This window comes from Natator depressus, chromosome 1, assembly GCF_965152275.1.
Source record: "Natator depressus isolate rNatDep1 chromosome 1, rNatDep2.hap1, whole genome shotgun sequence".
Classification (NCBI taxonomy): Eukaryota; Metazoa; Chordata; order Testudines; family Cheloniidae; genus Natator; species Natator depressus.
Genome location: NC_134234.1, coordinates 309,085,517 through 309,157,605, shown reverse-complemented (window position 1 = coordinate 309,157,605; position 72,089 = coordinate 309,085,517). Strand labels below are relative to the sequence as shown.

Sequence of the window (72,089 nt, the reverse complement as noted above, 5' to 3'; positions counted from 1 at the left end):
CACTAATGTACCTTGTCATCACTAGAATTTACTTTATTGCTGGATTTCTCTTCTTGAGTCATCTTGAGAAATGTGATGGGGATATTTATTTCCAGTTCACTTCTTGAGTCTTTATAAGCAATACAGAAGCAGTGAGGGTCAGGCTGTTCCTTTGATAGAAGTCCCAGTGTGGTATGAAAAGAAAAACACTTGCAAAATCTCATTTTATTGCTATTTACAACACAGGCAGCTGCTTTTTAATGTGAAATATTGTGACACTTATTAACAAAGGCTAGCGCAAACTATTTCTTGGAAGAGCCTGTGACTAGTGTGAAATTTGCAGTAAACATAAGGAGGCCCCACTGGCTCCTTCACAAAATGTTATTGTGTTCAGGCATGGTTGCAAGGAACTGCATTAGTGAACACCATGCTGAATATAACTGATTGGTCAGTCTAGTCCAGGGCAGATTATATTCATTGCTATATCACTTACCCTGCTTAAGCTTATATGATCATTCTTAACTTCACTCTTTGCTATCATGTGAGAACATAACATTTGTAATGTAGATATCATGCTTGATTCCTTCAGATCATTGTACAAATACTACCATTTCTTTTGCCTATATCTTTCTCACTTTCAGATAACCCCAAATTTTCAAATTAATTATAACAATTTATACATAGAATCTTATCTAATAAAAGTCTAGGGTGGATTTGGATTTATCTTGTTACAGAAAATGCATAAACCCTTGTGAAAGGTGCTGTATTGACCAAACCCGCTATTATTCACTCAACAGGCATTGTAGATAACAAATACTGCTTTGCTCTACCGATGTGCTCCAACCCTGACTTGGAGGGACCGTCTGCAGAGAAGAGAGGGTAATTCACTCTCCTTCCCATAATGGTTTCATGACATGAGATTGTAATGTGGACACCACTCCGTTGCAAATGACCTGAGGCTATATGTTTATTTTACATAAGCCAGGGAGAAGCACCCCCCACCAAAAAAACAAAACAAAAACATTCAGTAACTACCAACATGGATTGGATAACAAAGTGGTGACTTGGGGGAGAAAAGCTTCATTTCACACTAAGTATTGCAAAATGATGGGAGGGGAAAGCTTGAGAAACCAGCAGGAGCAGTTACTCACAAAGCCAAAAACCAACCAAATAAAACAACAAAACAGCCACCTAAACCAGCCCGTTTTTTATGTTGTGGCTTTCTTGTTGTAATATACAATAAAAAAAATAAAGTTCCTGTCCTACACTTATTCTTGCAATAAACGGCTTGTTGGTTACAGGAGCACAGATAGAGAAGACCTGTTCGCTATATAACGCTATATAACAGGGAATGCTCAGGCAATATTCTAATGACTATATACTCCCCCTCTTCCTGCACCTCAGCTTAACTCTTTGCTGAAGCACAGGCCAGAGTTCTCTTTTCAGGACTTTTCAGAAAGCGTTTCATGGAGTTAAACCTCAGGGGTGTTCTATGTAAAACCCGATAAATAGATGTTAATAATTCCCAGTCAACTTCAAAGAAAGAGAACCATACACTTTCTTAGTCAAACAAACATTTATCGCACACAAAACACACTGTAATTAGTATAAAATATTGTAAATAGTATTGGAATACTATGAATAACATTTAAACAAAAGCTATCAGACAGTAAATTTATTGGTGAAGTGTATACCGATTGTCTCCCCCTTTTTTACTGTTACAAAACATTCAAATATATTAAAAGTTTCAACATGACATATTCCATACTTTATCATACACACATCAAAACACTTTTCGCTCTCATTTTCTCTCAGAGATGGTTTCTCAGTCTTTATAGTGTGTGTGTGTGTGTGTATGATAAAGTATGGAATATGTCATGTTGAGAGAGAGAGAGAGACAGAGAGAGAGAGAGACCTGGACCTGGACTCTTCAGAGCTTCAGAAATGGCAGCATCTCAGTCCTTTCAAGCACTTCAGAACCCTGTTGGCAAACAAATAGTCTGGGGATCTCCGCACTCCTGCCCTGGGGGTAAGAGCTGATTGCTCCTCTCAGTTGCTGGTGAAACAGAACTCTGCAGCCTGTATCCAGGGTGGTCCAGTCAGGGATGGGATCAGCATATAAAATATCCATTCCCTGGATCTCTATAAGGGATCTCCCACTCTACAGGGCACTATCTTCTCCCCAAAAGCCCAGATAAGTCAAGCAGGAATTCAAACCCTCATCTCACTAAGCGCTGCCCCCATTCTCTCTCTTTCAAAGAGACAGGTTTCAGAGTAGCAGCTGTGTTAGTCTGTATCCGCTGTAGCTCACAAAAGCTTATGCTCAAATAAATTGGTTAGTCTCTAAGGTGCCACTAGTACTCCTTTTCTTTTTTCAAAGAGACAGAATCCTAGTTTGGAGCAGTGAGCTGATGGCTAACTGTAAGTACCACAGGCTCTGTAGCATCCAGGTGTAACAAATGCTCCCCTTCCTTCCTCCCTCCCCCCCTCCCTCCCAGTCCACAAACCACACCATGGTGGACTAAACGCTATCCTAATGGAGGGCTTCCCTACTAAGTAAAGCTGGAATAGCACTGACTGTATCCAAAGTGGTAGAGGGATTGGGACCCAGCCATCACAATAGCCACATCTCTTGGTCCTGTGTTGATCAGCCGCTGAGTCTACAGCGCTGTCTAAAACGCCTGTATTTATAACCTTCCCATTTGTACTCTGATGGGCTCAGCTCTCAGAGGGTGACTGGATGGGACCTGCCAGGTGGATTGCCCACAACGAAAATTTTTACACAGCCTCAGAAACAGCTACTGATTATGTCTAGTAACTGCCACACCCTATTTCTGGAAGTTTCTGTGTCCTTCTAAGTTGTTTTGCCCTGCTCTCTGCACATGTGCAAAGACACACAGTATCCAACTAAAATTCATGTCTCCTCCCACGGAGAAACAAAGTCAAATGCTGCAGTGGGTCACATCTTCAACTGAAGGAAATAGGATCAGGTGTGTGTATCTTACAAAATCTACCAGATGATTCCCCTTTAAATCCTACAGGGAGGGGCATCATTTGCTATGGACCAAGGGGGGACAATCGACCCCCAACCTTTTCATAGGTCCATATGCTCCATTATGTCTTCCACGTTTCCTCCCCACCCTGCCATGACCTTGCAGGATATAATATAATCACATATAATATTGTATATGCTTACACAACCCCCACGCCCCCCATCCTCTGAATTTTTCTGGAATGAGGCCCCTGCCTACAGGAAGTAAAAACTCTACTAATCTTTCTGCCAGTAGGCCCCTAGGAAAACATTTATACTTGACCCCAAATTAGATTATTGATTTAACCCAGTGCATGTGAGCAAGAATTGCCATTAAAACATTTAATATGATTGGTGTTACTTCCTAGGTGAACTTTTTCATTTCTAATCCACCACCCAAAGAAGGGCTGCTATTTAATTATAAAAAGCGAAAGAAGATACTAGCTGCACATCCATGAATTCATGATGAATCCAAGTTATGAATCCATCTTCTGGACCCCAGTGCTTGGAGTGTCTGAACTGTTGTCTATGTTTGCTTAGACTGTAGTGTTATCAGGGTTCATGCAGCTGCCATGTTCTGGACAGTGCTGAGCATGCAGCCTGTAGTCACCAAGTAATAAATAAAGGTAGTATTCAAGTATCTGGCCAGTCCTCTTTTGAATCCTAGCATGATGATTTCCCCTGCTACATCTTTCACCAAAGAAGTAATGTGCCAAAACAGCACTCCTGGAGATCTTTGGCCATCACCCCTTGCAGGCATGCTGCTGCTTCTGGGCAGCTAGTAACATTCCAAATAAACACCTTCCTTCAACCATCACTGGTCAGCTGAATGCCTAGGATGGACTGCTCAGGTGCTCCACCCAGCTGGCTCTTGGTCAAATCTCTCTGCCTGTTTGGTTTCACATACTTCAACCATCCCATCCCTTGTAGTCACCCTGCTTCCACCTACCTGCCCCACCTCTCCCCTGCTGTTCTTTTCTCTGCCTATTTTCCACCAAAAGCTTGTAATCCCCACTTCCTTCCTGTATCTTCTCTGGTTCCTCCTCTTACCTCTGTTCCTGGTCCCTCTATTTTCAATGCATGAGTACTTCCATCCCACCTCCTTCCCACTATTCTCTCTTCCAATCTTCTCCCTGAGGTGCTCCGATTAAGAATCGGCCACCAAGTCATTACCCACCTGATCATCTAACTTGGCAAACCTACTCATTCACCTCCCAGTTTCATTCCTCTTCTCTCCAAAATTTGCAGAAAAGAGGAATGAAGGTATTAACAATCTGTTTTTTCTCATTCATTTCCAGTTGTGCCCATATGTTCAGTTGCTTCTTCTAATAATTGTTCTTCTAATTCTTCTTCTTACCCATCTGTCCTCCCGTAAGCACTTATACACTGCTTTGTTTCAGCAGTTAATCACCTGCCAAAGACATTGATTGTCTTGTATAATCTTCAGACATTAATATAACTCCTTAAACATAACTTCCCAGTCCCTTCCACTTGTGCGGGATCCCCTGATTTACATTATTTATAGTTACCTCCTATGTGAATAAATTGCACTGCCAATGTAAGAGCATTCCAGTGGGATGGCTTTTCTTTCTTTTTTTTTTTTTTGGCAAGAAATAGTGGCATGTAGTAAGACAGACACAAACTCTGGGTGATCAGTCTTCAAGAACAGGTAGTAATTAACGGAAATAATAAAGGTAGAAAAAGAGAAAACAAAGTGATTGCTGTATTTTTGTTGAGTTAAGCAAGCAGCAGGGCTGAACTGGATTCTGCATTCAAACAAGCTCACACAAATATAACAGCTCCACCCTCCGTGTTAGTTACACTCCTTGGCTCTTTCCATCCTCAAGTATGTACTGCATTTAGTCTCTAACCTATTCGACTAGCATTAGAAACAAAGAGGTATGTAAGAAGGCACCAGAAAAAGGCAAAAGAAAGGAACAATGTTGGTAAGAGATCTGATTCTGCAAAACATAGAACTATCTGAAAAGTTCTAAAGAACTTAGAACTTCTGAGGTTCAATTTCTGTTTGGCTCTGGCAAAAATGTGAGTTCAAGGCAGCTGTTTACTGTTTAAAATTTAATTTTCTGAGTTGTACTAGAAGTAGGAGAAGAAATTATTTCAAACCAGTTTTCATTTGCTTAGAATTGCAAGGTTTTTTTGTTTTTTTTTTAAAGTCAGTTAGGTACTCTGGTGATGGGCACTACAGAAAAACCTAAATATTTCCCCCAAGAGAAATCTGTAGTTTAAATGAAGGAGGAGATTATATATAAGGATTGGGAAACCCCAAACACAAAAATTCTAAACTTTTCACAAAATCCAAAATTCTATTAGATTCACCCACTCCTGGGCTCATGTGAATTAGCTACTAAAGTAGAGAAGAAAAAAGAAAACACTCCTAAAATACAGAACAGACTGCATTTCCCATTTTTTTAATGTACCCATTAACACATCTGACTTTCATAGCCATCAGTCGATATCCCAGCCTTGGGTCAGAACCTTTCAATCTTTACTCAGGCAAAACTTCCATTGAAGTATTAAGAATTTTGCTGGAGTAAGAACCTCAGACACTGGGTTCTTGCAAGATTTTTCACTTTTTATGTCACAATAAAGATTCTCCGTTCTGTTGTATGCTTGTGTAAATTCCACTGGAAATCAATGACACTGCTGATGCAAGGGTGAGGAGAATCAAGGCTGCTGTATCTTGGAATAGCATAATAAATATATCACTGTATAATACGCCTTTGGTAGACTTGGATGAGTGAGTAGGATTCAGCAACAAATAAAATTAGATAGCTGACGATGGATTTCAGTACAAGAAAATAAAAGCTCAAATACAGTAAGAGGATTTACTTTTTTTGTTTGCTCTCCATAATCTTAGAGAGGCAATGTTTTCTGGTGAGTTGACTTACTGCCAGTTCACAAGTGTCTACATGAGGCTGAGAGATGGAATATCAGAGCCTTGCACATGAAATGTTCTTTTTAGTTGTGTTTATAGCACCTAGATATTATTAGGAGCCTTGCTGCACACCACTGAAGTTGATGGCAAAACTCCCATTGAATTCAGGTGCAGAATCAGCCCTTAGAAACTGATGGAGATGGGAGGGAGATAGAGATTATATGACCAGACAGGCAAGAAAAGGTGATAAAATAATTAAGCTTCTGTTGTAAATAATCTGTTCATTTTTAGAACATATACAAGCTCTGATCCTGCAGCTGGAATCATGAGGCTTTGCCTGTACAGAGCCCCACTAAAATCAATAAACACATAAGAAGGACTGCTCATGTGTGCAGTAGTCTGCTCTAGTGCTATCATTGTAGGACGGGGGAGCCAGAGAGTGAATAACAAATAAATACACATTTTAGGCCCAATTAAGACCTGGTGTAAGCAGGTGCAAGCTGTTGGCTGTAGATCTTAATGTTGTTTCAACACATTAACTCTGACTGCTCTATTTGATAAAAGTGAGAGTCATTTAGTAATAATTTATACCAAAGCTTTTCATTTCTTTCACCTTACTGTGTAGGAACACTTGCCAAAAAGGTACAAAAGTGCAGAAATAACTCAGGGATTTAAACCAGGAACAGGTTTTTTTTTCCCCTGGACCACAAAACAGTGGACAAAAGTTGTTAGGAGCAAGGTATGTTTTATTTGTGTTTGTTTTTGTTTTTACAGTTTTCAAGAGTAGAACTTCTAGGTGATCAGATTCTACACTGATTTTACACAATTAGGTAAGAAGTCCAGTGCTTGAATGGGGGGGAAAGAGAGAAGCTGTATACAGGGATGTCATTACAGAAAAATTAAGTAGGGACAAAGTTATGTCAGCATATAGAACATTACCTATAGTGAATAATTTATATCCTGCAAAGTCAGTGTGGGGGAGAAGGGGAAGTGAAGTATAAAGACATCAGAAAAGTATGGGGGAAGAGGCAACTGACCTCCTTGCTCATAGCAAATTATGCCCTGGCTATATATGATGTACAGGAGCATTTTGCAAGAGAGGTTCTTACATAAAATTAACTCAGGTGCTTGAAAATTCAGTCGCAATTGTGGTGTCAGATTGTGGTCTTCCACAATCACATTCTGTGCTTTTCTTTATTATCAGCTATAATGGAAGGTCTTGAAAAGCCACCATTAGCTTGATTTTTTTTAAATAAACTATTTTTAAAGTAATTCAGTCTTTTGATAGAGAACCCTTCAGATAGCATGCCTTGAATCTTTATTTTTACATTTTAAACATTTTTCAAGTCTTCTTTCCTTTCTCTCCTTTTGCTCTTTAGAGGGGGCTTGACGGTGGGCCCTAGAGGAATGCCAAACATGCTCAGTCCTGCTCCTTGCCCCATTTCCTTTCCTCCCTATGCTCACTGTCACCTCTTCAACCTTGCAGCTGCTGTTACTGCTAAAAATTCTCTTGCAGGGCCTGAGGAAGAGTGTACACTTGAGTTGCCCCAGAGCATTACATGGAAGTAATGCTGTCACACTAGGGTATGAGATAGGATGTGAAACTGACTATTCACAAAGTGCTACCACTTTGAACTTTTGAACTTCAACTATTAAAAACTGACTTCCTTTGCTGACTTTCCTTTGCTGTCACACTAGGGTATGAGATAGGATGTGAAACTGACTATTCACAAAGTGCTACCACTTTGAAGCATTTGAACTTCAACTATTAAAAACTGACTTCCTTTGCAAAGGAAAAAAAAGTGTAAGGGATGCCCCCAGAAATCTTGGGCTGCATTCATTCCATTGTCAGATAAACAAACATACAGAAATGTGCTTGATTTGTTCTGATGTTTTATTAAAAAACAAAAAATTGTCCAATTTTACAATTTCACCTCACTGGCATCTTTTGCTACAGAAGCAGGGGCAGTAGCTTCCAGAAAAAGAGGCAAAGTCACAGTCAGAGAAAATATGAAGACTAAAAGCTTTGGAATGATGGTAAGTGTTAGTAAGGTCAGATGCAACTAGAAAAGATATTCTACCTTCCCCAGCCCTCCGGAGGCTCATATTGAACTGAATAATGTCCACAACACAACTGGGCCACTAACAGCTCGGCAGTGTCATCTAGCCAGCTTTTCATTATTCCTGCAAAGTTGGGCTTCATCCATAATAAAGTCATGGATGAGCAAGAATTTAAGTATCCTTATCAACTGATATCCTGGGTTGATGGGAACAGCAGCCAAGATCTGTGGGTCTGACATTAAAACCACACATCTAGCCTGTGCTTTACAAATAATTTTAGCTTTGTTTCCCTGTCATGCCCATCATGGCAGGGATTGAAGGACATGACTGTAAGAATAAACTAACATAGATTGTGTGTGTGAGAGAGAGATAACTTCATACTTTTGTGAAGATTTGTACAGTCTTTGAAACAAGAAATATTCAAAAAGTTTTCCTTTAAGCCATTGCAATGGTGCGATTTTAGTAATAAACTCTTAAGCTATGCATGTGATATAATCACTTAGAAAGGGAGTGTGGGAGGTACTTAGCATCTTGCAAGACTAGGTTCTGGTTCAGATGGTGTCTCAGTAATGGGCAATCTGTCTGATGTAATAAGCTGGCCATGAGAGTATCTGGCATTCCCAGCTATTTACCTAATTCTTTGCTATTCTGGAAAATAACAGTTTTGTTCAGGCTTCTTTGGCTTTTACAACTGCATTAGTAAACACATAGTGACAGCTTCAAGCTGTTTGCCCAGAATAGCCAAATGGTCAGCCTAATGGTGTCTGTCACATTAGTAAGGAAATATTGTATTACCTTATTGAGTTATCATTTCAGATAATGAAATCCTGCCCTGTTTACTGTAAACAACAGTATCACAGGAAGAGAAATTGGCACAAACACATTTAAAGGAATGTGTGCCATTAGCTAAAGACAGCTGACATCACAGAACTGTACAAAATACACAGTTAACCAGGCTCATGAAAATGTGACTAATGTTATCAAATGCAGTTTAAATGTCTAGAAGCAACAACAAAAAATGAAATTATCAGAACAGCATTAGCATGTTGAAGAAAGATTTTGGTGACCTGAAGCAAAGCTATCTCCATGAGATGAGCTGTTACAGAACGTAAATGAAAATTTGGTAAGTCAGTGCCTCATAAATCCTCCTTTATTACCTGTGCAAAAAGACTCTCTCAACAAGACTGGAAATAGAAGAATCATTGTTGGCCTATATCACATTCAACAAGAGGAAAAATGGAGATTCCTTTCTAACATATGGGCAATACAGTCTTCTTGGGGAGAATGAAAAGTGTTAAAAGAAAGTGTGACAGTGATTAGAGAGATGAACATAATGAAAAAATTAAGGGAAACATTCCCATATGAATTTCATGGGTATTGGCATGAAGTGTGAATGAAAATAATTGACAGAACTTCCTTTTTTAAACACTGTGGCTGAATAACAAGACAGAAATTAAAGTGTTGGTTTTTTAAAAAAACAAGCATGTCTGGTCTACTTCAGCTCCCAGTGAGTGGAGGAAAGAGGACATACAGTGTGAAATTTAGAACAGAGAGGAGAGCAGACTGCAAATGCCTGAGTAATAGAGTGTCAGGTAACAGCAGGAGGTTTAAAAACTGTGTTAATAAGTGAAGATAAATGGGAAGTTATGTTAACTAAGAATACCAAAGGGTAAGATGCTTGAAGGGAAGGGGTGCTTCTTCAGGAACAAAAGTGAAAACAAGTTCTTGTCTGAAACCAAATTTAGGAAGTCTAATGAAAGTATTGCGGTTTGTGGGGCTTCTAATCTCTTTCCCATTTCTGGTGCTTTCTTTGCTCTTGTGTAAAGGACATCTCATGCTCTGATGCTTTCTTGTTTGTGTAAAGATTTTGACCACGTCCAGTGTAATGGGTGAACTGGGAGCTATCTACATTATTTCAGTGAAATCACCGGTGAGTCAATTTCCCCGTTCAATTTTGTAGAGCTGCTTGCCTGTACAAATAGGGTTAAATCGAAGGAGGCTGTAAAAGGGTATTACAGAACTGAACAGGAAAGGTAAAACAATGACAGATAAGACAGCCTCAGGTAGCAACTTCCAAGGAGTTAAGATAACAGTGGCTAGGTGGCCAACAGTTAGGAGAGAGACTGTCCAAGATGTAGCAATGAAAAAGCTGACAGGCTGGGCGTGGGGGGGGAAGGTTAACAGAGTCCAACAAAACATATACAAATCTAATGTCCCCTCGAAAGGAAAGAGTCTTCAGCCCACCATGCAGGCCTCTGTAGACTGTGCACCCTTGCATCAGGGTTTACAATGTCACTATCCCCCTTAGCTTCAGGGGTGAAGGGCTTTGTGCCCCATTTGTGGGAGGGGGGTTGGTAGGGGAGCCTGCACCATCCCTCTCCATCAGGCTTTGGCCCAGAGCCCTACTGGAGGCAGCAATATCAAATACCAAGGAGTGCTTCAGAGCTGCCTTCCAGGGCCACTTCCTACCCCTTACCCAACCAGTCCAGGGGTGGTCAGAAGGCATCACAAATGATCTATCAGACAATGGACTGAAGGGTTCCCTAGGGCTAGGGAAAGGCTGGTTGCTCCTCTCCGGATTGAGGTAGCTGCTGCTTGCAGACTTCTCTCCTATAGCCAGGGCTCCAGCTGAGCCTTCACTCAGGAGCTTTCTGTACTCTGATGCTGACTGCCCTTTTCTGAGCTGACTAGCTCTCTTTCAAGTTCTTCCAGCTGGAGCAGGCTCTGCAGGTGCAGCAGGGCAGAGCCAGAACTGCTCCTTAACCCCTTCTGTCCCAGTGTGGGCTGTATACACCCCATCACAGGGAGGAAAAGTGATCACTAGAGCTAGAGAACAGTACTGACGCCACCCATCTCATTTCTAGGACTGGTCACAAAACAAAAATTCCACTCTGAGATTTCAACGAAACTGCTTTTTTTATTTCCCCAATGGCAAAACTGTCAACATTTCTCTGCTGAGCTCTACTCATTCCATTATGGACATATGTTACACTGAATCAGTTTCTGAGGTGTGGCATGAATAGGAAGCTATTCTGCCACAAACTTCCTTATTTATAATGGAGCTCAAAGTGTGGTTCTGCTTTGAAAAGTGACTGTAGAAAAACTAGCTTACTCAGCAGACCCACTCCCTGGTTGAACTTAGAGCTCCATCAGCTGACTTTCGTGGAAAAAGCAATTATTTACTATTTCTAACTATAATCAACCCTGCAAAATCTGGGAGGGCGAATCACATTCTTTTCTGGCTCATGCATCAATAGAAGTAAATTCCACCTGCAGGGCCCCCATGTGCCCCCTTTTGTCTTCAAGTTATACCCTCAGCTACACCTTTACTATCTCACAGAAGGCATTTGATTACACAGGTGCATATGGGGGAAGGATTTGACCTGTAGCATCTCACCACAGATGATGATGCTTGGGCCACAAGCTATCTCGGCATTTATCACACTTATTACGGTGGCATCAGAGGAAGATTCAGCTTACCCTTCCAAGCCCAGATACAGTGATCAGAGCTGGAGATTCCCCCATGAACTCACTCATCTTTTTACTTGCAAACTGAACAAATTTGATATGAAAATGTCAGTAACACAATAAATGTAGGATCCAATAACATTGTTTTTACAAAGTCACTTAAACACTCATGTAAGGGTTTAAAACACATATCTAAAATGAATTTCTTTTAGCCACACAATTGTAAAGCCTTGCATATGTGCATAAGGTAAAACTAGGCTGGCAGATAAAATATTATGTCAGTGTTCAGATCTATATCAAATGGAAATTTGCAGGAATCTCTGATCTATAAAATGTCTCTGATTAAAATGTGGTTCTATGCAGAAAACTGAGTACATAAAGATGGCACCTGCTTATGCAACAAATCTGTTTGCTTCAGTGATAAAGTTTTCACAACAATCTTTCTGTACCTCAGAGCCAACTCAGCTACAGAAGAGTGACTTGGATTTTATGCTGGCACCTATATCATCAGAACTGTTAATTAAGTTCCAAATGCAGGGCAATACTTTGCCCTCAGTTGTTGCTGTTGCTATTTATTTGTATTGCAGTGGCTGCTAGAGGTCCTAAATAAGTATCAGGGCTCCATTGTGCTAGTCCGTTGCCTGAGTTGCTCACAGTATAAACAGACAGTTGAGACACAGGGTGGGAGGTGAAACAGAGGCACAGGCCGATCAAATGATTTGCCCAGAGTCACGCCGCTGTTCAATTGCAGAACTAGAAACATAAATCAGATTTCCTGACTTCCAACCCAGTGACCTATCCACTGCGCAACACTGCCTTCTGCATATGTGTAATCAAATATGTGAGTATACTCCTACCCCCAAACGTCTTACAATCTAAGCATAGGACCAGAGAAAAGAGGTGGGGTAGGGGTAGACACACAGCAGTGGTACAATTGTTTGGGTCTTGGCACACTCATTGCCTAGTCCCTGGCATGCAGTGAAGACAATGGGATTGCAGAGGTGAAAGACTCCCATTCAGGAAATCATTCAAGCACATGGTTAAACCCATCAATGTTCAGGACAGCACTTGTGCACATGGTTAACTTTAAGCACATGCTCAAGTCCCGTGAGACTTGAATCATAGCATCATAGACTAGAATCATAGAATCACAGAATATCAGGATTGGAAGGGACCTCAGGAAGTCATCTAGTCCAACCCCCTGCTCAAAGCAGGACCAATCCCCAACCAAATCATCCCAGCCAATGTTTAAGCGCTCCTATGAACAAGGATGCTTTCCTGAATCGAGGCCTAAAAAGGGCATGAATGGAACCAAGAATTATTACTACTAGTGATGATGTGTGAGAATGAAAAGAGCCAAGTTTTACTTTCAGATCCAAGATGAGGCTGCAGATATGGCAGTCTGTTATAGCATCTTGTAAAATGTGCATATTTAATCTGGAAGTCACTGAGCTGTACTGCCATTGAACCCACCATACCATTTTTACAGTCACTTTTTACAACATATAAGCAGTTTAAAGGTATTCTGTCCACCTCTAAAGGATTCTGATTAGTGGGGAGTTACAGCTTCTATGTTCAAGGCAAGTGGCCAGTGGCTGGTGCAGAGAAATATCTGCATTGCTCTTGTCCTCAGGTTTAACCTGATGCATACAGTGAGAGTATAAATTGGGCAGCTGAGAAAGCAACTGGGAAATTTTCTTGAACTGACAAACTATGTGGCAGCTGAGGAAATAAGCTTTTTATACAGAGGGAAGCAAGTGTCAAACAAGAAACCACACAATGCTTATTAAAATCTTATTGAGTGTTGGCAGTGAATAAGTGCAGATGGCTTTTTGAAAGCTATTTCCTGATAGTTCAAGAGAAAGGAAGGTTAAAATAAAATAAAACAACAAAAAACCAGTCAGAATACTAACATGATTGTGGAGAGATAACTGAGGGGAGATGGACAAATAGAAAATTCTGAGTGTCAGGAAAATTTGGTAACCAAGGATGGGGGAGGCCATGCATTTCGGCAAATCTGCATCTTATAAGGTCTTTGTGGCCACCTAGTAGAATGAAAATAGTGCACACCTGGCTAATAAACTGGATTTGTTCTTGTTTGCTGGATTATTAGTGGTGTTGGCTGAACATGAGCTCTGAAAGCAATCTAGCAGCTTTCACAGCAAATAGCACAAGAAGCCAAATGAGGCCACTCTACTTGCTTAATGACAGGTTTCAGAGTAGCAGCCATGTTAGTCTGTATCTGCAAAAAGAAAAGGAGTACTTGTGGCACCTTAGAGACTAACAAATTTATTTGAGCATAAGCTTTCGTGAGCTACAGCTCACTTCATCAGATGCATGTAGTGGAAAATACAGTGGGGAGATTTTATATACACAGAGAACATGAAACAATGGGTGTTACCATGCAGACTGTAACAAGAGTGATCAGGTAAGGTGAGCTATTACCAGCAACCTATACTGAAGGACGACCCATCACTCTCACAGATCTTGGGAGACAGGCCAGTCCTTGCTTACAGACAGCCCCCCAACCTGAAGCAAATACTCACCAGCAACGACACACCACACAACAAAAACACTAACCCAGGAACCTATCCTTGCAACAAAGCTCACTGCCAACTCTGTCCACATATCTGTTCATGGGACACCATCATAAGGCCTAATCACATCAGCCACACTATCAGAGGCTCGTTCAGCTGCACATCTACCAATGTGATATATGCCATCATGAGCCAGCAATGCCCCTCTGCCATGTACATTGGTCAAACTGGACAGTCCCTACGTAAAAGAATCAATGGACACAAATCAGACGTCAAGAATTAAAACATTCAAAAACCAGTCGGAGAACACTTCAATCTCTTTGGTCACTTGATTACAGACCTAAAAGTGGCAATTCTTCAACAAAAAGACTTCAAAAACAGACTCCAACGAGAGACTGCTGAATTGGAATTAATTTGCAAACTGGATACAATTAACTTGGACTTGAATAAAGCTGGGAGTGGATGTGTCATTACACAAAGTAAAACTATTTCCCCATGTTTATTCCCCCCCCGCTCTCCTGCTGGTAATAGCTCACCTTACCTGATCACTCTTGTTACAGTCGGTATGGTTACACCCATTGTTTCATGTTCTCTGTGTATATAAAATCTCCCCATTGTATTTTCCACTACATGCATCCGATGAAGTGAGCTGTAGCTCACAAAAGCTTTTGCTCAAATAAATTTGTTAGTCTCTAAGGTGCCACAAGTACTCCTTTTCTTTCTACTTGCTTCGGTTGTTTCTCTTTCTTCAGACTTTTGACTGGATATGTTCCTGTATATTCCTCAAGGCTTCAGGATCTATACTAGCTCAACCTTGACAGATCCAATAGATATGTGATGTTCTCATGAGCTCCCAACATCCCCAAAGACTCCCAATGATATAGGAACTCCCTATGTCGCTCAACACCTCCCTAACTCTCTTCCTCCAGAAGTGAAAAGACTCCATTTATGAATGTTCATATTCCTCAAATAAAATCCTGGTTCAGTTCGATATCCCCTGTGACAAAATCAGAATTGACAGCTAAGAGTGGTGGAAAGCAGGTACGGTAAACCCTCGCAATATAATATCCTTCGTAATAGCAAACCTTGGGCTATATTGAATGTGGTCCCTGGATCCCACCTTCAGTCCTGCCTGCTGTGGTGGGGGGCTGAGAGCTCCTTAGACCCCTGGGCTCCAAGGGGCAGGGGGCTGACAGCGCCTCCAGCCCAGTGCTGCAACTGGGGGCAGAGTGCTCCTCCAGCTCTGGGGCCATGGCCGGGGGCCGAGTGCTCCTCTCACTCCAGAGCCACTGCCAGGACAGAGTGACCTGTCCCAGTGGCAGCCCCGGGGCCAGAGGAGTACTTTTTCCTGGCAGTGGCCTTGAGGCTGGAGGAGCGCTCTGTCAGCTCCTGCAGCGACCCCTGGGCTGGAGGACCACTCTACCCTGGCCCCGGGGCTGGAGTATCTGTCCTCCCACTCCTCACTATAACAACCTCCTGGCTATATCGAACAAATGGCTAAGATCCTCAGGGGTTCAATATAGCAAGGGTGTACTGTATCTCAGGCCTAGAATGGTAAAGCCCCTTTCCCTACAAACTGAAGAGGTTATCTCAGGTTAACTCAAGACACCTGAGTCCAATTAAGGGCTGCTGATGATTTTTAAACCCTCCACCCTCCGCCGCCTCTTCTAGTGAGAGAGAGAGAGATGGCGGGACAGGGACAGGAAGGATGAGAAACAAGCTGCAGCAGAGTTAGTGGCAGCAGGGAGAAAAGGCTTCTAGATGGAAGGTCGTGCTCCTCCCTTTAGGAGAAACAATCAGATTAACTTCTGTGTGGGGAAGGACTGGCAACCAAAAGCCACTGTTATAAGACAAAGCTCTGGGAAGGGGACAGGGAAATGCATTTCTTTCATGCTGTGAGCACAGATAGTGCATGCCTTCTGATACTGGGGGGGGGCCCAATGTAAAGGTGCGGGGAATATGACTGCCCCACAGTGTTGCATCTGGGAGGAACTTCCAGCCCCACCTCCCTGAGCCAAGGCAGCCAATCCCTCCGGCTCTTGAGGGGCTGGGACCACAGGAGCGGGGAGTATGTGCCTCTGGGGCCAGCTCTGGCCTGGGGAGACTCATGGAACCAGTGTCTCCCTGGAGCTCATGGACACCTCAGCAGGGGAGGCGTGGGGTGTGGGCAATGCCCCTACCGCTGGCTGAGCAGAGGCCAGGGAATCTGTTCCCAGCGCTTTCCCTAGGGACCCCCCAGCTTTGGAACTGCCATGCTCTCCCTGCCTCACCAGAGTTACCTGCTGGGAGTGGGTGGGGGTGGGGGTGGTGGAGACTCTGTCCTGCTGCTGCACCTCCTCCCTGGCATGTTTGGCCCTTGTCCCTGGCAGTCGGGCTGGGTGGGGAGCAGGAGGGAGCCGCTTCTCATACTGGCTGAAAGTGGCAGTTCCAGGTTGCGGCAGCTGTCATGCTGCACAGAGATCTGAGAGAGAGCCCGACTGGGGAGGCAGCGGCTGCCCACTCCCTCAGCTTCCCAACCGAACCCAGCTGCTGGGAACAGGGGCTGAGCAAACTGGAAATGTGCTGAGGGGCGGGAGGGCTCTAGCTTGCTTCGCCCCTGTTCCCAGCATCCAGGCCTGGGTGGGGAGCAGAGGGAGTGAGCATAGGTGCTGGAACTAGGGGTGCTGGGGTTGCTGCCGCACCCCCTGGCTTGAAGTGGTTTCCATCATATACAAGGTTTAGAGTTTGGTTCAATGGCTCTCAGCACCCCTACTATAAAAACTGTTGCCGCACCCCTGGGGAAAACCGCCACCATCTCACAGCTGGGTTCTCGCAGGCAGCTGCCGCGCTTCACAGAGCAGCAACCCAGAGTGACCATCCTCAGCCGGCGTGAGAAGCAGCTGGTCCTGCCCCTTCTGCTCCCAACCCAAGCCCGGCTGCCAGGGACAGGGGCTGTATGTGCCTGGTGGAAGGCACAGTGGAAGAAGGACAGAAACCATTTCCATCCCCGCCCCCGGCACGCCGAGCAGAAATCTTGGGAGGCACTTGACCTCGCATGCCCTCCCCCCAAGCATCCTTATGGTTGTGAGTTTGTTTTTGCTTAAGAAGACTCCTTGGGCCTACCCACAGGCCCACCTTTTAACTATTGAAAAATAAACCAAAGCTAAGAATTAAAACAACCTTCAGAGTGGGACTGATTTACTCCTGGATCCCCACCACCAAAGGGAGAAATGCTGAGGCTGATAAGAAGAAGGAGGTGCCACACCCCTTGACCCTCTTACACCCTCAGTAGATAGACCTTTGATACATGCTCACACCCCCTCTTTACAGATTCCAGCATGCTATTCCTATAGCTCCATTATGTTCACATCACTTGATTCACTCCCACTTCTCTGCATGGATTCTCCACTCTGCTCCTTCTCTCCCCAACCAGGCTCTTCATATTTTCATGCCAAATTGTACAATCTGACATGTGTCATACTGTGTAAATGCTGAAGTCAGCATATTGAATATCCTGTGTGTTGTCAACAAAGTCCACCACTTTTCTATCAACAAATATCTTTTTTTTCCTTCCCAGACTCAGCATATGCTCTTTACTTTATATTTTATGAGAATACATTTTAACTAGGTAAAAGTTAAGGAGTTTTATTGCTGTTGGTGTGGTGCTTCTGTCCCAGCTGGAAAGGTAGAAGTGTAAGTATAATAAATATGTATTTGCTGCAGTTCTGTGTGCCAATCACAGCTGCTACACTTGCAATGCAGAGGTTCTAGCATCCTGGTGAGTAACAGCCCCTGTCATAAATATAAAGGGAAGGGTAAACCCCTTTAAAATCCCTCCTGGCCAGAGGAAATCTCCTCTCACCTGTAAAGGGTTAAGAAGCTAAAGGTAACCTCGCTGGCACCTGACCAAAATGACCAATGAGGAGACAAGATACTTTCAAAAGCTGGGAGGAGGGAGAGAAACAAAGGGTCTGTCTATATTCTGTCTTTGCCGGGGATAGACCAGGAATGGAGTCTTAGAACTTTTAGTAAGTAATCTAGCTAGGTACGTGTTAGATTATGATTTCTTTAAATGGCTGAGAAAAGAACTGTGCTGAATAGAATAACTATTTCTGTCTGTGTATCTTTTTTGTAACTTAAGGTTTTGCCTAGAGGGGTTCTCTATGTTTTGAATCTAATTACCCTGTAAGGTATCTACCATCCTGATTTTACAGGGGGGATTTCTTATTTCTAATTACTTCTATTTTTATTAAAAGTCTTCTTGTAAGAAAACTGAATGCTTTTTCATTGTTCTCAGATCCAAGGGTTTGGGTCTGTGGTCACCTATGCAAATTGGTGAGGCTTTTTATCCAACATTTCCCAGGAAAGGGGGGTTGCAAGTGTTGGGAGGATTGTTCATTGTTCTTAGGATCCAAGGGTCTGGGTCTGTAGTCACCTAGGCAAATTGGTGAGGCTTTTTACCAAACCTTGTCCAGAAAGTGGGGTGCAAGGTTTTGGAAAGTATTTTGGGGGGAAAGACGTGTCCAAACAGCTCTTCCCCAGTAACCAGTATTTGTTTGGTGGTGGTAGTGGCCAATCCAAGGACAAAGGGTGGAATATTTTGTACCTTGGGGAAGTTTTGATCTAAGCTGGGAAAGATAAGCTTAGGAGGTTTTTCATGCAGGTCCCCACATCTGTACCCTAGAGTTCAGAGTGGGGGAGGAACCTTGACAGCCCCAGTGCCCCACTCAGTGTAGCACATTCTCCAATAGCAACATTCTCCATAACAGCAGCAGTGAAATTTAAGGAACTGTGCCTGCAACCAAGCTGTTTATTAAGTGCAGAGTTAAGGGGCATTCTTGGTGAGTGTAGTTAATTAATGAGTACACTGTGGGTCAGGAGGGTTAGAGCACAGACTGGGTTTTAATATGTCTAGACAGCACCTAGCATATAGTGGGCTCCACCAAAATACCATAATAAAAATTATAGGGCTCCACGTAAAATGTTGACCTTGCATGTGGCACTGGTGAACTACCATCTCTGTGAGGGGTTAGCTTTGTGCACATTCAACCCACTTTGAACTAATCAGTCTCAATTCAATTATGGATCGTTGATCAAGGCTGGTTCAGACAATGCTGCCAAACCTGCACCCCTAGCCCACCCAGGTCAGAAGCTTGCAAGAGATAGGCTTTATTCTGCATCTTGCTCCAACTGGCTGTACATAACAGCAACAAGAGCTTCACAGAGCCCTGCCCAGACTTTGTTGGGGAAGCTCAGCTCTTAAAGGCACAGCCCCTAATGGCACAATAAAGACCTTGTGGTTCAGTGCTTACGCTAGTGTAAAAGGAAGAGAACCGAGACAGTGCAATATTCAGGCTTTATTCCTTCCTTCACACACACTATGCTCTCTTATCAAGCCCTTCCTGAAAGTGGAGGAGTTCTCTTTCCTCTACATATACTATAGCTTCCCCATTACTGGTGTGATATTTATTATTCATGGCCCAGTACTGCGTGGCATGATATACGGGCTACTTCATGCCACTGCAGCTCTACAGTGACAACTTGAGCCCTTTGGGGAATCGGTGAGAGTCCCTTTTTATCATGACCGTAACAGTGACACAATGGAGGTACCCATGCTTCCTGTGTAACAGGAAAACTCAATGTGATGGGTTCCCCCCCAGATGCCGCCAGGACCTGGGGTACCACTAAGCCCTCTGCCCACCAGCTTAGGATCCTTCTCTCACTGTTCTGCTGTGACAAATTGCAGACCCACTTCCGGTCCCACACTTCCACCAGCATTCACACAGGTAGAGACACACCCAGCTGTAGTTACATGCAGGCTCTTTGACTAGCCACTGCACAAACCAACAATAGAAAGGCTAAAGCCAAGGTAACTCTCAGCTCCCCAAGCATGCTCCCCTTCTGTAGCATGAATCCATGTCATAAAAATAAAGGGAAGGGTAACCACCTTTCTGTATACAGTGCTATAAAATCCCTCCTGACCAGAGGCAAAACCCTTTCACCTGTAAAGGGTTAAGAAGCTAAGATAACCTTGCTGGCACCTGACCAAAATGACCAATGAGGAGACAAGATACTTTCAAAGCTGGAGCGGGGGAAACAAAGGGTCTGTCTGTCTGTGTGATGCTTTTGCCGGGAACAGATCAGGAATGCAGCCTTACAACTCCTGTTAAGTTAGTAAGTAATCTAGCTAGAAATGCATTAGATTTCCTTTTGTTTAATGGCTGGTAAAATAAGCTGTGCTGGATGGAATGTATATTCCTGTTTTTGTGTCTCTTTGTAACTTAAGGTTTTGCCTAGAGGGATTCTCTATGGTTTGAATCTGATTACCCTGTAAGGTATTTACCATCCTGATTTTACAGAGGTGATTCTTTTACCTTTTCTTTAATTAAAATTCTTCTTTTAAGAACCGGATTGATTTTTCATTGTTCTTAAGATAAAGGGTTTGGGTCTGTGTTCACTGGTACAAATTGGTGAGGATTCTTATCAAGCCTTCCCCGGGAAAGGGGGTGTAGGGCTTGGGGGGATATTTTGGGGGAAGACGTCTCCAATTGAGCTCTTTCCCTGTTCTTTGTTTAACACACTTGGTGGTGGCAGCATAGGGTTCAAGGACAAGGCAAAGTTTGTACCTTGAGGAAGTTTTTGACCTAAGCTGGTAAGAATAAGCTTAGTGGGTCTTTCATGCAGGTCCCCACACCTGTACCCTAGAGTTCAGAGTGGGGAAGGAACCTTGACAACCCAAAATATACCATCTTGCATTGCACAGGGAACTGTACAGCATAAGCTCCTAGAGTTCGTCCCCTCTTTACCTTTTCCCCTTGAGCTACGATTTCCCATGCACTTCACTCCAACTCACTGGTTTACATAAAGCAAAAATAAGCTTATTAACTATAAAAGATTTTAAGTGATTATAAGTGATAGCAAACAGATCATCTAGCAAATAAACAAAAACGCAACCTAAGTCTCATAGACAGGCTAGAAATCCCTTGAGCCTGGGTCCAGCACTTCCCCCAGTTCAGTCTTTGTTTCTTGGGTGTTTCCAGGAGTCTTGTGTGGGGAGTGAAGAACAATAGACGATTTATGTCACTCCCTGCCTTATATAGCTTTAGCATATGGCGGGAACCCTTTGTTTCAAAACTTGGTTCCCAGACTGGTTTGTGGAAAAATACTGACATCCCAAGATGGAGTCCAGAGACATGTGGTCTGGTTGTAGGTCCTTGCAGTGTTATAGCAGCCATTGCTTACAGGCTGGCCAAAATGCCCACAGGAAGGTTATGTTATTCCACAGTCCATTGCCTTTGCTGATGGGCCATCAACCTCATCAGGCTTCTTCATCGTTCTATCTGAAAGGCTGTCTGTGGGTGTTTTCCAGAGTAAGCCCATTTGAAATACAGATCCTTAGTCAATATTCATAACTTCAGATATAAAAATGATACATGCATACAAATAGGATAATCATATTCAGGAAATCATAATTTTTCCAATGACACCTTACATGCTCTGTCTTGTACAAAATGCATCATAATTATATCATAATCATACAACTATGAAGAATATGGGGTGCAGTGTCACACTCAATTTGCTATTCTTTACCAAATCTTCATCCCAAAGGGACTGAACACCTGTCCCTCCCTCTTTCTGACCATGCATGGCATAGGCATTTGGGCCAGGCAGAGGAAGTCCCACTGAATGTTAGACTTTGCAGATAGATGCCACAATAATAGACAGCTTTGCAAGAGGTCCCAGATCTGCTTGCCTCAATCCTATTAGTAAAGATTTCAACACACACTTCAAACGATTTTTATAAAGTCATAGGTCCATCAAAAATAATCTCTTCGAGCTGTGGTCTCAGGCTATTGACAAAAACTAAAAAGTTCTAAATCAGACTGTTACACTGACTTCCCACAAAGATGTTCTAACTTTCAAGCCTGATGTGATCAATTTAACTTGAAATGTTCTTGCTTAGTATAGCTGGCAGCACATATCTGCAAAGGATCAATAAGCACTAACACAGAGCAATGCCATCCTGTTGGGTGCTATGTCAGGCAGATAGGAGCCTATTGTGTTTGCAGAACAGAATCCTGGGGATAAAAAAGAAAAGAAAAAAGAATTAGGGTTATTGACTTTGCTCCTTTGATTCATTTGCTGTGCATTTATACTTCATTTTTCACTATGCAGCTAGGTAACCACGTATGCCTGTGCCACAGTCCAAATGCTGCTAAAATTTTCATACCTGTAGTGTGAACTCACCAAAATGCTGTTCTCAGAGGCTAAATTACCAAGTCAAATTAAACAGAATAAATAGTCCACTGGACTATTCAAGAGCACTTTTCCTCAAGGAGGACCATTCCCACACCAAATTTAAACTTTTGAGTCTCAGCTATTGCAGGACTAGACTTGTTCAATTATAGGTTTAAGGATTTTTTTTTAATTTGGAAATTTCCTTCTTCCTCCACTGTTCTGTTTCAAAAAGGCTAATTGATTTTTGCTGAAACAAATACATCTATGTACATTCAGGCAGGTCACTGTTCCAAGGCTGGAAAATTTCAGCCCCAAAGGTAAGATTTTCAGAAAGTTATAAGTACTGAATATAGCGATTTGGAATAGAAACACGTAAGCAACCTCTATGACAGTAGTGGCTACAGCATGGATACAGTCAAAAGAAGGGGGAAAACATCACCCCATAAAATAATGAATTGGAAAAAGAGAGGAAAGTTGGGAGACAGTGGGAGGCAGAGAGAAAAGAGCCCACAAAGAATAAAAAATGGTTGCATATTGTGATTTGTCTGACATCGCTATATAGCAGTGGATCATTAAAATATGCATGCAAAACTGAAAGGCCTTATTTTTTTCAAATTTTTCTTGCCATAAATATAAAGGAAGGGTAACCACCTTTTCTGTATACAGTGCTATAAAATCCCTCCTGACCAGAGGAAAAACCATTTCACCTGTAAAGGGTTAAGAAGCTAAGATAACCTCGCTGGCACTTGACCCAAAATGACCAATGAGGGGACAAGATACTTTCAAAGCTGGAGCGGGGGAACAAAGGGTTTGTCTGCCTGTATGATGCTTTTGCTGGGAACAGATCAGGAATGCAGCCTTACAACTCCTGTTAAGTTAGTAAGTAATCTAGCTAGAAATGCATTAGATTTCCTTTTGTTTAATGGCTGGTAAAATAAGCTGTGCTGGATGGAATGTATATTCCTGTTTTTGTGTCTCTTTGTAACTTAAGGTTTTGCCTAGAGGAATTCTCTATGTTTTGAATCTGATTACCCTGTAAGGTATTTACCATCCTGATTTTACAGAGGTGATTCTTTTACCTTTTCTTTAATTAAAATTCTTCTTTTAAGAACCGGAATGATTTTTCATTGTTCTTAAGATAAAGGGTTTGGGTCTGTGTTCACCGGTACAAATTGGTGAGGATTCTTATCAAGCCTTCCGCAGGAAAGGGGGTATAGGGCTTGGGGGGATATTTTGGGGGAAGACGTCTCCAAGTGGGCTCTTTCCTTTGTGACAGGGTCAGGCCAGATGGCTACAGGAGAGTAAAAGAAGGCAGATATATTAGCCCCAGGTTAAGTAGATCCCTTTTCCCTGGGTAAGGCAACAGGGAAGGTTCTAGAACAATCAGGAATCTTCTGGAGACAATTAAGACAGACAGGCTGATTAGAACACCTGCAGCCAATCAAGAAGCTGCTAGAATCAATTAAGGCAGGCTAATCAGGGCACCTGGGTTTTAAAAGGAGCTCACTTCAGTTTGTGGTGTTGGGAGCAAGAGGCACTAGGAGTGAGAATGTATACTGTTGGAGGACTGAGGAGTACAAGCATTATCAGACACCAGGAGGAAGGTCCTATGGTGAGGATAAAGAAGGTGTGGGGAGGAGGCCATGGGGAAGTAGCCCAGGGAGTTGTAGCTGTCGCATAGCTGTTCCAGGAGGCACTCTAGATAGCTGCATTCCACAGGGCCCTGGGCTGGAACCCGGAGTAGAGGGCGGGCCCGGGTTCCCCCCAAACCTCCCAACTCCTGGTCAGACACAGGAGGAGTTGACCTGGACTGTGGGTTCACGAAAACGGCCAAACTAAGGGCTGCTGTGAAGCTCCAAGGCGAGCAAATCTGCCAATAAGCGCAAGACCCACCAAGGTAGAGGAGGAAGTTTGTCACACCCTGTTCTTTGTTTAAAACGCTTGGTGGTGACAGCATACGGTTCAAGGACAAGGCAAAGTTTTTAACCTAAGTTTACGGAGTCTTTCATGCAGGTCTCCACATCTGTACCCTAGAGTTCAGAGTGGGGAAGGAACCTTGACAGTTCTGGAAAAGCTTTTAACATTATATACTGCATTAACATCTGGATGATAAACTGGAGGCTTTCCAACTTACTAGATCATGAGGAGCAATGCCGAAGGAAGGAAAAATAGAAGCCCATTTCAGATCACAGGGACACAAGTGAGCATCTTGCTAGCAGTCAGGGAAGAGATTCAAAGACTCTCAGATTCTCAGCTGCAGCTGAGGAGCGCACAGAACATTTTATGGGAGGTGGCTTTAAATGTGGAGCAAGTCTGATGGAGTCACTAGGCCCTATCTAGATTAGGATTTCAAGTGTGATGATAGTACATGTTAGCTGACATATGCTAACATCGAACCTCTAAAGCCTGGCCTAGGCAAAAGAAGAATTTGGTACTTTTATAGGTTGATATGTTTCTGAACAAAACCATTCAAGATCTTATCAGATAAATGCAAGTGTATTCCAGTGACCTCAAGACTAGTGTAGAATATGCCCCCCAAAACAAGTAACAATGGATTGTTTTCATATGGTGCCATGGTTATCCTAGTATTCTTGCCGTTCTCTGAATTAACCCAATTTTTCTGAGTCAAGTTTCTGTACAGATAGGGATATTTGTTTATCCACCCACATATCAAAGCTAAAAAAAAGTTTTATTCCATAGTTTCGTAAACCTGACTCATATCATGGTTATGATTCAAAGTTACTGTTCATTCTCTTCTCTTTTTTATCTTTTGAAGTCTAACCAAGCACCACAAGAAGAAATGCTTCTTTATACTATGATGCTGATGAATCAGCTGAAAGAAAATAGGATTTTTCCTTATCCTGTTAAAAACTAGCAGTCACCAGAAACAGTTTGATAGAAAATACAGGATTTAGTTCAAATTTAAATCCTCACTTTCCTAGGAAAAGTCTTCCTGACATATTGCATGAGCACAAATTTGCAATTTAATACACTATTTTTGATTTACTAACTCTATTTCTCTTCCATCTATTATCCCTACACAGGAAAGAGCAAATACATTCTCACTTTAATATACAGTGGACAGTGTAATCAGAAAAAAAAAAAACCTATGTAAAAAAGGATTTGACAGTATAGCTGGATTTTGCTATATCTCCAGCTTGATAACAGGTGTTGGAATCCTTCAGAGAGCAGGTGAGGCTCATTAAACTCCACCCTGCATGTAAAGGAAGTGAGAATAGTTTTCTAGAGAGGAGGTTAGGGTTTGGGATACATAGATCCTAAGGGACAAACTCTAGGGCAGCCAAAACTGGGGAGATGGCTTAGGCTGGTATTTATGTTTTTGTTTAAGTTGTTTTTGATAATCAATCCAAGCCCCATGGTAACTTTTGACTCTATAAGTGTATGTATATTTCAGATGTAGCAAGTAGGGTTGCCAACTGTCTAATCACACAAACCCAAACACCCTTGTCCTGCCCCGCCCCTTACCGGAGGCCCTGCCCCTGCCCCGCCTCTTCTCCGAGGCCCTGTCCCACTCACTCCATCCCCCCCACCCATTGCTTGCTCTCCCCCACCCTCACTCACTTCCACTGGGCTGGGGCAGGGGATTGGGGTGCGGGATCTGGGCTGGGGCCAAGAGGTTCAGAGTATGGGAGCGGGCTCTGAGCTGAGCCTGGAGCAGGGGGTTGGGGTGCAGGAGGGGGTGAGGGGTTCAAGCTCTGGGAGGGAGTTTGGGTGGTGGAGGGGACTCAGGGCTGGGGCAGAGGGTTGGGGTGTAGGGAGGGGTACAGGCTTTGGCCAGACGGTGCTTACCTCAGGTGGCTCCTGGTTGACAGCACAGCAGGGCTCCCTGTCTGCCCTAGCTCAGTGCTGCTCCTGGAATTGGTTAGCACGTTCCTGTAGCTCTGGTGGGCGGGGCCAGGGGTCTCCGTGCTCTGCCTGTGCCCTGAACACCAACTCTGCAGCTTCCACTGGCTGGGAACTGTGGACAGTGGAAGCTGAGGGGGCGGAGCCTGCCTTAGCTCTGCTGTGCTGCTGACAGGGAGTTGCCTGAGGTAAGCGGGGCCAGGGGGCTCTGCATGCTGCCCCCTCTGCCTGCCGCTCCCAGCACATCCCTGCAGCCCCTGGGGGTTGGGGGCATGGGGCTCCGCACGCTGCCCGCACCTGCAGGCACCACCCCCACAGCTCCCATTGGCCGGGAATTGTGACAAATGGGAGCTGCGGAGTAGGCGCTTGGAGCGGGGGCAGTGTGCGGAGACCCCTGCCCCTCCCCGCAGCGGCCGCAGGGACATGCTGTCCGCTTCTAGGAGCAGTACGCAGAGGGGGCAGCGTGCTGGACTTTTAATGGCCTAAAATCTCCCGGTTTGGCTTCAGTAGCCACTGGGAGATAGAGCCCAATTCTGGGAGACTCCTGGTGAAACTGAGAGGGTTGGCAACCCTAGTAACAAGGTAGGGACACTGGGATAATAAGCCTGATCTAAAACCAGTTTAAATCAATTAGCATTTTTCCATTGACTTCAGTGGGCTTTGGATCAGGCCTATGGGGAGTTTCATATGAATTATCAGTCGCGAAAGACTTGCAAATTCTCATGTAAAACATTTGTATTAGTTATGTCAATTGTAGCAACCTGCCGCAAACCAAATTTTCAGTTCCATAGGCCCAATGGGATGAAAAAACAATTCCTCTGACTTCCCACCCTTCTTTCTACTCTTTAATCAGGGAATATATTCCACATTTACAGAGCAAGGCTTCCCTCACTGAAATCAAATACTTATATGGGAGCACAGTTGGGTCCACAATACCCTAAATGCTACTCTTGCAATCGATGCGGTGGATCTGTGATATCCCAGTGCGCTATGGACAATGTTGTAGAGGAAGGTCCATGAAGTACAGTACCTACTTTGTATATTTGGAAGAATATAAGACTAGTACACATTTCCTGACAGCTTTGGATGCTGCTAAGAAATGTGTAATATGCTGTGGATGAGCTGGAGAAAAGGTTTAAATTACATAGATTCTACTCTGTTTTAGTACAACTTCATTTGAGAAAAAATGACTCAGTAAAACTCCCAGCTGGAGCCTTGAGAAAATGTCAAATCTTCTGCTATCATTGTGAAATGAGGACAACAATCCTAATCCCACTCCCAGAACGCTACTCTTCAGACACAATGGATATCGACTAGCAGCCTGATAAAGTATCCAAGAGGGCTACCCCACGCTGTGGGAGAGTTCTTACTTCTTGATTGTTCTTTTACTGGTTATACTGAAGCAAGAGTGCTTGTAGAGAAATTGATCAAATCCAGCCTCCCAGTTAGAACATCTTTGTGGGGTTTCTGAATGCAGTAATCTGATTTTAATTTTTTTAAGATGTTTAAGTCAAATGTCCTCAGTCCACAGCTGGAAGACATTATTTCTGATAGATTTTTGGAAAGCCATTTCGTCCATTTGTATGTCTGAAATTGTCGCTGGCTCATAAACAACAAGAGAAGACTAGGCCTATACATAGTAATTTCCTAGGACATTCAGCTGATTGGCTGGAGATGTGGACAGTGGTGCCACAGAGTGCACTCAACATAATGTTCAGTATACCCACTCCTAAAATTGCTACCTCAGTACGGGTTACAGTTACCAAACCCAAAGAGGAAACTGACTCCAACTCCTCAGAGTTGGAGATTTACTCTCCAATTATTTCTGCATTTTGGAGTTGCAGTGATAGCCTAGATTCCTTTGCCTCTTAAGGAAAAACACCAGGCTGTCTGTTGGCAGGAAGCATGTGGCAAGAAGAGGAGGCAACATAAAAAAGCCGACTTTGTCTCCTCTGATGCTCTGGGATGAGGAATGATCTGTGTGACACAGATGCTGACTGATAAAATGAGTGAGATATTGCCTTAGCCACCTTGTCTCTTTAACATCCTGGGACCGACACAGCTGCAAGCTACACTGCATATAACATACGCTAACTGTCTTCCATCAAAATCTGTTGAAGATTCAGAGAGTTATAAATAGCATCTACTACATAGGTTGAGATTGCAAAGATTTCAAGCACCAGGTGTAGGGATTTCTAAAATAATGTGAAAAGAAAGATCACGCTCAGTAGAGCTGACATGTTCTTGAGAGTCTGAGAACCACAAGGTTTCAGAGTAGCAGCCATGTTAGTCTGTATTTGCAAAAAGCAAAGGAGTACTTATGGTACCTTAGAGGCTAACCAATTTATTTGAGCATAAGCTTTCGTGAGCTACAGCTCACTTCATCAGATGCATGAAGCTGTAGCTCATGCTCAAATAAATTGGTTAGTCTCTAAGGTGCCACAAGTACTCCTTTTCTTTTTGAGAACCACAAATCACTCTATTTGTCGTAGTAGACTAGAATGTAGTCCTTACTCTGACAAAAGCAAGGCAGGGAGAAAGGAAGCAGGCATCATATGTTGACTCTTGTAATGGTTCCTTAGAATCTTATTTCTGATGCTGAAATAATTCTGCATATGTGAACCCACTGTTAAATTGATATCACATTGGGAAAATGTGTGCCAGGAATTGAATCTAGTGTAGCAATGCTGGATTCTTGATGGCTATGACACCTGATCTGAACATTAATAACTTTCCTCCCTGTAAATTAACAACCTGACAGAAGAAACAGTAAACACTATTTAAAATCAGCTTCGTCATGAACATCTGTTGCCAACCAAGCAACGTTAATGCCAGTAAGCAGATTTTTTTCACCTTGTGCTGAGTGAGATTCAGTCATAACACAGCTCAAACTTCATAGCCACAGTCACACAGAAAAGGTAAAGCCCAGAAGAGTTCTACAATAAACACTCTAAACACATTCAGGGTTGTGACTACGAGCTCTACTCCAAACATCAATCTGATCTGTAGCCTGGAGAGATGTCATGTCTGTAGCACACACAAGGAAGTCTTAGCATAGCAACAGAAATGTAACAGAGTCCTGCCTGTCTGTTGAGCAATGATTTTTTTGAGGAAGGGAAAAATAATAGGAGTTATGTTAATGGTAACCGAAGAGGAAGGTAACACAGTGATGGAACTTCTAAACCTTGGCAGTTTGGATTTGGTTTGAATAAGTATTCAAACATTATAGATGCTTATCTGAATCCAAACCATTGCAAGCTTTCCCTCCTCATCCCAATCAGAATCTAAGATTCTATTTTTAAAACCGTTTTAGCCTTTATGGTTGCAAAGAAAACCTTTAAAATGTGAACCAAAAGTGACTGATGCTGTGATATTAGAGTCTGAAGACAGAAAGCTTGAAAAAATAACTGAGGAGGCATAATCTACCTAATGTAATCTAGATTTGCAGTTATACCACACTTTTCATTGTGGTATCCAAGCATCTTAAAATTTCTAAAAACAAACACAAAGTGTCCCTAACTTTCTCTTCCCCTATTCACCAGGTTGATGCAGAGTTTTTGCAGTTTTCTTCATTTTGTCCTGTTGTGGGAAGGTTTACCACAAACCTCAGCACATTTTGAGCTGAAGGCGCTGAGGTTTGTGGTAGTTCCAAGAATTGGTTGCCAAGAAAGCTTGGTATCCTAAGGACACCAGTTTTACTTCTGAGGTTGACATCCATAGTTTCAGATGAACATGGCTGTTTTAGAAGGTCAAGATCTTGATGAGTGAGGTAGCCAAGAGCCAGCACAAGAGCCAGAGCACTTGGGTTAGGGTGTGTGCTCTTAGCTTTGTTCAAAGGGCAAAGCAGTGGAGAATCAGGCTCAGTGAATCTTTTTGTATAGTGTTAGTACCCAAATACTTACCAGTTTGACCTTAAATAAGTTTCTCTCAGCAGCTGAAATATTCCCTTGTACTTTCTTCTACTTACTACTGGGAATACCTTGAATACTGCAATGATTCAGGGTAAAAAAAAGGTAACAAAGTCTTATTAACTTAAGGCAGTGGGCAAGTTTTTCTGTATCACTCTAAGTGGCCCTAGCTGGCAGCATGACTGGGAAAAAAAATGGAACCAGCAAGGCTCCTTTTTAGAATTTTCTCCTGTTAAATTAAAAATAAATGTTTTCAAATACTAGAAAAAGTGGGTGGGTGGGGGGTCACAATTCACGGTGACTGTACCTATATCCAGCCTCCCCCCCTTGTGGTCCATCAAGAGCAGCCACTGTAAGCTCCCAGCTCTGTAGCTGTCACCTCTCTTGAGCAGGGACCCACGTCACTCTCCCTCCTGACTGGGGGATCTTTAAAGCTGCACAGTTTCTTCCCTACATGGATATCCCCCACCAAGCCAGACTTCCAAAACAGGCCAGCACCTGGGCTTTGCTTTCTCTCTGAAGGCTATAAGGGCTCTTTCTAAGCAAGCACATTTATTCTTGGTGAAAGAATTACAGAGACAACATAATAAAAGAATCTACACATATGCTAAGAAGGTCCAGCCTCAGGCTCTGGTATGATTGGGTCCCTCCTTGAACAGAAGGTCCTGTCTATTGGCTGGATCAGAAAGAAGGCCCTGATTCCATTTAAACTCAGGCTTTTAAAACCAAAAGCCCTTTGTTTTCTTGTGTCTGGAAACTCAGTTTGACCCAATATATGTGAACCTCCCCCGGGGGGTGGTACCTCTCTGGAGGTGTTTACAAGATGAGTAATTCATCTTAATTAACACTCCCCTCAACACACACTGTTTTTAGTTCCTGGAGGAGCTGTAGTAACCCTCCCCACTGGAACTGCAACAATCCCTGGCCCACAGTGATACATAAACCACTTATACACTTAATACAATATGGTCCCCAAAGATACGGCGGGCGGTTGCAATATCTGTCATATCTCTCCCATAAAGAAGTGAATGTAACTAGAATGCTTGACCAGTGAGCTAGGGAACCCACAGGTTTATTCTCTGAATGGTGTGACAATCAATACCTTTTACAATTTCAGATTACAACAGTTCACATAATAAAAATTCTTCCTCATAGCCCAGTTCCTTTCTCTATCCCACCCACTTAGGATCCCTGTGGCAGAACCTTGTTTTCTCTGAGGGGAAGAGGAAGAAGATAGAACACCTCCTCCCACCCAGAGACACAGCTGGCCTGGCCTACACCACCCGCTCCCTCCCCCCCACACACACTGAGTCAAGGTGAGCAGCAGTTCCTCCTTCATCCAGCTCAGTGTGCTTTACTTTTTCACAGATCAGCAGGTAGTCACACTGGTGTGGAGGGAGAAGTTGCCCTTCCTTTCTGGATATCTCGGGTATTAATTTCTTTGTTACCTGCAGGGGGGCTCTATTTGTATTCTGGCTGACACCTCCCTCTGCATGTCTGGAGCCCACTGTAGGAGTCTGATTCACCCTTTCCACCTCTCTCAGAGAAAAAGCTGCATTTGGTTTTAAAGCCCCAGTTTTGTTTCCCAAAAATAACACCTCACAAGACATAGAATCCCATATTTCCACAGTCAAGCTTCCAGAGCCTTCTGTGGTGTCCATATTGATTCAGGCCACAGGCAGATCGCTGGGGTTCATCACACCCCTGCATAGATGCTGACTCCGTGGGAGCTCCGGGCTCAAGGACGCACCGAAAAAAATAGGGGGTGCTTAGCACCTCCCTGTCACAGTGGTTCTGCGGCCCCGGGGCTGGTTGCCGATCAGCTAGTGGCTGGCGGGAGGTGCTTGGGGGAGGGGTGCGGTGGAGAGGAGCAAGCAGCGGGCAGGGGAGCTTTGGGGGAGCGGCAGAGCTGGGGCAGGAAGAGGAGGTGCAAGGGCGGGGTCTTATGGTAGAGTGGTGGTGAAGCACCTATCAGGAAAAAGAAAAGTCGGCACCTGTGCGACCCATGCCTGTTTGCCTGCCAGTTCCTGATTAGGTACACCTTCACATCGGTCCTCCAGGGTCCACGGGCATCAGTTGACCCTCTTCTCCTGTGCCAGTCCACGAGGCTTGTCTTGGCCAGAAAGCTTCTCATGCTTCAGCTATACTTCCAGTTCCATCTGTCTCTCCTGCATAAGCAGCATTTCCACTCCACATCTCTGGACCTCTAGCTACTGCCTCTACCTCTGCTGGACCATCTGTGGCATTATCTTCTAAGTCCCCTGCATGCCCTGTAGGAGGAAAAGGGAGCTCTCCTGGTCCCCTATCTGGAGGGAGTGTCCCATCCCGCCTCAGACTGAGCACAGCATAGCTTACCACCTCCAATCTCTTCACCTCAGCAGCAGACAAATCTTAGCGTTCAGACAAGTTCAACAGCTGCTGTTTCTTAAGTGGTTCCTAATTCCTGCTCCTGTCTTTTTTCGCCTTTTTTTTTTTTTTTCCCAAGAAAGACTATGGGACACTTTTTTCTCTGTGCTTTTCCCTTCTGCTGTTGGCACTTATAGCAATTCACAACTGTCACATATCCCATCGCTGACATCATAAATGTCACAAAGTGTGTAGGGGTTAATTTATTTATTTAAAAATAGCTTTCATAAATCATTGTGTAGAGAGGTAATTTTTGTGGAGTTAAAATGTGTTTTTTTTTTTCTTTCTTTCTGGCAAATAACTTTCCTTTCATAAAGAAAGTTTTTGCTTTCCTTTAAGATAATAAATGTGAACTCTGGTGCCCACAAGATCTTTGTCTTTAGATTGAGAATACAGTGGTTTGGCAGCATGGTTTTTCAGTTGGAAACTGAACCTTTGGGTTGATCTCAATGATTATAGCTTGTCAGAAGTATTAGATAGCCTGCAATTTATTCTTTTATAAAGATGCAACTAATCTACCCCAACTGCAAAATCCCAGATCCTCTATTACAGCCTACACTATCTTCAGGAGGTGGTGTGAAGACCCACCTTCTTCCTGGCATCTTCAGAGGGGAATACATTGAATCATAGAAGTATAGGACTGGGAGGGACCTCAATAGGTCATCTAGTTCAGTCCCCTGCACTCAAGACAGGATCAACTCCATCATCCTCTAATTCTCTGGAGGTCTGACTCCCCCACACCAACATCACAGGGCACCCAACATGCCACTTCTCCTTACCAGGAGGTCAACAAAGGCTTCCTTAGATTTTTCAGAGCAGACCTCATTTTCTCCCTCTCTTCAGGGGTCAGCCAGCCAGCTTCTTCCCATTCTCTCTTGCAGCTGGTCTCTTCTGCACCACCTTCAGGTAGCATGATGATGGGCCTTATCTCCCATAATCCAGTCTGGGAAGATGGCTAGAAATATTGCAAGGACAGGCTTTCTTCAAACATGCTGGGTAGAGTCTAGGTACAGTCCTGCCTAAAAATCAAAAGCAACGAGAACTTATCTGTACACTTCAGGACCTCTTAAAAAGATTCCAGTGTATATTCAGTTCTTATACTGAGTGAAACCTTAGTGTTCAGGTGGCAGTGGGTTTCCTTATTTTAGCTAAATCAGTTTGCCCATCTCTAGGCCACACAACTGCAACAGACCCAATACAATTGACCAGTGCCATAACACTTGTTTGTCTCAGGGATAAATACATTGTGAAGTTGGAAAAAGGCAGACACCAACTACGTGGGTGCTCCGGAGCTCAAGCACCCACCGGAAAAAAAAAAGGGGAGGGGGTGCTCAGCACCCATAGGGCTGGATTAAACTTTTGTGAGTCCTGTTGCCCGGACCGTGGCCCTACTCCTCCTGCACTTTGCCCCGAAGCCCTGCCCCTGTCCTTGCTTGGCCTCTTCCCCCCAAGGCCCCGCCCACCACTCCACCCCAAGGCCTTGCCTGCTGCTCACCTGGGGGGAAAGGGTGGAGAGAAACAGCCTCTAGCAAAAACAAAAGTCAGCGCCTGCAGAATGAGGCACTCTCTGCTCCTTCCCACCATCGCAGAGCGGGTGCTAAGCATAAGCAGACTAAGCAATTGCTTAGAGTCCCAAGCTGCTCAAAGGGGACCTCTATTAATTATTAGTATGTGTTGTGGGGGACACACCCCCAAATAGTCCTGCTTTAGGCCCCCAATGGGCTAGCACTGGCACTGCCACCATGAGTCTGTTAGGGCCGCACATTGATATATTTACTCTTCCCACAGTTGCAGACAGACAAGCACACAGGTTTCTAGCAGAGCCACCTCTTTAGAGCATTGACATAATATCTGCAGCCCAGAAGAAGTGGGAGGAACATCATTAGCTCAAGTAAATGGAGTGGAGACATTATCTAAATATTTTCGGTCTGGGCTCCAAAAGGGATGGTAGCACGCTGCATTGTGAGCAAACCCACAAGAAACCACAGCACGCATGAGACCATATCCTCCTCTGGTATAACCTGGCATAGCTCCATTCACCTCAATGGAGATAGAGGAACAAGCCCATCATGTACACTCTCAAACTCCAGCTTAATGGCACTGGACTGGATTGCTGGCATTTCACAGATTGGGTGGGGAAAGGACAGAATGAATCAAAGTCAGGACAGCTGATTTTTTTAAATTACACTTTTTTGTTTGTTTGTTTGCATGTGGTGGGGTCTTAATAGGACCAGTTAGGGGATGAGCCGATTAATGATGGATCAGTGTGTTTAGGGTCCTTTGATGGTCCTTGCAGCAAGAGATAAGAAAAATGGAAAGGCAGAATGAGCAGCAGCAGCTGAAACCCAGGAAGCTACCAAAAGATGCTACAGATTCTTCTGCTCCTTCTTTGCATCTAAAGGGGATGACCTATTGTTTTAAGCACCAACAGCCCCAGAGAGATGCGATCACTGGCACTAGGCTAGCCTCACCCCTGGGTAGCAAGACATATGGCTAGAAGGCAGGTTTTGGAAGTATAAAGCTTCCAAACTGTCCTCTGCCAGGGAACCACAGGGATCCAGAACAGCTTGAAGAGTCGGGTGCTGAAGAGCAGAGAAATATATAGCCAGGGAGGCGGGAGGAGGTATTGTTTCATTGCATCCCTTCAACAGCAGGATGCCTATGGAGACTCAAAAAGAAAAGGAGTACTTGTGGCACCTTAGAGACTAACCAATTTATTTGAGCATAAGCTTTCGTGAGCTACAGCTCACTTCATCGGATGCATACTGTGGAAAGTGTAGAAGATCTTTTTATACACATAAAGCATGAAAAAATACCTCCTCCTACCCCACTCTCCTGCTGGTAATAGCTTATCTAAACTGATCACTCTCCTTACAATGTGCTGGAAATGGCCCACCTTGATTATCATACACATTGTAAGGAGAGTGATCACTTTAGATAAGCTATTACCAGCAGGAGAGTGGGGTAGGAGGAGGTATTTTTTCATGCTTTATGTGTATAAAAAGATCTTCTACACTTTCCACAGTATGCATCCGATGAAGTGAGCTGTAGCTCACGAAAGCTTATGCTCAAATAAATTGGTTAGTCTCTAAGGTGCCACAAGTACTCCTTTTCTTTTTGCGAATACAGACTAACACGGCTGTTACTCTGAAACCTATGGAGACTCAGCTGCAAACAAGTGTTGCCTTCCCCTGAAGGTGGTGGTAGAAGGCCCCCAATAGTGAACCCCTTCTCCCAGATGTACAGCCTGTCTCACTAGTGTCAGAAGCAGCAACTTCTGACCCAGCACAAACTGGTACAAATGCAGCTCGAGGAATGAGGGCCAGGCTCAACCTGAAGCACGTGGGTGCAGTTCTCGTACTTTCAGAAGAGTTATGCCCACATGCCTCTGGCTAAATATTCAGGGATGCTATTTGGTGAAGAATCTGAGAACCATACACTGGGTGCACAGGGCTCTCATGTTAGGGCATAGATTTCTTCCAGATCCTCTCTTCTACTCAGGCTCTGGATGCTGAATTTCTGGCTGTGTTAGTTATTTGGAATTGTCCCACCATGGCAGATAAGATGCAGATGGTAGCCAGATGGCTATTGTGTGAATCTGTGGAAACACTTCAGCACAGCAGAAAGGAGAATTCAAAGTGTAAGTCTGTCAGCATATTCCTTTCTTTCACATAACATCTATTAATGGCAGCGAACATAGGTTAGTGCACTGTAGCCCCTTTGCGTGGTTGCAGGTTTTGGGGATTTGCGGATTGGTTTCCCCTTAAAACAGAAATTTGTGACATGGTGTCTTAGTATTTTGTTAGTGCAACTTGTTTTCTTACTTTATATACACCAGTCTCTGAACAAAGGTGGTCACAAATAGCATGCAGGAAAACCTCTCTCTCAGGAATCTCAGCTCATACATCAATGTCTAGTTTCCAGGAAACAACTGTGCCCCGAGAATTGACTCCAGTTAGAGTGATTGAAGGAGAAAGCAAACTCTCTGTTTGCAAGAGCTCCCCTGAAGAAAGTGAATCACAATCTAACAATACAGCATTTCTTCAAAGACTGGACACCACTTACAGGCTAAGAAAAATAACTTTTAAGATGATGTTTAACATCAGCAGCTGCTCATTCCTGCTATAACCGTATTTTCTGGTTGCATTTAAAGATAAGGGGCTGATTCTGTTGCTTCTTCCAGCTACCCTGGCTGGGAACTTGTGGTTTGGGAAGACTATAGATTTTTTTTTTCAGTTATCCAACCACCAGACATTGCTCTAAATGTAAGAAAAAGACTTTTACTAGGCAGAAGTTTAGCATCGCCTACAGTGCTAGGTCTCCGCCTTCTCACAGAGATTGCAGTCAGTGGAGACATGCCATGGTAAATGCAGTGAGTGTGGGAGGGGAATGGGGCCCTAGCACTGATGTATCCTTGGTCTAATATTACTACAGTGGCATTCATTAGAAGTTAAACATTTTCCAGTTCCTAGTGGTGTGGAGTTACCACATATATGCAATGAGTTCCTTTTCAATGAATTCAGGAGACCATATGTGGCTCCAGAATGGATTACACTGTCTCACTCTACAAACAATATTTCATACCCTGGGTCAGCATTTTACCACAAAACTCCTGGCTTACCTTAATTTTGAGATTCCCTATCACAGTCATCACTGCTGTAATTTAAAAGACAACAGAATGTCTTCATACTGATACGTGACGTGCAACATATCCAAGTTTAACTGCAGTGGTTCTTGGGAATATCAGACAGTTGTTGCTCTATGACTCATAAATGAAACTAGCTGAGCGTTATACACAGGAAACAGGTGTTGTTTGCTCATAGTCTTGCGCATTTGATATACATTAGGGCCAAAAAAGAGTTTACATGGGATAATGTTTGTATATATGGACTGGGGAGGCAGTGCGACAGAAGGGAGGCAATATGCAGAGAGATGTAGACTATTCAGACAGGAGAAGGAATGATTCCCATTAAGTATCAAATAATTTTTTAAAATAATCTCTGTTATTTTAAGGGAGAAGAGGTCATGCAGAATTATATTCACTGCATCCTACAGTTTTCCTAGGAGTTCACTAAGGTCTCTTTGAATACTAATATTTTTCTGATCAGATAGCTTGAAAATGTATATTCTATTAAATAACCTTTGACAAAATGTTCATTATTTAATCATTACGTTATTTTTAATATTGCATGGTTTAATGATTTTTCCTCCTTTCTGAATACTTGCCCTCTGGGGGTTTTCCTTAGAAACCCATCCTGAATATTAATTTTGATGTGATTTTAAATGATAAAATTTATTATTAAAAATGCAATCAAATAAAGAGTAGAGAAGTTCCAATGTAGCTCTGGAAAGTCTGTCTGGAATTTTTTTCCTGTTTCCACACTGCCATCTAGTGTAACTATATTAAACTACACTTACTAAAAATCTTTGATCCCAATTCTTTATTTAGTCTTGTACCCGGCAAAGTTATCTTATACCTGTAAAAATAGGCGTAGCACTTTATATGCACAGGTGTAAATGATTACAAAAGATGCAGGGCAGAGGAGAATCAGGCCATTTATGATTATCTTTCAAGACTGCAGCAAAGTGATGCGGAAAAGATAGAAATCTAATCTTTAAAAGGGTGAATACTCTTAATGTGTATGCAGAATGGCATTTAACAGGTGCTTTGAGAGGAGACTAGACATCATGGGCTAGATGCTCAGCTGAGGTTCAATTGGTTTTAAAGGAGTTATACTGACTTACACCAGATGATTTGGTTCTGTAAGAACTTCTTGCATTTCTTCAGAAGTATGTAATGAAAAATCTTAAACTATTTATTTGCCTAAAACAAAAAGTCCTGATTGTGACAAATAGATGTTTCCATTTTCACCAGACACCAGGAAAACATTTGAGATGAAGCCATGAAATGTGACCCTAGTCATCCCTATGTTTACATCCTACTGCAATAATAGTTGTACAAAATATGCCATGTGAGGTATCATATGAAAGCTAATAATGTGCTGTTTATTAATATAATCGTAAAATGCATGTTAACCTTACATGTGAAGTTATGAATTCCCTCTGCATAATGTTGCTAGAACATGCTTAAAATAAAGACAGCCTAGATAAAGGTAATAAAGAGGTTTGTCCTAAACAAAGGAATGTGGGTTTACCTCAATTTACATTTGCCATAACCAAAGCCATCAAGCTAAATCAGTGGAGTTCTCTTGAGTCTGAACTTCAGAGACAGAATTAACATGGGCTCCTTCATGCCAGAGAGATACAGGAAGCTGAATTCCCAGGTGGCCTTCCTGACTTGTAAGACAAAGACAATCCCTTTGGAATGTAAGGAACAGAGAGAGACTCCATCTTTATCCTTCACATTAAGGAGACAAAAAAACCCAAGTGATCTGATGTCTATGATGGGTACTGGCCAGGTCAGCTAGTAACAAGCTGGAAAGATGACTGTGTGAGAGGAAAGCCATCTTGAATACAGACTATCTTGCTCGATTAAGTTTGAGGTTTTTAGATGCATGTTTTCACTTTTATTTGTTTGTAACCATTCCTGACTTTATTCCTTATTCTTGAACTCACTTAAAAACCTCCCTCTTTTTTATTAAAGAAACTTGTTTTACTTGTATTCTAAATCAACCTACTACTGTGTTTGAATTGATTATTAACTCTAGCTGCCATGCTTTTGTCTCTTTAAAGGAGCCTGTAGCGGGGTAGTCACCCCAATCCAGTTAGGAAGGGGTTAAAAGCAGCCAGGGGAGGCTGGTTGGGTAAACAGCCACAGGTGTGGCCACACCCAATTAGGGCACAGCTGACTGATAAATAGGGCAGGCTGGGGGAGTGAGAGGAGACTCTTACTCCAGCTGAGGAGCAGAGAGGATCAGTCTGCCTGGGAGAGCAAGTGGGGTACGTGAGGCAGAGCTGGGGAGCTCTGGCCTGGTGAGTCCCCAGGCTGAGGCCTTGCTAAAGGCCAGGGGAGGTATTAGGGCTGTGGGGAGGCAGGGAGAAAGGCAGCAGGTCCAAACCCCCTTGCTGATAATGAGTGGCCACTTCAGACTGCAGTTTACCCCAGAGGGAAGGGGCTAGATGAGGACTGGCAGTGGGTTGGTGAGTGGGATTGGGGTTCCCTGGGGAGGACCCAAAGTGTGAGGGCACTGCTGTGGGGCAGCACCCCAAGGTAAAAGGCACCAGGGTCTGGGAGGGACACGGGGCCTGACGTGCTGCAAGTGGTGAAGAACAGGTACTGGTAGGCAGATACCAACCAGCAGGAGGCACTCTGAGGCTGCACGAGCTAATTCCTGGACTGACCAGCAGGAAGTGCTGTGGTGGTGAGCGCCCACTGTGCTACAGAGCCTCAGAGCTCAACACTTCTCTCCTGGATGTTCAGGAGTGGGCTGGATATTTCAGGGTGGACTGTTTTGCAGAAGTTCCGGAGTAGGGGTGTGTTGGTGTCACTTGGCTAGTAGTAACCAAGGCTGGTGGAGACCAGAGTGTGGCTGTGGTATAACAAGCCAGCTGCTGGAGTCAGAGTTGCTGAACCAGGGCTGCTTATCGCACAGACACCCAGGGCATGCTTGTATGCAGGGTGTTAGTGCCCAGACAGAGCTACAGCAGCAGATCATTTTAAGGCACTCAGGGTTACAGGACAAGTGGTGACACAACCTCCCCATTGGTCTGGGTTGGACCCAGACATGTGACATGGAGAGCTGGTTTATTTTCCACTGTCTTCCACAATTAAGAACAGATTCCTAAAACGATAATGATTTAGCATGCAGATGTTCAACATTTTCACATCTCCCTCTTCCCACAAAATTCAATCCTACTCCTATTTTGCCATTGGTTTCAATGGACTAGGCCGGGTTAATCCCATCATCACTGGCCTACATTTTCCAATGTAGACAGTGATTTAGGGTGCCTAACTTGAGAGTGCCTTAAAAGGGTCTGATTTTCAGAAAGTGAGTACTCACTCCTCTGAAAGTCAGGTATAGTTAAGGTGCATATGAGGCTGCACAGGGGTTGGTCACAATGACAGCTCCTGTACTCCCCTGAATGCCACAATGTCTCTCCTCGGCCTACCACATCCTTGATGCATTTTGCACATATCTGGAAGGAGAAAAGCCTTTCCTACATGCACGAGGGTACTTCAAAACCCAGTGTTGGACCCTGGCTTTTTCCCTCCTGATAGGCCATAAAGTAAGGGCCTTGCCAATGGGAGAATGCTAAAAATGAGCTATATTGTACATCCTAATAACTATGATTGCTGTAACAAAATGACCTCAATTTCTGATCCACGGAGCTGTCCAATAAATCCGATTTGCACCCTTATGCCAGAATATGGCCACTAGAAGACAAAACAAAGAAAGAAACCCAAACCTTTAACACACCGTTCAGTTATCACAGTTCAAGCAAATGGCATCAGACAAAATATTTACACAGCTAGGGGCAAGAACAATTAAACCATATTCAGAGTGATAAACACTGAATTTAAGGTTAATTCATATTCCAGGTGTCTACATCTCTAGCAAACTACCAAATTTTTTAAATAAAAAATAACTGGAAACTTCCAAAGGAAAAAATGAAAGATGTGACCTCTGATTTCCACTCACTTCGGCTTTGTGGAGCATTAAGATGTTCAGTTCCATCTCTCAATCAAAACCTTTTCTTTGCCTAATCTTAAGAGATGCAAGAAACAGTTTAGCAAAACCCAAATTATTTTTCTGCCTGGCTACTTTAAGCATTTTGTTCTTGTCTGAAGCACTGTCACAAGTAATTGGACTTTACATGGACAGTTATCGGAGTAGATTACTTTGCAGAAGAGCCTGACAGGCTACATCAATATGAGGTACCATATCAAAGATCTGTCCAGCTTTCCATTGACTGACACAATACTGGTAGCAATGGCTTCCAAGAGGAAGTTAACATGTATCATTAAAAAATCATTGGTGCCAAGATTGAGGGATGAGTGGGGAAGGGTCAAGCTATGGCACATTTCATGTATCTTTACATCCATAGCACTGCTTGAAATGAGACTGCCCATTAATAATCTCTGGTCCTACTTCCCCCTCCCCCACAAAACTGTCATCCTGTCTACTTCAACTATTGCATAAAGAGAACTTACAGTCTAGAAGCAACATGCTCAGGAGAGCTCCCTCTCCCCGCTATATAATAATAAAAAAAAAGTTTTGAATCAGATTAACAATTTACAACAACCACTCTATAATGAGTATTTGTCCTAAAGGGCACTGAATCTGGAATTCATTCTTGTCGTTTGCAGATTGCGGCTGTGGTTCCTGTGAAGTAGCAAAAGCTGATCTTCAGGACAGAGGTGAATTGCCACATGGCACCTGCAAGGAGCATTGTCCCAAGAATCCAGGCAGCCAAGTAAGGACAGACATAGTCTTCAGGAAGCATTACAATTTTAAAATAGTCAGTGGGGAGAAGATACCCATCTTATTCCACAATAAAACTCTTTGGGTTCTTTTTAGGCTTGCTTTTGAACTGTACAGTGTCAAATGAGATTAATGTGTGTTTAATAGGTATCTAGTCACATCAGGATGGATCTGACTGTGATTGCAGAATTAAGGAATGTTCCCCCCCCCCCCAAAAAAAGTCATGTAGCACTCAAATATGAGAGCTGTGTTAGGTGGTAGAAATGTGTGTGCACGCACATGGATAGAACTCAAAGAACTCAACCTTTATTTAGGCACCTAATGAAGTGGCCAGGTTTTCAAATATGCCACACACCTTGTAACTTCCATTGCTCCTGTGGATGCTGAGCATTTATGAAAATCTGGCAGCCTTTTACAAACCCACAATGGTAGCTATTGGGGAGTGAGCTCTCTCGAAAAATCTGGCCCCAAATTTCCAGGGATAATCCTCAGTCACTTACTCTTCCTCATTTATTTACTAAAACCGCCGCCTGTCATGTTGGCCAGTATTGTTTCATCATTTCCTTGTACTTACCTGTCAGTCTGTCTGGATCCATCTGTTGTCTCCTGTTTTATACTCAGATTGTTAGCTCTTTGTGTCTAGGACCATATTTTTGTTCTGTGTTTGTATAGCACCTAGCATAATGGGGTCCTTATCTATGATTAAAGCATCTATGTGCTACCATAGTACAAATAATAAATGATCTCACACGTACAGCTAAGAAAAACAAAAAAATGTTTAGCAAAGGAAAAATGTTAAGCACCACCTGGAACATTTAAACACATGACACCATGCATATTTAGGGCCTCATTCTCATCTCTTTCCGTCTGGTTTTACACCAGCGCTCTCTGAAGAGTTGCTCCACATTTACATCAGTGTAAGTGAAGGTAAACTTAGGCCCTATTAGTCTTATTCTGGTTCTTATACCATGCCCATCTCTATGTTATCTGAGCATTTGGTCTGCCAAGCTTTAACATTACTAGTTTTGTTGCTTCTCAGCCACACATGATTTAGCAAGCTGCCTCTGAGACACAACTGATGAGTTCATGTGCTAGACTGATTACACAGCAAAGATCCCCCCTGCCCCACCCCCGTACATGGGTTTACACTGGGACTTGGCTGAATTATTGTACGCAATGGCCAGGCTTGCACACCGAATGAAAACAGGGTGGGGAGGGTCTCTGGTCATACACCATATGTTACAGGTTGGAAACACAATTCTTTAAAGGCCAAGTTCAGCCAGAGAGGGAGAGCAGAAATGTAGCCGGGTGAATCCTCTGGCACAGGGAAAGCAGGGCACTGCAATCTGGGGGTCATAATTGTGATGTTTCTTGGGGTACCCAAGACTGAAAGTCACCTTATCACCCCCCTGCCTCCCAGTGAGAGGGAGACTTGCTTGTGCTTAACTGGATGTCAGCTCCTTGACACCACCAGCCTGTTAGCCACCCAAACAATCTCCTGTCAGCTCTGCCATCCCTCCCTTTGCCTTGCAGGTTAATAACTGGTATATGCTAGTCCCAGAGTCCCTTTGAAGACCCTCTCCACTGAACACTTACAGAAAAATCCAAGGGAACATCAGCTTGTACATGTAAGGGACTGGGGCATAGGCTGTCTGGCCTAGCGGTCACCAGCTGGGCTGAGGTCTGCCCACCAGGGATGAGAGTCACCAGGCAGGAGTTGGAGGAATCACAAGACCAGGTCCTGTAGACCAGAGTCAGTGTCTGGGTCACAGTCAAACCAGGGTCAAAGACCAGAGCCAGGTTAGAATCAAGAATCAGGGTTGGAGTCAGAGACTAGAGATTGTGAGACAAGGCAAAGTCTGGCATTGCAACAGCCCAAGGTCTGTCTGATTGCCCAGACAACTTCCAGGGCTAACCCCTGAGATTAAATGGAGGCACTTGGCCAATCAGAGGGCTGCAGGGTACTGTCACTCAGTCTCGTGGGCGGCACATCCTGTGGCACCTACTCTCCACAGTGCTCCCTGGCTCTACCTCTGCATAGCCTCCTGGTGGCACTGTGAGAATATCAGCACCCCCAGGCTGTGCAAAGCTGGGTTCTTACACTATAATTCAACTCAGAATCAGCCCCTTGCTTAATATCACAGCACTGAGACATTTACAGTGAAAACAACAATACATTTATTATCAAAGATTCAAGAGATAGTGAGTAAGGCTAACGGAAGCAAAAGGGTTACTGTATTGGGGTGGCTGTGGCACTTCCACAGAACAGGGGTTAAAAGCAGCCCTGGGAGGGCTGTGGCTGGGAAATGAGTGAGAACAGCTGGGGGAAGCTGAGTGAGTAGCTGACTACAGGTGTGGCCAGCTCAATCAGGGCCCAGCTGGTCCTGATAAGAGGGCTGTGGCCCAGGAGCTGAAGGAGTCTTACTCCAGCCCTAGAGGGAGAAGGTACCTGAAGTGGAGCAGTGTTGGGGAAGGGCGGAAGGAGCTAGGGTGCTCCAGCCTGGTAAACCCCAGGCTGCAGGCCTTGTTGACTACCTATGAAGGTACTGGGGCTGCAGAGGGGCAGCCTGGGCAAAGGCAGCAGGTCCTCATCCCTTGCTAATGATGAGTGGCCATTGCAGTCTGCCCCAGTAAAAGGGGGCTAGATGATGACTGGCAGTAGCCACTGAGGTGAGGTGGGTTTAGAGGGTTGGGGGTTCCCCTGGGAGGGGAGACCCAGAGCGTGGGCATACTGCAGGGGCAGAACCCTGAGGTAAAGGGCACTGTGGTCTGGGAGGAATATGGGGCCTGAGGCATGCAAGACACTGGCCACCAGGAGGTGCTCTGAGGCTGAAGAGCTAATTCCCAAGATGACCAGCAGGAGGTGCCGCAGCAGTGAGTCCTTGCCTTGCTACAGTTACCTACACAACAAAATAAACTTTCTGGAGACTAAACTTAATATGTCATGCTAACCTCCCGTCTAAAGAGCTTTTCATCTCACCCCCAATATGCTTGGTAGCGTTGCAACCAAGGCTGGTTGGGATCCTATTTGCATGAACGTAAATGCACTGCCCATTTATTTCCTAGGTGCAGGCTAAGAGGGTACCTTCCTTGCCTTCTCCTTATGCCCCCTCCCCAACTCATTGTCTGTACTCAGAGACAGTATAACCCTTGTGGCTTGTTTTTCTGTGTGCTGCTGCTCTGTTGATGTCACATTCCTTCAATAATTTCATATGTAAATAGGCATCCATTGTGTTTGGTTTACAATGCAAATTTACAGCTGACAGAGACACATCTGACAGGAAACCTGTTTCTCCACCTCTGCTGTGATATAGATTCCAAGACCATGTTTTCAGTACACATACAGAACTCCGTAAACAGTATGTGTACATACATTTCACAGCAATTGCAATGACCAGTGTGACCCTGGCTTTTATTTAAGACCTCAAATGACATTCTTTGTAAATACCAGAATCAAGAGATTCTTGTAACTCTCTTGCCAGCTGGCACTGAGGGGCTCTTAGGATCATAATATTGCATGCCACTTTGCCTACAGACCACACTCTTTTGGCAATACAGTACTCAGGTTAGTCATCAGCTGAGCCCACCTGATAGAGAACTCGGGTGGGGTGACCCTGACCAGATGCCTTGGGTGGGGGATGGAGAACAAGATTTCCTGAACCTTCTTCCCTATGTTATACACTAGCATAGAACAGGACAGGTCTGATCCTTAGGTGTGGAAGATGTTGGAATCTAGAGTTGGGGACAGGCAGAGGGAGAGCACAAACAAGTGCATACAAGCCTGGCATACTTCATAGCCCAAAGATTAGGGTACTTACCCAGGATGTAGGAGATCCAGGTTCAAAACCCTGCTCCAATTTAGGCAGACTAGGCAGATCAACCCAAATCCTACATTCCAGGTGAGTGCCCTATCCACCAGGCTATTGACTATTTCATATTTTTCTGAAAAAGGTCCCTAATGCAAATGGGAAACAAAATTGAAATCTTGAAAATTTTCACAGGATTCCTGCCTAGCTCTATTGGAATCTGCCAGAGGGTCACTGGTCCTCTGAGATCTTTTATTAAACACTCCAACCATCAAAACAACAACAAATCTGAGACAACATAACAAAAACAGAACAACATATAAAGGCCAAAACAGAGACCACGCTGATGCAAGACAACCCAACCCTCTTCTTCTTTCCAATGTCTGATATTCCCTTTACTGGAGAACCTCAACACTAAAGACTTGCCCAGTTCTCCAAATACAGTCCAGTTGGTGTTCAAAGTCCAATCTAAGCAGAAATCAACCATGACCAGTTGTATTTACTTAATCCCATAACAGGTGCTTCATCCCTCCATACAGAGGCCATTGTGTATGCTGAAAATTCTACTTCTGGGGTCCTTCCAAAATGTGGATGTGACCACAGCTCCTTATTGCACAGAAACATGTCCCTCCATGAAACACAGAAGACAGAGAAAGACAAAGGAAAACAATCATAGCCTAGTATCAGGGGGTAGCTGTGTTAGTTTGTATCCACAAAAACAACAAGGAGTCCGGTGGCACCTTAAAGACTAACAGATTTATTTGGGAACACGCTTTCGTGGGTAAAAAAACACTTCTTCAGATGCAACTGAAGAAGTGGTTTTTTACCTACGAAAGCTTATGCCTAAATAAATCTGTTAAACATAGCCTACAGCATTAGCAAAATCCTCAGTCATTGCATAAAACTGACTGAACGTACACTTGGTCCAACATAATTTCCCCCACCCTATACAATAATCTCTTTCCAGTTCCTACCATCTCAGGAGCAAAACACCCCCCAAAACACTCTCCAACATCCTTATTCCTTCACACTTTTGCCCCGAACTTATGCCCAAAGGCCTCTGGACCTATACACCAGGGTCCTACCCCCCCCTCCAAGGAGAAAGGCCCACCCCAAACTCAGCCCATGTTAAATTTGGATGTGCCTCCACCACTTCCCCTCCTTCTCCAGGCCTTACTTCCTCTCCGCATGCCCGAGTACCCCCAGCAACTTCCCGATTGTGTGCATCAGCTCCTCTGAGAAAGCCACGTCAGAGGTTTCTTCTGAAACTCCATCTCGCACCTTGCCTTCCAAAGGAACATACATATGATCTCACTGATGAGATAAAGGGTTTTCCCCTCCCACTGGTGATATACCAGCCCTGAAAAATCCCCATATCCTCATTGGGCCCTCTTTTGTACTAAAATAACTGGCACTTTCAGCATTCTTGCTAATCCCACATGCACATTCTGAGCCCATGGGCACTCCTCCAATGGGTGCTCCAGAGTCTTCTGAAACCTGTCCCTCCCAAGCCCCGAACACAGCAATTGCTGGGGACACACCCAGTCTTGGTTTTTTTTTACAAGGTTTTCCATACTTCCTGCATGTCCACTTTACCATGGCAAAGCCTCCAGGCCATCTCTTTATTTATTTGAAGCACTGCACCTTTGAGCAACCTCCTACAAGGTGTTCCTCAGACCTACATCTGTAACAGGTGTGGAGCTGCCCCACATAGTTAATATAATCCCTTTGCCCTATCAGCTCCACCAAACTGGGCAAGTGTACTAAGCTATTATCTTCCAAGCTGCTCCTCAATATAACCATAAAAATGTATTTCCCTGTCCAATTTCCCAGCCATCTGTAACTCTTGTCTCCCCTTGGCAGTATTGTTGTTTCCCACCTTAACCAATCCTCAATCAATTCATAAGGAACTGTGTTGTTTCTAAAAGGAATTGTTACTTTCTTTATGTCAGGAGCTGTTAAAGAAACAGCCACCACATGCTGCCAATCTCCTTTACTTCGTACCTTCTCATAGTGCTTCCAAAGCCTGCCCAGTCCTGAGGCTGTTACTGCTCTGCAGTTCTTTGCCTTCTCCTGGTCTTTTCACCCAACCTCTCCAAACTGCTGGCCCTCCTGAACCCCAGCATCCTCCCCTGTCCTGCTCACTGCTCTCAGGAGTCTTCTAGTTTATTGGTTGCAAGAACTCCTCCTGATGGGGCAGGATCCCCAGAGAAGCCCTTCTCCCCACCCCCAGACTTGGGAGACAGGTCCCTTTTCTCCTGCTTTAGCCCTACTGGACCGTCCCAACCTGCTCTCCATAACCTCCTCTTTGGACCCCTCCACTACTACAGCCCCTCCCAATGCCTCCTTTTCCCTTTTTCTTCCTTCTCTTGAATGAGAGCTTTGCAGAAGAGACTCAGACCTTCCTTGCAAATCCCCCGTGTCTCCACTCTGGAGCTGTAGAATAGCTGCCGGCTCTCCTGACTCAGCAGCCATATTGCTCCTCTCACCCAACTCCACATCTAGCTCTCTTAGGGGGCCAGAGGCCCAGCCTATCTCTGATGGGCTCCACAAGGGAGAATGAGGCAACTCAGGTTCACCTGGGACTAATTAACTCCCTCAGTAACTGGAAGGCATTTAATTAGGCAGGGAAACACCTGAGTATGATAAAAGGCAGCTGCTCCCAGGGGTGCTGGGCTACAGAACAGAGGCCTGTGAATAAGAGAAGCTCTGAAAGGCAGGAGCTATGAATGCCTAGTTTTGGTGTAACCTAACCCCAATGGAAGGACTTCCCCAGGTAGCAGCAGAAGCCCCAGACCAGAGGAATTATATGTTGTTCTGAGGAAGGGTGGTGCAGTTTGACATCTGTGGGGGCCCTTGACCCTGGAGGAGACACCCTTTCCCAGTTGATGAGAAGAGGCCCTGGCTCCAGAAGAGGGTCCTGGGCCTAGAAAGCCTTACTAGTAAGGAACCTGGACATAAGTTGGTATACCTGGACATATGGTTAACTTATCTCCTTCCTCCAGCTAGAGATACTGGAGTGGAAGCATATTTCTATGATGTTTTACATCTGAGTTAAATAAACTAGACCCCTGAAGGGGGGTTGTTCCATATACATTGTCCTCACTGGACTTATTGAAGCCCATTGGGGAAACTGAGGCAGATATGTAATTGCAATGCTACTTCTGGCTACCGGGAGAGCACCAGGGGTGCGTGCACCACCCCAGAATCCAAGTAATTTAAGAAACTTTATCACTAGATGACTAGATTGGCATTCTCCAAATGTGCACAACAGATAAAGTAGCCCTTACAGGAAGAAGAGCCCCCCCCCCCCCCCCCCCCCCAGAGGAAAAGGGGGTGATGGAATTGAAGAACAAGCCTTTTATGGCTAAATTGACCTTTGGGAGATGCTGGCTTCTAGCTTCCTCTGCAAGTTTAAATCACGGCACAGGGCTCCCTTTAGCAGAAAATCTGCCAAGGGGAGGCTGCACTGGTAAGAGGCCACAACAGCATAAATGGGCAGTTGAGACCTTCTACCAAGGACCTTCAGATTTGGTCCAGCCTGCAAAGAAATACCTTGGGATGCACTAGGACTGGATGCACTAGGACTGAATACACTAGGACTTGGACGCCCTTCAGGGCTAAGTAGCGGCAGATGAAACACAAGATCCTATTTGTGATGGGTCCCCCCCTGAGGTGCAACCTGAAACTGGGGTATCGTTGAGCCCTCTTTCTCACCACCTTGGGCTCCCTCTCACACTGTGCTGCTGTGACAAGCTGCAAACGGCTCCTAGTTCTTTACTCACACCAGCATTCACACAGGCAGGGACACACCCAACTGCAGTTACATGAATGCTTCTCCTAAGCCACTCAAGAACGGAGTGACAACAGAGTGAGGCTCCAGCCAAAATACCCCCAGCTCTTCAACCTAGGACCCCAGAGCTGTACCGTCCTGTCCTGGTCAAAAGCCTGACCAGGATATGAGTGATTACCCAGTCCGCAGAAGGGGTGCAGACTCTTACTGGGTGGTGCTTACCTTGGGCAGCGGCGCAGCAGGGCTAAGCCAGGCTCCCTGTCTTCCCAGCCTCACACTGCTCCTGGAAGCTGCCGGCATGTCTCTGCGGCCCGTGGGGGTGGGAGTCACGTGGCTCCTTGTGTTGCCCCTCCCTGCAGGCACCGGCCCCGCAGCTCCCATTGGCTGCAGTTCCCTGTTCCCTATCATTTACAGTAAGATTTGTTGACAACAAGGATGGCTGTATCCAAGTAAAGGAACGCTTTATCTGTTTCTGGTTTGTGGATGATTCTACTGGAAAAGGCCTAACTGGCCTGTTTAGGAACGTTTTGAATGATAATAAAATAAAACTTCAGGACTGCTGTGGCCAAGGCTATGACAAAGGCGTGAACCTGAAGGGAAGAAACAGTGGTATCCAGGCAAGGATCCTTGTGCTGAATCCAAGAGCTTTCTTCATGCCTTGTGGTTCCCATTCCCCTAACCTGGTTGTGTGAGATGCAGCATCTTCGTCTTTAGACTAAGTATTTCTCTTCTGAGTACTGTAAAGGGTATACATCCTGTTTTCAGCATCAACTATCAGGAGGAAGATCTACATGGACAATGTTATAAATCTGACCATGAAGCCACCAAGTGACACTCGCTGGGAGAGCTGCATTGACGGCGTAAGGCCAGTGAGGTACCAAGTGACTGAGGTTTATGATGCCCTGATGGAACTGGCACAGCTGAGTAAAATTGAGGCCAGAATCTGACATGGGGCACAAAGATGGGCAAACCAGATCACTGACTTCAAATTTCTGGTCTCAATTGTGGTTTGGTACAATATTGTGTTCCAAGTAAATGTTACAAGCAAGGCATTACAGATTCAGTTGATGGACATCACACTCCTACTTTGATAAGAAGCTTCCTTGATTTTATTGTAGGCTACAGACAATGGATTTGAAGATGCCATCACTGCTGTCAAAGAAATCATGGAACTTAGGACCTGAGCCTGCCTTGAAGGAAACTCCTATTCATCTGAAAAAGAGACAGTTTGGTTTCAAGGGCAGAGATGAGGATGGGAAGCTTGGAAGAAAAATTCAAGAGGGAGTTTTTCTGCTCGCTCATTGACATTGCTCGAGTGTCCATCAAAGAAAGTTTTGGGTAAATGAAACACCACGAAAAGACCTGGGTTTTTTTGTATGACCTTAGTAAGCTACTGGCGGACAGGAAAACACTCTTGAACAATTTATAGACTTCACCAGATGCTGACACATGGGGAATGTTCAGACGTCAATGATAAAAACCTCCATGTTGAATTGGACAACATCTGTTATATTTTGCCACACGGGAAGCACTCTCCACTCCACGTTCTCCAATTCATTCATGATGCACAGCTGACAGACACTTTTTTGCTAATGTGTGGATAGCTCTGAGGATCCTGCTCACACTGCCAGTCACAGTCGCGAGTAGTGAGTGCAGATTTTTGACGCTCATTAAAACATATCTTCAATCAACAATATCTGAGGAAAGACTGACATCGCTTGCTATTTTATCGCTTGAAAATGCCATTGGCCAGTCTTTGGATCTCTCTGACGCTGGGCTTCAGCTCGCGAGGGCAAAGGCGAGAAAAGCGACCTTTTGAACTACAGGACTAGGGTTAACATTCTAAGGCTGTCACCTACGGTCACACTATTTAATACTGGTCCACCCAATGGTGGTGCACAGTTCAATTTCTTGATGTTAGTACATTTCAGTTATTCTTAAAATTAAAAAGTTTCTATGAGCTTAGAGGAAATGAGGTTTTCTTTGTTGGGATAGTTTAGGGTTAAGTATAACAATAAGCTGCTAATGTGCTGACATGGTATTAGGGGTCAAAGGCATATGTAGACAATATTTTTGTGTCTAATACATAAGTTGCAAATTCTTCAGTATTTCTTTGTCTAAAATATAAGTTGCCAGATTCTTCCTTTCTCTGTTGCTCATACAGATTGATAAGGATGCGGCTGCAGAAGAAATGCCCTTTGTGTAAAAGAAGGTAAAAGGAATGTTATCTTCCTCTCCCTCCCTTTCCCAGATACATAAACCAGCCCTGGCTTAGGGCTCCTTCCCCCCTCCCCTGAGAACTGTTCACAGCCCTTCCTCCCTCCCCTGGGAACTGCTAAGGAGGAAGATTTATGGCAACAAATTGTTACAAAGAAATGTATCTTCAAGGTAAAAGTGTGTGTAATGCTATCAGCAATAGACAGAGGTGGGTTAACTAACAGTGGGTGTTTCTATTAGGGTTTTTGGGGTGTTGTAACGGATATAGGTGTGTACATACTAACCTAAACAAAAAGAGTGTGCTGTAACTAATTCAGTGCTTACTGGACAATTGGGTCCAGGGGAACAAGTATCGCAATAAAGAAGCCTGTACTCATATCCGCCTCTGGGTCAACCTGCTCCTTTTTCTTCTAAAATTCCTTATTTGCTTATATGGCATGAATAAATACAGATTCTAGCATGCAAATTTATCGTCTTATATGACAGGGATAAATTGTGCATACAAATCGTGCACCAAAGTCGTGAAATAGGCTACAAATGCAATAAAAAACAAGGCATTCAAAGTTTAACAAATGGAAGGGGGGGGCGCCGAAGATGCTCCTCAGCTGGAGTGCCGTTTGATCTAGGTCCAGCCCTGCTAATGAGCACGCCTAGTGCCCCGCAGACCCAATTTCTGGATGATTCTGATCCAGGCAGCAGAGCCACTCTGCCTGCTCTGGCAAGTCTGGAGTCCCCCAAAACAAAACCAAGAGCTATGTATTCTCCTCACTTTTCCTTCCCTTATTTACACCACTGTGCTACAATACATGCATGTGGGTTACACATGCATCAGTTGTGATTATGAACCTAAAAATATGGGTGAAAGTTCAAAAACTGTTACAATTACCTATAAGTTTTGCCTAATTGGAAATTAACTGTGAAAAATAGGTTGTTTTTAATAAGTGAATATTATAAACAAGTGCAAGAAGACCAGACAAAGAAGCTGGATTAGTCCAAACAAAAAGGACCTGTTGATATGATTCATGGACTGTTGAAATCATGCTTGGTTAAAAACAGAAGATGTGGAACCAGCAGTTAAAACATCAAAATTAGCGTGATGGATATTAGGCCTAACTGGTGGACAAAATAATGAGAGGGATAAACTATGCTGCCCATTTCCCCCCTTGTTGAGTTTTTTAAAAATAAACAGTGGGGAAAAAAATCTCTCTCTCCTCTCTCATCCCACCTTGCATCAGAGCTCCTCTCATCTTCTCCAACCCCAAGATAGAAGAAGCAGACCAGACCAAAGACTTTCTTCCAGGAGGAAGGTCAGCTGGCTATGAATAAGGAATGTCATATTCACCTACAAGTGATGAAAATCACCATGACATCCAGTCCTCCTAATTGCCAGCCCTGCAGAGACACATCAGATCCTTTTTTGCCTTCTTTCCCTGTTGTGTTACTTTCTGTCCCTCTATTTTTCCCCTCCTATCGTATCTCCCCTCTCTCTTTTCTCTGGCTTTTCATGCAATCCGAAAATTAATTAAACTACACCTACCAAAGCCTGTCCCATATAAACAGAAAGGACCCAGGCAGATTTCCCAGACTGCAAAGTGAACCAGAGACCAAGCAACAAGTGCTGTGGTTGACCCACAAGCCAAGGCATCCATTCATGACTGACCAGTCATCCAGTAGCGAAAGACATCAACAGAAGCCCTATTTCCCTCACCTGTTCTATCCTCTCTCTCCTCCACCTTGTGTCTGTTTATTAGAAACAGGAGAGGTAAATATCTGTAACACATCAGGACTAAAAGTAAAATTAACTCTTTTTCCTTTTCATCAGAGAAAGGCTGTTTTGAAAATAAGAGACTGATATTTTGCTTCTGAAAGGAGAGAGTCTTTAAGGGTTTTGAGTTTGTTTTACACAATCACATCCGATGAAGTGAGCTGTAGCTCACGAAAGCTTATGCTCAAATAAATTGGTTAGTCTCTGAGGTGCCACTAGTACTCCTTTTCTTTTTACTCAATTTCAGTTGCAATGTAAATGCTTGCTTTAATTTCTTGTTTGTTCTTGTGTTTGATCAATAAACTTTCAACTTTAGAATGAGTGCTCTTGGATGTTTGCCAAGCAATCAAGTAAAGCAAGGTCTCTGCAGAGGAAAATAAACAAACAAAAAATCCCTGGACCTCTTTGTATTGCTGCTCTTATGTGGGACAATAAAATAGTTTATAACACCCTTAAATCTTTTGGCCCTTCAAATTAGTACTACACAACTCCCTGCACAAGCCAGTGATTTTGGGTTTGCAGAATTTGCTTTTCTTCCTTCTCTTGTAATCAGCACCAACAGCATAAGAAATCAGATGGCCAATTAAAAGGAGTGAAAAATCAATATACAATTATGGTAAAGCTGATTGAATAGTTACAAAAATGTAAATATTACAAAAGATTGCCAAATTCAGTACATAGTCACATTGGTTATTTAAAATGTTTTGGACAACTGGCAGCTTTTTGTTAAATTTTCTGTGACTATTTGTTTGATACTTTGAAGGAATTATCTTTAAATGTGCCCTCACCTCATTTCTTGCTTTCCGAATGTTCTGAAGAGTAAGTTTGCAGAAACAGCGTATTTTAAAGAAATATTGGAGAATATTTGTGGAATATTTTGACTCAGACACAATAATTTGCACCAAAGACCTGATGTACCACTTATTCTCATCCAGTCTGACCACAAATATTTAATCTCTGTGCCCAAACAAAACCAGTCAACACAGACCCAATTTGAAAAATGCAATACTTGACAACACATGGTGATTCCTGACTGTACTGTGTATTAGATGCCACTAGGTGGTACTGTGGGGCTCCCTTTCAGACCCAGCCAGAGAGAAGTGGCCGCCTCTAATCCTTCACAGCCAAGGTATTCAATGTGGGTATCCTGGAGTGACCCTCCAGCTACCCCCAGGAACCAGCATACTGGGCACTTGCTTTAGGACCCAGTCTATCCCTGCTACTAGAGACTCACCTAGCCTAGCTAATATTCTGTGAGTGACAGAGTGTAAAGCAAACATATTTTCTATATATTTCCTCATGAACCAGGAATGAATATGGGTCAGAGTTGTGGCATTTACCATTAATCCACCTCTACTGTAGCTAGGTCCTTCTGTGGTTTCTCCCAGCCTCCTCTAGTCTCCACTAATCTAAATAAGTTTGTGTCATTCCCCACATTTTGCAACTGCAGCTCCATAATGTGTTAAAATAAACACTGGTTCTAAAAATATTAATCTTCGTCCATGTTGATGATGGATTATATGGCCCTCCTCTCCTCGCTTTAAGTTTGTCTCTTTCTGGGTAGTATTCACTTACCCCAGCTGAGTCCAGTCTATAATGTTAGGTAAGGTATGTGTGCTTAAGCAGTTTGACATAGCCATAGAGCACTCTTGTCAGAGGGCGTGTCAGCAGATTGTCTCCGGACACCCCACAGCGATCCCTCTAATTTTTCCCACCCATATGCAGAATGAATTTTGTTATGTGCACCAATATGGAGGTGATGTGTCACACATCACCTATGGAGGTGATGTGTCACACATCACCTCCATATTGGTGCACATAACAAAATTCATTTGGTGGGGGTGGGGCCGAGGGGTTCTTGTGGGAGGGGACTCAGGGCTGGGGCAGAGGGTTGCGGTGCAGGGATGTGAAGGCTCCAGCTGGGGGTGTGGGCTTTGGCACGGGGGTGGGGCCAGGCATGAGGGGCTCAGGACTGGGGCAGAGGGTTGGGGTGCAGGGGTGTGAGGGCTCTGGCTGGCGGTGCAGGCTCTTGGGTGGGGCTGGGGATGAAGGGTTTGGGGTGCAGGAGGGTGCTCTGGGGCTACTGTGGGGAGCGAGGACTCCCCACAGCGCTCTGTCCCTGCAGCAGCACCTGGGCTGGGGTGGGAGAGGTGCCTGTCCCCATTACGGGAGCCCTGGGGCTGGGGCTGCAGGATAGGCGCCCCACCCCTGGCCCTAGCAGGTCTGGGCCAGGGAGGGCTCCCCAGACTGCACCTGCGGCTGGCCACAGCTGGTTCCGGGTTGCTTCAGGGTCGGGCCAGGCTGCGCTGCCCTGGCCGCGCCTGGGCCTGATCCAGCCACGGCTAGGTCCATGCTGCTCCAGCTGCACAACCCCGGCCGTGCCTGGGGCCATGCCTGGGCCCAATCTGGCCGCGGCTGGGTCTGGCCGCAGGGTGAGTTGGGGCGTCCCGTGGCAGGTTGAGGTCCAGGCTAGGCGGGGGTTGGAGGAAGGGCACCATCTCCCGGCTGCTGCAGGTCCCCAGGTGGGTTCGCTAAGCCCCTATGCGGCACTAAATAGGCTGTTGCACGGCTGCACAGCTTACAGGGAACTTAGAATCTAACCCAGATGTATCCAGTCCTTAATGTGAGGTAAGTGTGTACATATATGTTGTGATGAACAGGGGGCGGTGTCTGTGCCACTGCTGAATTGTGGATGATTTTATGGAATTGTATAATGAAATTACTGTGTCATGAAAAGCCTCTATGGATGTGGATCCCCCATGAGTTAACAGGGCTTGTTCATTGTCTCTGCCAGGCCAGAGACTAGGGTGAGTGATCAGCACTCAATCGTCTGTCAATTTACGGTACCCTTTCTTCACAAACACACACACACACACACACACATCATTTGAAAGCTTGCTATGTCTACTTTAAGACGAGGTCTGATGTAGAGCTGTCAAGTGGTGCCATTACTATAGGAATAGGGATAAACAATGACACCATCAACATTAAAAACACCACTTTGAAATATTTGCATTCATTTCTATTAGGTTAATGACTCTATCTATTATTCAAGACATGAAATTGGATTACTTTGTGACCTGAAAGTAACAACAATCTAAGGGTAAAACAAAATCTAATAATACATTTGTACAGGTATCATTGAAACATAATAGCACCGGTGTCATGTCTAGTCAACATCATCTTCATCATTACGATCTCTGTCAAGAGTGCATGGATTACGACAGCATTCGTTGGCTTAGCACGTACACAGTTCTGTGCAGGAAAGATTGTTCTGACTACAGACACATTTAAACATACAATGACCCCATAGCAGTACAGGCACAAATAAGGTCTTGTAGAAGCTCAGATGCCATTGGGCCTTTGAAGAACACAGGAACGAATTCATCATCCACACTTTCCCAACCATGTTGCAATGGTGATCTACTATCTGGTTTACCTTTGTGCCAAGTTATCCAAGTCTTTGTTTTCGAAGATGCTCTTTTGGCATGCTCTTCAAAACTGTCCTCACATGGTGGGAGTTTGGCCAGCCATTTGTCCTTTTTGATGGCCGGACTGAGGAACAAGCAATTCAGGTCTCTGTGGTCCTCCTCTTCTTTCTCACTCCGGTCACACAGAACTGCTACCAGCTTCCTTACAGCAGTAATTGCGGCTTGTCCATCACTCTCTTCCAATCTGGCAAGATCTCTGAAGCAGTAAGCTCTCATTGCTTTGATAACATTAAACACGTGTCTCCCCCCCCCCCCCAGTACGAACTAGTGATGACAGAGAATCACATCCAATTAATGCGTGTACAGCAGGAAGTAGATTGCAGAAGTCAGTAGTGAGTGTGTCACAAGTTGCATGCACAGGAATAAAGTGACGCTTGTCAGGTGTGCTGGTAATGGTGCCTGATTCAATCCTCGTTATCTGTGTGTTCCATTTTTGGAAAGTAGTGAACAGCAAGGACCAAAACATCTGTAATCAGGTGACTTAATTACTATGGTTCTTTGACACCAAGAGAACCAAAAGTCATATTGGCACATACAGCATGCAGAAGCATCCTTATCTCTGCTTCCTCTTGAGTACTATACAAATCTTGGACTTCTTTAATCCCTCTACCAGTGATGGGTGTTGCTACTTCAGCACTGGAAAAGCCTCCCGCAAGAAGGAGAGTTTGTGCTGGGTGTGCTCCAACATTCGCAGGTGCATATTGACCCATATATTCACAGAAGAAATTTACAAGTGACTGCTTATGGAATCCCAGATTTAGGACCCTTTTCCATGGAGGCACAGGGTGTCCTCCAATCATCTGGTATTTCTTGCATCCAGCCTTAGATCCTGTCTGGTTTTCTCTTCATGCAGTTGTCCTAGAATTACTGTTGTTATAGTTAAGGCTGTGATTCTGTCATGGAAGTTGTGGAAAATCACGGATTCTGGGACTTTCAGTGACCTCCGGGACTTCCCTAGCTGCAGTGGCCAGTGTGGCTTGCCCTGGGGAGTGCCCGAGCAGGAGTCCCCGGGGGAGGGAGGGAGGGGCAGGAAGTACCCGAGTAGTGTTCCCAGGGGTTGCCCTGGGGCCAGTTGCACTGGCTGCTGCTGCAGCAACCGTGGGGCCAGCTGCACTGGCCGCTGCTCAGGTAGCCCCGGGGACCGCCTGAGCAGCAGCTGGTGTGGCTGGCCTCAGGGAGCACCCGAGCAGTGGTGAGCACCTGTGGATGTGATTCAGGATCAAATGGGTTTGTCGTATTGGTTGGTAAGAGCTGTAATATGCTCTTCATCCCGCCTCAGTGGAGGTGTGAGGACTTGTTTGTGCACTTTGCCTTTACTACTTCTTGTTAGGCCACTTCTTTCTCTCCTAGGTTTTGCATATTCATAATGTGAAGCTGTGTATTGTCGTCTCTAACACTAATACTGATCTGTGCATAAATGTCACTGAATTAAAAAGCTAGTTTCTAGACTATTTCAAAGACCAGCACTGCATGCATGGACAATTACAAAGCAAAATCTTCTACCAGGCAGACTAGGTGCTGCATTGTGTATACAAAAGCTTACAAATCGAGAAGCATTACATTAAGAATTCACGTACATTTATATCTACCCACTAGGCAGTACAAACTATGGACATCCCATTTGCTGCTACTGGTGCACAACCGTCAGCGTGAGACTGACTTGATCAGCAAATTTCAGTTGAAAATATAGAAAACTATTATCCCTCGTGAGATACTTTGATCATTAAGAATAGATGATGTGAAAACATTTCATGTTAGTATATCACAAAGTGTTGATATTTGGCATTTTTGCCACATGCTTTATCATTTTTTAAATAAAATATTTGTCCATGCAAAACCAATAAAAATCTTTTAATACATTGTCCCTTGGTGGCTTTGACCAATAAACACCACTTTAAGGTGTGGAAATTAACTTAGACAGTAAAAACTGTAGTCATAGTCCTGTGGCAGTGTGTCTGCAACTGTGCAAATAATGGTGCCTTCTCATTTTGGTACCATTGTTTCTCCTGGCCCACAGGCTTATGGCACCACTTGACAGCTCCACCTCAGACCTCATCTAAATGTATCTAAAATAAACTTTCAAGTGATGTGAGTGTAGGGTGGGTACATTAAACTCCAAAAATATGGCTTTTTGTGAAGTATTGCACCCTGCTGAGTCTGATCTCACTCATCCCCTGAGTCCTGGGTTTAGTCTTTATTCATAGGCTAGGCAGTCCTTCCTGTATCCTCTCTCTCTCTCTCTCTCTCCCCCCCCCACCTCCCCCCTTAGCCCAGTCTTCTGGCAGGAGGCAGTGGCTGGCCTGTCCTCACAGGCAGCACTCCCTCTTAGTCTCTGACCCCTTTGGCCAAGTGCCCATACTGAGGAACTCCAGATCCTTACCCCAGCCAGGCTTCTGTGTAGAGAGTTCACTATTCTTGTAGATGGGCCAGGTGGTGAGAGACAATCAGTGCTGATGGCCCTAGATGGTTCTGTTATAGCTTGTATGCAGTGGTGTTGTAGCTGTGTTGGTACCAGGGTATTAGGGAGACAAGGTGGGAGAGGTCCAATAAAATATATTACCCACCTTGTCTCTGTGATAGCTTCTGAGACATAACCATTCAGATAGATGCCAAGCCTCCACTACAAAATGGATGCTGTAATCCATACTGGAGGTTGCGATGTGCCATGAGGATCATAATGCAAAGTAGAGACCCTGAAACAAAATGGTATTCACAAACAAAACGGGTTCACAATCTGATGCAGCTATATCTCCCTCTGTCGCACTTAGCATTTACATTGAGAAGAAGTGTTCTTCCTCTTTTGGCTTTTTACTGAAAACTATGCTCCAGGTCTGGGCTGCAGCGAAGATCTCACTTGCCTTTTCTTCAAGGGACTGTGAAGTGAAGGCCGCAGAGCATCTGGTAGCCCATGCAGTGGTGACTACCTCAGGTTTGGATGGTTCAGGCAAGATAGCCTGAGCTGCTGGTGCATAATAACCTGGGAATATGGAAATGGTGTGGAAGAGTGGAGTGGGGAAGGTATTCCCAGTGAGATGACTCCTTCTTAGAAGAAATCTTCCTAGAAGAGAATGGACTGCCAAGAGAACCCGTAGATGCATGGTGTCCCCTGACCCTCTCTTGGTTGGACTCCTCCTTGGAGTCAGGAGCCAGTGCCTGGCAGGGCAGTTACATAGAATCAGAGAAATGTAGGACTGGAAGGGCTCTTGATAGATCACCTCATCTTCTCCCCTGCACTGAGGCAGGACTATTATCTAGACCATCCCTGATAGGTGTTTGTCTAACCTGTTCTCAAAAATACCTGTCTTGGTACTTGCCTGTATGAGAGACTGCCTCTCTCCCTGTTCATTATTGCTGGAATCAGAGGAGGTGTTCAGGTTAGAGCCCTCTCACTTTAAAAAACAGGGAGATAATGGCAAAGCATTTTCTATGAAAGGCTCTGAACACTGGTATCTGCTTCCCCTAGTCTGAACATCGATATCGCTGCAAAAGTAGTTCCTTTCCCCAGGTTTTTATGGGGCAGAGATGTGCTGGGGATAGGGATGTAGGTGCTGAAGGCTTATATTTGTGGATGGGATGGTTTGTTTATTTCTTGCTAGTTTGGAGGAAACTGCAGGTTTTTTTGTAGCAGGAGCATTACAATTTTAATGTACGGTAAAGGCTCCAACAGCTCTAGGTAAAAGCTTTTATTCAATGTCTTGTATGGCTCTAGAGCAGTGTCTCTTAACCTTTTTGGTTGGCAAAATCTTTTTGTTTTACATGGAAACAAACTATAATTTCACTTTTTACAAATTACGAGTCTTACGAAGCCCTTCAAAGATACTTGTGCTTGTTTTGTAACAGCTAATTTTTTATGTTGGGTTGAATTGAAGAAACACTTAGCAGCAGGTCATTCTCCACAGATAATTTATTTCATTGCTTTATTTTAATCGCATCCATCTATAAGAATCCCAATTCACATAAGCATGACATCGCGAACGGGATTAAAACTTTCAAAGTTTCAGTAACAAGTTCAGGTTACTCATGCCTCTGCGCCATCCAAAATGTGCACATGTCTTCTGAAGGAAATGAACAACATTGAAGTGTTTTATCAGAGGAAAGCTCGATTAGTTTACCTTACAGGCTTCCTGTAAGTTTGGCAGACTCGACTACTCTTTTGTTGAATGGAATAATTATCCAGCTCTTGCCAAGTTTTTCGTTGTCAGGCAGAAAGCAATCCTGGAACTGTTTTTTAAGTTTAAGTATATGTTCAATCATAATGTTTTTTAATTGTTTAATGTCCATACTCTTGTCATCGGCAATCAATTTCATGAACTCACAGCTCAGACGGAATGACTCAAAGTTTCCACTCTGAAGCCAAGCAGACCAGGCTCCAAGCTTCTTTCCAAAGGCTCTCACTTTGTCTCCCAACACAATTATGTTTTCGTGTCATCCTTAAAAACTCATGTTCAGGTCATTCAGATGATTGAAGACATCTGCTAAGTAAGCCAACTGAAGAAGCCATGATGGATCGCTGAATGATTTAGCAAAAGGAGTCCCTTGATCCTATAGGAACATTAGCACTTCAGCTTGTAATTAAAAAAATCTGCTTAATGCTTTTCCCTTTGTGGGCCACCTCACTTCAGTGCGCAAAACTTGACTTTTCTGAAGTGCACCCAATTTAATCACATAAAACTGCAAACAGACAAGCTGATAGAGGCCAACTTTATGAAATTCACAACTTTTACAGATTCATCAAGCACCTGACACAACTCAGAAGGCACTCCTTTTTCAGTGAGTGCTTGCCGATGTAAGAAGCAATGGGTCCAAATTGTATGTGGCATAATGGTTTTTAATCTTGCAACAAGCCCGCTGTTCTTTCCAATCATCGCTTTGGCACCATCACTGCATATAGCAACACCTTTTTGCAAATCGATTTCCAAATATTCGATAGCTTCAACAAACATGTTAAATAGACATTCACCAGTCGTGTGGCTAGGCAGTGCTTTACAGAAGAGCATGTTTTCCTCAACAGAAGCATCTGAATTATATTGACCAAAAACTAAGAACTGTGCTGAGCCTGATGAGCCATCAAACTGAACAGCTAGGAATCGTTTTAACTTTTCTTTCAACTGCTCATGAATATCATCAGCCATGTCATTAATACACCTAGAAACAGTCTAATTTGATAAAGGAATAGCTTTAAGCTTATTTGCCTCTCCACGGCCAAGCATGCCCATAACCATGGCTAATACCACACCAAGTATGAGAGTCTCAGCTATGTATGTACCTTACATGTTTGGGCAATAAAAAGTGACGCGAGATATGAAGTTTCAAGAGCATTCTTGTATTCCACATCAGGGTTTGCTGGCTATTCAAGCGGTTCAATTTTCTCTTGAAGAACCCAAGAGGCTTGTTCTCTATTTGTGGATGTTTACTTTCCAAATGCTGAATTAATTTGGCAAATTACATGCACTTAGCACTTCACCACACAACACAATGAGGTTTATTTTCGATTCTGGTAAAACCATACATCAAATAGCTGCGATCGTATTTTTTGCACTTCACTTTCTTTACTCCTTCATTCTGTGAAGTACTTGGTTGAGCTCTCTTTAAACATTTATCCATTGCACAAGAAGACCTTGTTGAAAAGTGTGCACACAGTACAACTTGCTAACTGCGAAAAACAACCACACTGTTTGGACAGGAAGCAGCAGTGAACTGATGTGGTTCTGTGAAGTCACGTGCCGGCCTGAAGCAGGACCAGCCTTAGACTCACTGGGGCCCCACTGAAGGCGCATGCAACTGTCTTTGGAGGTGGATCCAGTGCTGGGTGCCAAGGCGTTTTGACCTACAGGCGGGGTGGCCCGCTGAGGTGAGTCAGAGGGTGGAGATCGTGCTCCCTCCCCAAGCCCACCACCTGAAACCAAAGCCTAGCTGCTGGGGTTGTGGCCCAAGCCTGAGCCCCGCTGCAGTGGGTGGGTGGGTGGGGGGGGCTCAAGCTGAAGTGATGCTGCAGGGGGCTCAAACTCGAGCCCAAGCCCTGCTGAATGCCCTGAATCCAGCCTTGGGGCTGACAGTCTGAGTCCAATCCCCACTACCCAGAGCTGACAGCCCCGTGCCTGGCCATAGTGGGGCTCAAGCCAAAGCCCAAGACCCACCGCAGGGGAGCTGACAGCCCTGAACCCAGCCACGGGATGCTCAAGCTTGTAAATTAGCTTTGCGCAGGCCCCTGGGGCATGGGGCAATGCCAGCCCTGCACATGCGACCCTCCCATAAGCTATCCCATGACCTCCCCCCCGGGGCTCCTGACCCCCAGGTTGAGAAACAGTGCTCTAGAGAAATATTACTTTGCTTGGTTATTCCTGCAGCACTCAGTCATGTGTACACCACTGCCTGAGAATACTTGTCCTAGGGCCACTTAGCTCCGTGAGTGTATACACTGTCACTGTCTGGCACTATGCTTGCCCTGTGGCAGCCAGCAGAGAGAGACATGTGCTGAGCTACGCTATAGAGTTGGGCAAGATATTTCAGGTGAATGGTTCATTCACCAAAAAATGCAGTAGTGGTCAACCTGAAACTATTCACGAAGTGTTTTGGCCAAGACCAATGGGGGGGGGGCTAAATTCACAAGAGGTCTTAGGTGCTATTCACAAAGCAGGGGAGGTAGTGTCCACCTTTCAACCATTAGTCCTGTGGTGAGGGCACTCACCTGGGATGTGGGAGACCTATGTTCAAATCCTTTCCCTAGTGTGAGTGCCCTAAGCACCAGCTTACAGGGTGCTCTGAGGTGAGGCTTTCCCAATCTCTTCTGCTGAGGTTGTTCCATTTTGTATAATTAAATATTCATTGGAGCAGGGACTTGAACTTGGGCATCCCACGTTAGTGACCTAACCACTGGGCTTTAGAGTCAGTCTTGCTCTCTCCAAAGCAGGGACTGAAACCCAGGTCTCCCACATCTCAACTGACTGGCCAAATCACTTGGCTAAAAAGTTTTCAGGGGGGATAGCTCTCACTCCCCCTTCTCTGTATTTAGCCCTTTAAAAATGTCTGGAAACAAGAGGTTTGGGGTGGAACAAACCATTTGTTTAGCCCAAAATGGATTTGTCAACTTTTTCAATTCACCAAAAGTTCTCCAAACCTTCATATTTGTTTTGGGTGAAACCAAATTTTCCCCCCATATTTTTCCAAACTGCCAATGAACCAACTCCCCCCCACCAATTATTTTCCCAGCTGCACTGCTGTACGGAATGGGTCTGGCCAATTTGGAGTCAGCTCTGTGTTTCTCAGGGAGCTTGTGGGTAAGAAATGATCAGATGGTTCATTCAATAAATGTCTGGACCCTTGACTTTCTTTCAGTATGTCAGCTAGGAAAAACAATTTTGCATACAGAAGCTCGGACACCACAGGGTTGGAGGCAGTATAAGAACCTAACCAGAACAAAAATCCCTACGAAGACAACTGAGATTGTTCTTGAGGACAGTCAAAGAATAAGCTAGCAGTAAGTCAAAGCAATTGACGTTGTTCAGCTGGATTGTCTTGTCTAGTTAAACTGTAAATGTATAAAGAGTAGACTCGACTGTAGTGTCAGTCCCCAAAAAATAAAGGCAAAGCACCTCAAAAAGAAAAACAGACCACTGTGTCTTTAAGCCCCAGCCTGGTACCTCTGGCCATTATATAGAAAAAGAAAACCAGGACTTTCCTCAGCTTGATTCCCCAGTGGAATTCACTGCCAGCTGTGATTGGCGCACTTCAGCCACAAACAATCAAAATCAAGGCTAATAGCTGAAGGTGTTTGGGGACAGTTAGTCTGTTCCACAATTGCTCATACCTCCTGTTCACAGCTCGGCCTCAGTGCCTCTAGTTCTGCTGCCTCCTGGATTGGGGGAGTAAAATGCAATGCGTGGGTATAAACAAAGTGGTGGGGTTCAAGTTCTAAGTCCCTTTTGTTTGGCCATGGTCTGGTAGTCTTCCTTGTCTTTCTAAGTTACATAAGGATAGGGAGAAATATCTCTCGGGGTGACTACACAGTCTGTGTCTAAGAATCTTCTGCCCCACTGGTCAGGATTGGACCTGATCATCTTCGTCCCTTTCCTCTTCTTCAATACCTTTATCCTAACAGTTAGGGAAGTCGCTTGGGATGTAGAAGACCTGGGTTTGAATCCCTGCTATGGAGAGAGTGAGAGTGACTCAAAAGCCTAGTGCTTATGTCAGTCATGTGGGGGACTCGTTCACAAAGACCTACTCTGAGGAGCTCAAATGGCACCTAAAAGATGAAAATTACAGCCACCTCTGTAGAAATTCCCTCTTGCTAGCCAGAAGGTCTTCTGTCTGAGCTCTCTTTGAAGGGAGTTAATCCCTTCCCTACCGGGGTGAGTAACCCAGGCTTCCTGATTTGTCACCTCAGTTCCGCCTCTAGATGCACCTGAATGGATCAAGAAGTGGAGACTCGAAGGGAGATTCACTTATGTGACTTGCTTTGTTTTGGCTAGACGGCCCCTGGGAAGGAGGGTTAGGATCAAGGAGGGGGTGGGATATCTGGTATCTGAAGGAGGCCACTGGCATCCATTTTAGGAGAATTTCCAGAGAGGGGCTGTTAAGGGAAAGCTGGGTAGAGGAGTCACACTGTGTTTGCATCAGCACCACCAGGCATCACCAAGGTACCTACACAGTGCCAGATTCCATAGTATCTGACCACCCCACAATCTTCCATGGAATTATGCTCACTCCAGGCAGGGAGATGCTCTGATCCCTATTTCATAGGTGGGGAACCAAGAGACAAAGGCACTTTGCCAAGGGCACACATGAAGCCTATGGTGGAGAAGGAAATTGACTTTGTGTCCCCCAAATCCAGCGACCAGTCTAGCCACTGGATGATCCTTCCTCATTCATTGTCTCTGGCTACTGCTGTATTTTGACAAGCTGCATCTGAGGGTCCTGCCTGGGGTCCTGCTGTAGTTTGTTTGCCACACTGGTTATTCATTTCATTTGCTGTACATATCCTTTAACACAACCCTATTTCCAGTTTATTATTCTCGCTCTCAGGGATTAAAATAATGGGGAAATGTTGGGATAAGGTGAAGGAGGGAGTGAAAGCATAGTGCCCTTCCCCCACCCTTTGTTAAAAACAGAGGGCAGCTCCCACTTCTCACCCTGACTTGGGTATGCAGTCTCCCCACAACTCTCTCTCCTCCTTGGCTGGTGCAGTGAGAGGTTCCCCTTCCTGTTTCAATGTACTTTAACCACTGTCTGTCCCCTGTTCCTCTCACATTTCCTACCAATGTGACACCGCAAAACTCCCGAGTTTCACCAGTTCTGCAGCAGCCCTAGATATTGTTTATTTCCTGGAGATTTCCAGGTGAAGGTAGCAGACTCCAAGTTAGATTGAACCCAGAAATCATACACCAAGGCTGCCATATTAATCACCGTAACACAGTAGCGTGGGTGTAAGGGATATTCTATCACAAAATTCCTTTTGACAGAGGCCATCTGCCTGGGGTATTCTGGGCAGTATAACAAATAAATAATAATAAGGAAATTGCACATGTTGTATGCATAGTATGTATGTATGTATGTATGGTGGCTTATACCTAACAACTAGACATTTCATATGAGAACAGAGTTAGTAGTTTCAGAAGTTTACTTAGTGAAGTATACTTCGACCCCTAATATCTCTGGCCTGAACAGATGACCACATCTCTCAGGTGACTTCCTGTTCTGATTGCTGTGATTGAAGACACAAGGCTATTAAAAGTCTACAGGGTGAACAAACTCAAAGAAATTGGTGCAAGTTTACCTTTTGTAATGCAGTGGACTTTGTTGATTTTTCAGATGTTTGGGCTTTCGCAAAATACAGAAGTATATACAGAGCCACTCAGAGGAAACTGCAAGATTTTGAGACCAGGAAATCTAATTTTCTAAAAAGAACTGCTAGAGTAACAATTGAAAATAAATGAAATAATGAGCATCCCCAGCACAGATAATCAAAGTTCACAAGATCAGGATGAATTTAGTGCCCTGAAGTTGCTGGATCTTTGGAAAGCATGAATTAAATCAGGCTAAAATTACTAGATTTGAAAACAAAGTAGGCCTAAGTCAGATCCATGTGTAGCAGTGTAATTCTACTGAGTTCAAATTCCTGATTTGCACTGGTGTAAGATCAGACTCAGGCCCAGTCACTTGCTTTTTAGCATGCACACTGTCTGGAAAGTACCCAATCAAAGGAAAACCCCACACTGTCACCCATCTTTTCAGTTTTCTCTCAATCTACTATCCTATTCTATCATACAATCTGAAAAATCACTCAGTTAACCTGGACAGCACAGAGCAGAGGTGTTCGAGCCTCATGTGTGTGCAATTAAAGGCTAGAAAAGTCTGATGTTTCTATTACTGATCTTTTCTGAGCAAATACAGGAGAGATCATTTTCAAGCTACGGGGAAAAGAAAGTGCAGTGTCCAGCATCTTGCAGAGACCTTCTGAAGCCAGTAAGAGGTACCCTAATTAACCACTAAGACGCCAATTCTGCGAACCCTTATGCACATGCGTAACTTTACTTTTGTTAGTAGTCCCAGCAGGTTGTAATAAAGTTAAGCATGTGAGCGTTTGCAGGACGGGGGCCCAATTCTGTAGGAATTAAAAAAATCATCAAAAGTGCCTCAATTTTATATTTTGCCTGGGTGTAAACCACTCCTGTGGCCGTTAGTGCTCTGACTCTTGTAGTAATTCATATACCATTTGATTGAGGAACAGCCAGAAAAAAAATTATTGAAATTATTGTATTTTATACTTATTTTAAAGAAAAGTGCAGCCTCTTATGTGAGGGTTTTTTTTTTTTACTGCATTTCGTAAAACTTTTTGCAGGGATCTGACAGACATAAGTAACAAACAACTGCAGGGATACACAGCAGTTTAAATATATATATTTAAATGAGTCTTTATAGCTTTTTAAACACTCTAATTCAGCCCAAATACATGCACAGCAACACATCCCTAACTACAAATGTGCCATTTGTTTCCCATTGTAACCACAACAGTTTAAAAAATAAAACTATTTTAATGTTACATTTACTCTTCTTCTCCCCTTGTCCCCAACATCACCCACACAAGGTGATGTTGTTATAACTCAAAGAAAGAAGTCAGGGCCAGCAATTAAATAGTAGTCAGGGTGTCACAAAAACGTATGCATTAACTAACCTTAAATATATTGCAAATAATTTCAAGGCCATTTTTCATTGTATGAGCTATTTAGTAGCAATTCTCTATTGGAATTTATGGCATTTATGGTCTCAAAAGATTAATACAACACAAATCACTTATTTTATGAAGTGAAAAAATGTCAGATAATATCAGGTAAACTTACTCAGTAAAGCTTAAAAAGCCAAAGATTGGTTGGAAATAGCTAACTAAAACTTTAGCCACCTCCATGTGACAGCCAATAACTTTAATATTTGTTGCAGCTGTTCAGTTTCCAGCAGGTCTCTCTTGGCTCCATGTGTCCGTTAAGAGGCAATGGCACATATTGCTTCACACATTTGGTGGCTCTATCTTTGTGCAGCAGTCCTTCCCTCTGCAAAATGTTCTTCTCAGTACACAAAAGCAGCTGCTGAAGAAACAGCTTCAGAGTGAGAGTGAGAGAACCAAGGACAGCAAGCAACCTCCGGTAGAGACAGAGAGAGAGAGAGACGGATAACCGTGCTCAGATATCCAAAGGAGCTTCTGTAAGAGACAAAAACACCAGCTTGGCTCACCTCAGCTTTATTCTGACCTCCAGACCCCCAGGTGAGATTATAAAACCATTAGAGCTAATTTGGCTGTAGGAATATGGGCCTACATTATGCTTAACTTGAGAGCCTTCACCTTGAACTTTGAAATAGGTTATTTTATAAAAATGATGGCAGCAGCCTTTTTTTTCCTTTGTCATGCTGAATTTTTTTTGCTGTTTAGTGATTAAAATATGCCCAGGGCGGTGTGGAGAGGGATCTGTACCTACTTGGAACTTTATTGAAAATGTTAGTTAATTTAGTAAAAATTCCAGTGCATAAAGACTTCAGAAACGTCTATAACTGGCTAGGTAACCCATGCAATGCATCAAACTGCTTCTTGTACATAGTGGCAGAAAGCCTGATCTGCACAAACTGATGCTTGCTACTTAGTTTTTGAGTCTGTCTTTAAATATATTTCATTCTAATCATTTGTAAGAGGAGCTTTATGCTGGAAGATCCCAAAAGGCTCTATATGAGCCATGCATAGTTATTTCTGTCTGTGCTCAAGCTTTATTTCAGTTGTTTTTTTGCACTGTGCTTGCCATGCAGCGATCTGTAAAGGGAACCTACTCTGATACAGTTTGAAAAGTGCATTTTGTACTTGGCTCTCCCTTTGATCGAATTAATCTGGGCTTTTTTGTAGTCCTAAATGAGGCCTATGGGCTGACAATGTAGCTGTTTAAAGGGGATTTTAGGGGATAATAGCCAATGCAAATAGTGCCATGAGAATGGCAACCTGCTTTTGCACTTTCAATCACATAATAACAGCAAAGAAAGCTTTTAAAATGAATTGAAATTTTGTGGCATGCCATCTGGGATTATTTGGGGAAACAGTTCTGAAGACTGTGGCTGTGTAAAAGAATGGTACTATGGGCCACTCTTAAGCTGACATGTTTCAGATGGCAACCTTATGCTAACTGCTGCAAAGTTGGCTAGCATTTTTTTTTATTATTTTCTTTCTCTTGGATTATCTGCAAAAAATTCTCTTTGCTGGTATTTGGGCCTGAAAAACTTTTCTATTGTTAAAGAATTCAATTCAGCCCCCTTGCAGCTGCTGATCCCTTTATTGTTCCAATCATTATGTATACGCGTCTCAGATGAATGTATCCAAGCCTTTTAGTGCCTTAATAGGTATCTGTATAAAGATCATTTATTCTGTAGTACTTGTTTTAACAAAAGTTTATACACAAACAACAACTACAGCTAAAACATTCACATTAATCAATGCTCCTTGCACTGCAAAATGCACAAGGAAAAAAAGCCAGCTTAGAGGAAGTGTGTCCAAAGCATGAGAATTATTTTCTGCGCAATACTGTGAAGCAACAAATACTTTAAGACATCATCATCAAAGGCTGTATGAAAATTATTTCATAGCTGTTGCTAGGGCAGATGATTGCAGAGATTTCTTAGCACAAGCACAGCTTTGACGTGGTTTCTGGAAGTTTTAATAGACAAGAATGGAAGGAAACTAGAAAACGATGATTTTTCTAGGTTCTTCCCCCCCTCATATTAGTTTTGGGGCTGGGCTGTATGCTAGAAAGCACCTTGACCTTTGGTTGACATAGCTGCCTTCTTCTCTTTCCTTCTCCTCTTCCTCTTTGCCCCAGCTCCATCTGATTAGCTATTACAAACACTTATTGAGAAATTAGGGTGTATGTAAGTCAGATTTTTGAGTTGTGAGATCTTGGATAAACCTGTCTAGCGAGCTAGCTTGACTTTTTAAAAGAAATATTAAAATCCACCCCTGAGCCCTACAAACCTAAGTCAATTCATGAAGAATTTAAAAAAGAAGCAGGTAAATCATAAGAACTATGGGCCAAATTCTAATCTTGGTTCCATCTGTGTAAACCTAAAGTAGTTCCATTAACTTTGGTAGCGTTATCCCTGTTTACACACATTACTGAGCTCAGAATTTGGCATTCTAATAATAAATACTAGCTCAGCAGAAAATAAATTCAAGAGAAGCCAGAGGGGCCAAATGCCAGTTATCAGTTACATGAGGAATGAGATTTGTCAAGAACAGGGAATATTATGTGGGAACTACGATGCAACATGGGGAGGGGGCTGGGGCGAGCAGCCACTTACTCGACTGCTAACGAAGAGCAAATATATGCAGAACAGGCTGTGCTTGCTCATTTGCTGGGTTAATATTTTTGCCAGCAGTAGCTCCTTCTCCCATCCCTCAGTGTTATCCAGTTTAAAATAATGAAGCGATTACCACTGTTGCTAGGGGCATTACACCACATTAACTCTCACACCCTAAGTTAAGCAGTATAAATAGATCACAATTGCCCAGTATACAAAGCCCAACAATCAATTGTTGCAGCAGAGGTCTGAGAAAATTGATGTGCATTCCACTGTGCCCTAGTGATGAACAGACTTGGGCTCTGTTAGATCTAGGAGGAAGTTCCACTATGGAGGACTCCGCTGAGAATGCCCTGTCATTCACATCTAGGGATTGTTAGCTGGAGCAATTCAGTTATCTGACAGTCAGAGAGGCAGTCTCTCTAGCTGGCAGGACTTTACAGAGCAATGACACCACCACTGAACCCATATGCAATGGAGGATCAGTGCAGTGTTGGAGTGTGCTCCCTGAAGCTGATGCTGCTAAGTTGGTGGGCAGCCACATACCATGCTTACTGGAGCTTCCAGGTGGTCTTCAAAACTAGCCACATGTGTAGTGCATTGTAGTAATCCAATTTGGAGACCACATAGGCATGGCTAACTGTGGCAAGGTCCACAGCCAAGTGAAAGGATTGCGATCTTCTTGCCAATGCAGATGAAAAAACGTATTTGACCATTGACATTACTTGCAAATCTGGGAGCAAATAGGGATCTAAAAGCAGCTCCTAACCGTAAGCAAGCCTCACTAATAATAATCCATAGATATCAAAGTGCTTTACCAAAAGAGATAAAAATCCTTATCCACATTTGACAGACAGGAAAATTGAGGTGTAGACAGCCCTGTGTCAACGAGACGTTACTGCTTCTTTCAGAGGTGGATTAACTACACACACCGAGTAGTATCTTCACTGAACCGCTGCAGTATTTTATGCATAGACCTGCCATGAGTAAGATTCCCAGACCTGAAGAAAAGCTTTGTGTAAGCTCAAAAGCTTATCTCTGTCACCAACAGAAGTTGGTCTAATAAAAGATATTACCTCATCCACCTTGTCTCTCAATTTATTTCAAGTCAGGAGGTTACTTAATCAGCATTGACAGTTTTAAATATCCGGTTCCTAAATTCTATCAAATCACTAGACAGCTTTTGGGCATCCCCAAACAAATGGCGTTCACCATGCACCTACAGCCAATTATTTATTTTTATTAAAAATATTTTTTAATATTGTTCTTTTTCATATTGTGAGCCAATGTCAGAACTACTCACAAAAATCTGTTGTCTTTTCCACCATGGCTTTTCCCTCTAAATCCATTAGTACTAATTTCTAATATTGTAATGAATGCAAATTAAGCTACTGTATCAAGTTAATTTTCCAATGCTGCACAATACAACAGGTGCAAGCATCA

The 72,089-nt window shown here is 43.9% G+C and overlaps 1 long non-coding RNA gene across 1 annotated transcript; it reads left to right on the top strand.

The window, feature by feature from the left end:
- Window positions 1–41,596: 41,596 nt before the first annotated feature.
- On the top strand, window positions 41,597–64,253 carry LOC141987168 (uncharacterized). Its single transcript, XR_012639462.1, has 3 exons — window positions 41,597–41,742; window positions 62,506–62,673; window positions 64,158–64,253. It is a non-coding gene; the product is annotated as an uncharacterized LOC141987168 (long non-coding RNA).
- Window positions 64,254–72,089: the final 7,836 nt, after the last annotated feature.